This window comes from Pterocles gutturalis, unplaced genomic scaffold (genome assembly GCF_000699245.1).
Source record: "Pterocles gutturalis isolate BGI_N339 unplaced genomic scaffold, ASM69924v1 scaffold29800, whole genome shotgun sequence".
NCBI classification, from domain to species: Eukaryota; Metazoa; Chordata; class Aves; order Pterocliformes; family Pteroclidae; genus Pterocles; species Pterocles gutturalis.
Genome location: NW_010141836.1, coordinates 1 through 60,187, shown reverse-complemented (window position 1 = coordinate 60,187; position 60,187 = coordinate 1). Strand labels below are relative to the sequence as shown.

The 60,187-nt window shown below is 41.5% G+C and overlaps 1 long non-coding RNA gene across 1 annotated transcript; it reads right to left on the bottom strand.

Moving 5' to 3' along the window:
• Positions 1 to 18,157: 18,157 nt before the first annotated feature.
• Positions 18,158 to 48,798, bottom strand: LOC104469598. The gene is made up of 3 exons (XR_727633.1): positions 48,667 to 48,798; positions 45,872 to 45,987; positions 18,158 to 18,990 (listed from the first exon to the last, which is right to left on the bottom strand). It is a non-coding gene; the product is annotated as an uncharacterized LOC104469598 (long non-coding RNA).
• Between the last annotated feature and the right edge of the window lie 11,389 nt (positions 48,799 to 60,187).

The following is a 60,187-nucleotide window of genomic DNA, read 5'->3' as shown; positions in this document are numbered from 1 at the left end:
ACCACTGGAGAGCACTCTTATACAGCTACAAATACTGATTTATGTCCATCAGCTCCCTACTTCAGCATCCCCTTCTGTTCATCGTTTGCAACATCTGGCAGGTATTTTAAGTATTTGACCACAGTTGATTATTAGAAGAACTGGAGGAAGTGTTTCTGATGTTCTTCAGAAGACTGGATCCTGTTATGCTACCTTCCACATTAACTGCCTTTATGTTCTTGTGGGACAATAGCACTAACCGAGTTTGCTGATGGAGGTGGTCTCAAAGCCCAGGGGAACCTTCAAAGCTTTGCTTCGTGCCCCCTTTACTCACATGGTGAAGGGAGTTATGCTCTGTGGGGGTCTAAAAAGTTATTTTACCAACTGTAATCATTGCAAGAATCCATTTCCATCACTTTCTGCACCTGTTGATACTTCTTAGGGAGATAAGCAGCTCTTTTCTTTAGTTAAGCAATCTACCAGCAATCAGTGACAGCTTTCCTGAAACTTACCTGATTAATAGTGGGGTGGATGACTCCAGGCTGGGATTTCAGGGGAATTTATAGTACAATTTTCAGATGATAATGCTCTTGACTATCATGGGATCATCGCAGTTGCCCAGGGCACCAGCAGGCAGCTATTAGATGCTCCCAAAGCTGTCCTATCTCCAGGATGAACCAGCACCAGTCCTGCAGCAAGTGGTCCAGACCCGATTGTCCCAGTGCCCTCCACTGATCTTGTGCGAGTTCACCATCTTTCTTGTACTGGGGGTGGGGGAGAGGGGAAACTGGGCACAGTATTTCACTTGTGGTCCAACAATTGACAAGCAAAGGGGAGTAATCACTTCCACTGACACCCTTACTGTGTTCGTGTTAGCACAGCCCAAGGTGTTGTTTGCCTTCCTTGCTGCCAGCATGCACTGCAGATTCAAGCTTAGCCTGCAGGCCACCAGGACTCCCTGGTCCTTTTTGACAGAGCTGCTCCCCAGGCAGTCAGTCCCCAGCCTCCTTCGCTGTCCTGCATATGTCTGTGGTGGTCTGAAAGCTTATTTTATTAACTGTCTTGGGCTGGCTTGGCTTGCGTTTCTCTGGACTTGATGTAACATCCAGCAAAAACATCCAAAGAAAATTTCATCTACACTAATGGGATTTTTTGTACCATCAGACCAAAACAGGAACCATCCAGGACTGGGACCAAGTCTGGTGAAGATATATTTCTAACGGCAGAACCCTTTATCACTCTAGACATTTTCTGAAAATTATTGCAATCCAGCCTGAATATGAATCAGCGGTCATTAAATCTTGCATTGTGAGTACAAGAGGCCAGATGATACATTTTGCCAAGGTCTCTCCAGTACTTGCTGGAATGCAACAGCTCTTTAGGCTCTTTTGAGTGATGCATGTCACATAATGCACATTAAAAAAATGTACAAGCACTCCACATGATCATACCAAGCCTCTGAAGATTTCTTTGGCTCTCCAGTTGCTTAGCTCAGATCCATAAGTGGGACACAGCGCTTCATTCTTCAGCTTGCATGGAAATGCTGACTTGTTTAATTTAAGAATTATTGGTGGGATTTTCAGAAGGGCCTTAAGTGACTTATGAACATAAGCCCCATTGAAAGTTGAATCCTACTTTCCATAAATATCGACCATATTTCTTCCGGTAAAATGTTTCTGGCTCAAGGGCCTCCTGCCAAAAACAACCTGTCTCCATTTCTAGACAACTTCACCCTGCATTTTTGATATGTGCAACATCCCCACAGAGCACAGCGTTGCAAGCCAGGAAATGAGTGTGGAACAAAGGGAGCGTAGGAAGCTCTGCCGGCTGCGTATCTGACCTGGGAGACAAGACATCGCATGGCTGTGGCCAGGCTGCGAGGGCTGCAGCCTCCCTGGGACTGCAGCCAGGAAATTGCACAAAGTCTGGAGCGAGAGCCCCCCATCATTTTTTTTTTTCCCCCACACTGACAGATGTCTCTCTAGCAACCTGTCATTCTAGTGAAAAATGACAGAGGTGACAAAAACTGTCAGGTGGGGATTATGACCATTTCTCCAACTGGTTTCCATCGTCTGTTGCCCAGAAACTAGATTAGTTGCTGAGGCACTGGCTGTGGACAGTAAGAGACTGTGGACAATGAAGCCTGCAGCTGGAAAACACAAAAGGAAGGAGGAAGTCCTATGTCCCTTTTCCTTTCCTCATGTCCCTGCCTGAACCAGCAGTTCACTCTAACATCTGATTCTTCCCCTTCCACGTATGGCTTATTAACCCTTTCACTGACCGCTGTACCACGACATTTCCAGAGTGATTTGAATGCTCAGACCAAATACTTGATCAATTTGGGTTCTTTTATTGCAAACAGAAATTCAAGGCAAGCAGGATGAGGAGAGATTTCTAAAGAGAAAATGTTACTGCATCATCAGTAGGAAAAGCTAGTATTTGCCAGTGTCCTCCTGTGTTCAGGGTCTCATCAGCATGGGACTTTCAGCATGGTCGTCATTGGGTTCCTGAGCTTTGGGCAGGGAGGCATTTGCTGTAGTGTTGCAGTACCTCCCATCTTTAAAACAGGTGAGTATCACTTCCTTTAATGGTACCTCAGGTTGGATTCCTCCAATACTGAAGGACTCCAAATGGCTGCTTGCTTTAAAAAAATACAGGTCCACACCCTGAAATGTATGCATAGTGATAGCAAGGCTTTTGGCATGCAACTACTAGGAAATAAACAGCAAAACTGTTGTCACTGTGGGTAGACATGATGTTTGGAGAGACACTGGCTAAAAAGGGGTCAGTTTTTAGGGACAGTGTGGGCTATTTAGGGCTATGAATACAGTAGATCTCCACTTGGCCACAAGCTCTGGTCTCCTCATCATCCACATTGAGGTCTTGTCTGGAGGATGCCACAGCTCCCTCTGGCCTAGTTAACCAAGTCCCCTTACAGCAGAAATAAGGGTGCAGGGAGGGAAGACAAGATGAGCCCCCAACCATTACCTGAAGACTGAGTCTCTTGACCCAGAAGCTCACATGTGCCTCTGGTCCTATAGAGTGGATTGACCTTATGGGATTTGTTTCCACCTCGTTAAGTGGAACAGGCCATCCAATGGACTAGTAAATATTGCTGAATGACTCATTTCTGGTAAGTATAGGCTCTCTTGATATGGAAGAAGTAAGGGAAGACTTAAAAGAGAAATAATAGAGAAAAAAGAAATACATCTTTCTTCGGTTTCTATTTTATTTTTGGAGGAGCAGACCACTATATTTCTGTTGTACTTTCTTAACAGATACCAGGAGACATTTTAAAGGTTATTTTTGGAGCACTATATCTCATTCTTTCTGGAGCCCTGGCCAGTTCAACAACACTAGGGAATGACTATTTGTACCTGATGAGCTCTACCTCTCAACCTCTGTGTCCCATGGAGCAGGCACTGTTGCTTGGAAGAAACCTAGTGGGGTTTGCTTTGAGGTTCAGTTTGTTTCCGTGGTTCTCCTTAGAAAGTGACTGTGACAATTAGCAACAGTAATTGAGCTGCTCAGAAACTAAGTCAGAAATTCGGACTCCCCTTCAGGGAGCAGGCACAGAGACCCAAGGTCTGTGAGGGTGGTAGCACCAGGCTGCTAAATTCAAGGGCTGGGGCCAGCTCTGTGCTGGGGACGCAAGCTGTGCTATTAGCTCATGGCTTGTAACAGCGGTGTGGCACAGCATCTTCACATGTGTGTTCCTCCATGCCCGGCCTGGATGCTCACGTGCTCACACGTACTGCTGCAAGACTGGGTCTGTGTTGACCTCCAGCCTGAGCAGAATCTAATGCAAGCAAGATGCAGGCTGCAGCAGCGATGCTGAAATCGTAGCTGTGCTGGTCAAGCACCTCTCCGGCCTCTTGTGCAGCTGCTGGTGCCAGGGAGTGGCAGGAGGGGCCAAGATCCCACCTTTTTTTCATCTCAGAGAGCTTTGGTCTTAAACCTGTAACCTGGGGAAGGAATACTCAAGCTGTTCCCTCCTGTGCCCTATATTTTTAATGTATAGCAGGAGATATCAGTAAGCTATTACTTTTCTTTTCCCCTCCTGCATGATTAGCTTTGCAAAGAGTTTGCCTATGACAGAAATAGCAATAAACACACGCAACTCCTCACCTGCTTTCTGAATGTGCATTTGGGGCCAGCCCATGAACCATTTCATCACGCTGATGAAGAGTCACACAAGCAGCTTCCACCATCCTCACCAGAAACGAAGCCCCTGCCTCTGCTGCGGTGCTCCCAGGCAGCTCCTTGATGGAAGCAGGAGGAACAGTGCACAGGTGACATCGCCTGACTGGCAGCTGTGGAAACAGATGTTTGGCTTTATGCACTCAAGGGATGCCCATTTCCATGCCATCATGAATAGCCCACCATCAGTGGCTGGTGGGATGCAGACACCATAAGTACAACGGCCAGTCGCCATCAGCATCAGCTCCGGTGCAGGTGTGTCCTGACATGGAATGGGGGATCGAAGCATACAGGGGGGTTTCCTGAGCCAGGGGGACCCCAAGGGAGCGCAGAGACCTGCCAGGAACAGATGGTTCTCATGAGGGCGGCTGACGCAGCATGGTCTGGAGCTCCCAGAAAAATACAGCCCTGGGGAGAGCCAGTGACCATGAGCACTGCCAACAAGGCAGGCAAGCAGGGCGAGGCACCTCCTCAGAGGAGGGACATTCCACTGGCCAAGTGGGAGACCTGAAGCACACATAGCCCAGCAACTGGGCACAGTTCTGTGACCGCCTACACAGATGAAGGGCACTCCTGCCTGACCCTTGAGGCAGAATGGTGGGCACCCATCTGAGAGAGAAGGCTGCAGCTCTGGCTGGGCAGTCTGCACCATCTGCCCCAGCCATGGCCAATGCCTCCACCCAGACGGAGCTGCTGAGGGGAGAGGCTGTGGTGCAGACCTCAGGCTACAGGAAATGACCAGCCCCTTCTTCTGGGGCAGGGACAGGCAGGGGACCTGCCTGCAAAAGGTGTACCCAGGTGGAGCAGCTCCTGCAGCAGGTGGCTGAGCTGCAGGAGACAGTGAAAAGGCTGTGGAGCATCAGGGGTGCTGAGAAGGAGTTAAGTACCTGGTTCCAAGCACAGTCTGCAGTGGAGCCACAGCCCACAGCTAAACAGCCAAAACCTCCCCCATTGGCACACACAGAAGGGAAAGGGGCCAGTAATGTGGAAGAATGGAAGCTTGAAACAGCAGGAGGAAGACACTTCCCCTGAAACCTGAGGTGCCCTTGCAGAACCACTTCACTGCTCTGCAGACTCAAGAGGAAAGACCCGTTGCATCAGGAGAGATGCTGGAGCTGAGTAAGGCAGCCTGACTTGCTCTGAGCAGCCTGACTGCCTGACTAGGTAGCCTGTTGATAAGAAGCTCAACATGACCCAGCAATGTCTACTTCCATCCCAGAAAGCCAACAGTGTCCTGGGCTGCATCGAAAGAAGCATGACCAGCAGGTAAAGAGAGGTGATTCTCTCCTTCTACTCCACTCTCGTGAGACCCCACCTGGAGTACTGTGTTCAGCTCTGGGGCCCACAACATAAGAAGGACATGGACCTGTTGGAGCGCATCCAGAGAAATGATGGGGAGGGACTCTTTACAAGGGCATGTAGTGATAGGACAAGGGGTAATCGCTTTAAACTGAAAGAGGGTAGATTTAGATTGGATAGAAGGAAGACAATATTTTACTGTGAAGGTGGTGAGGCACAGGAACAGGTTGCCCAGGGAAGCTGTGGATGCCCCATCTCTGGAGGGGTTCAAGGCCAGGCTGGATGAGGCTTTGAGCAACCTGGTCTAGTGGAGGGTGTCCCTGCCCATGGCAGGGGGGTTGGAACTAGATGATTTTTATGGTCCCTTCCAAACCAAACCTTTCTATGATTCTATGAATTTATTTTGCTTTTCTGTAGCTACAGCTGTAAAAAGTCTGGAAAAGGTTTTTCACACTAGATGAATTATGTTTCAGGCTAAATCCACAGTCATGAAGTAGTCTACTGGTTGCCCTTCCTCAAATAATATTATGTTGTGTTTATAGCTGGCAGTGAACATTTGCCATAATCATTGAATATGTGTAAATGCTTTAGACATAAAGAAATGCCATAGATTGCTGAATTGTGGCTAACACCAAAATGCATGTGTCTTCAAGGCATTTAAGATACTTAATGACAGTGACTAGTTATAACAGTAGCTGGAGAGATAAAAACAGCACTACCAATTTAAGTAAAACAAGTGAAATCACGAAAAGTGATTCCCAATGTTTTCTCAAGTTTCACATCATGCCTCTTGGATATAAATATCCTGATCCGCATGCTGTTTCTCTGAATGATGCACAGAAAAAGGAACCGTGCATCTTCTCTCTTTGTTGGGCGCTTCACACATGGTGGCCTCCATCTCAGCCTGATTGGTTTGGAGAGGAGTCACCTTTCCATGCATGGGCCTTTCAGATTTCCACAAGGGAAGGATTACCTCTGGGCCAACGCAGCCTCCAGTCGCAAGGTGCCACCTCACCACACTGCAGGTGCACCTGATGCACTAGTCACCCTCACTTGTCCCAGACCTGGGTCTTGCAGAAGAAGGAGCACCTCTGCCACATCCAAGCCACTACAGGTGGTGTGAACCTGTACATGCAGCTGCTTTCCTGATCTGACCATGCTTTAATATAGAAGCACCTTAGCTGACAGCCCTGCCTTATACATTCCCCAGGTATTATAGATACCCCGCTACCAAAATCTGAGCATTGAAGAGAATCTAAACCTCTTTTTTTGTTCTGGCTTCTCTCTGTTTTATATTTGTCAGTGCTACACATTATAGGGCAGGATGAGGAGTCTCTGTGGAGTTTTTATTACAGCACAAGAACAGTGTTCTTAAATGCAATATATCCTGATCCATCTGTGATGAATGATGGGGATCTCTTTATACAGATGTTATACAGTGTTAGCAAATTGTAATTACTTATTGTATTTCAAGCAGCTGCAGCATGGCAGAGATCTGATAAATGATTACTGTTCTTCAGAGATGCTATGAGCATTGGTTTCTAAAGGATAGATGAGACCCAGCATGAAATTATACCAAAGAAATTCCCCTGCAAAAAACCAAAGGATGAAACTCTGTTTGCTCTTAGCAGCCCCTTTCCAGCCTTCACTACTGCCTCAGACATAATTGCCCTTAGTATGACATGGTGTGAGAGGAATTTCAGCATGAAATGTGGCACAGATGGGCCAGAGAAGGGACATTTTACACATCCCCTTCACCTCCAGTCTCCTGCCTCATCCAGCTCCCTCCTGCCTCATCCAGCTCCCTCCTGCCTCTAGCAAATGTTATTTCCTTTAGCTTCTTCATGTGGGTGCTGACAAAATGCAGACCTACAGCAATGTTTTTTCAACTTGGGGAAATAGGGAAGCCTGAATTAAGCCTTCTCTGTTGATATTTGTAGTGTGCTGTGTTTGTTTTTGTTTTTTGTTTTTTTTTTTTTTAATTTTTACATGGCTTACAGCTCCACTAATTCAATCACATTTACTTCTCCTGCTCACCCACAAGCAGTTCACCACTATAATTTTCTTGCTTGCTTACTGCCTCTGTGTCATTGTTAGGTGTGTGAAGCTCGTTCTTTGCTCCCTCCACATTAAAAGCACTTTGGAGGGTTTGCTTTTGCTGTTCAGATCCTCACATATTCATCTAGCTGCCACTGCTGCTGTGCAGCTTTGATACAGGCAAAGATTTCCTTGATTATTTTATTATATTTTAAATTTCATCTGACAATTCAATCTACTTTTCCAACTCACCACCACCTGGATCAGGCTGGAAACTGTAATTTTCTTACGATCAGAAGGATGTGAGAACAGCAGTAGTTTGGCTAGATGAAAGATCTGTGTAGCCCCCTGACCCATATGTACTGATCGGTGACTGTCGGTATTTGCCAGCTGCAGGATTCTGCAGCTCACAGCCCTCAGCGAGCTGGTACTTTCACATTCTGTACATGGTCACTTTGTTCTATGAACACAATGCACAGCGTAGCCACATTTTGGTGGAGAAGTACTGGTTTTTGTTTGTGTCGAACCTGTTAGTGTGTTGTTCCTTCACTGAGATACTATTAGTGCTGTGCTGTATCACTTCTGCCACCATAAGCTAAAAGAAGCAAAAAAAAAAAAAAAAAAAAAAAACCTCCATATTTTTTATTTATTGTTTTGGAACCAGCCATGTCAGTTTTGTAAGTAAAAATGAAGTGGCCCATGATGAATATGATGTTAAGTGTAAATCGCAAATCAGAGCTGACAACTGAATGTCTGAAAATCTGATGTTGCAATTTTTCCCTTTTCTTTAAGACCTTTGAAGAAATCATTGGGGGCTGGCAACATCTGAAAGTGCTTAGGTGAAAGTGGCATGAAGAGGTGTGATCAAAGCCATTTTCGTAGCAGACATAAAAATCATAGCATACCTGATTTAAAACAGGATAAGCAAAACCTAACCTGCCTGCTAGAGAAAGATTCTATTGAAACTAGTTTTAGCTACCATGAGGCTCAAGTAGCATGCTTGGGACGCTGGAGATTTGGATCTAAAGTGAACCCTCACCAACAGGCATTTAAATACGCTGGAGACTTGGAGTCTTGCAATGTTATGATGTTATGTATATGAAGAAGACTCACTTTAAATTATGCAGTCTGATGTTAGGATGAAGTTAAATTGCATACAAAATAATAATTTTCATTATCAGTTAAAAAACCACCTCGCATTTTAAAAAGATGTTCACAGGCATCGAGCAATGTAAGTTAAAAGAGAAGGAAAAAAAAAACTTTTTAGCAAGGTACAAAATGATGTGTTTAGCTTCAGGCATTCTTTAAACTCCCTCTTTTCTAGGAAGAGAACACAGATGTGTGAGATGCCTGATTTAGTTCCAAGCCGATACTCTTAATTAACTTCAAATTGTTTAAATATATAACACCTCAGCACAGGGAAGTAGCATCCTGGGGGTGCACTGTGCTGCACTTGGGGATCATTTGTGCCCAAGGTCCACCTGCAGCACCCCAAACCACTGCAATCGGCCAACGTATGGCCCCGGTTTGGCAAATTACTTCAGTGCATGTCTGTTCTTGGGACACATTAATAAGGCCAGAAGGGTGTTCATACTGGCTGGGATGCCTGGGATAGGAAATAAGGGTATTGGTTAAAGCTAGAAGAGCACATTTGGCCGCTGCTTTCAAACAACCCTGGAAATGCCTAGACAAAGGAAAACAGTACTCAGGAAAGACATGGGGACACTGGAAGATGGAAACTGGTCCTAAACTGTAGGACTTGAGGATAAACAGTGGGCAAGGAGCAGGTAGGGGGAGTGGGTTTGGCTGGGCCAAGGGATGGATTCTAGTGGTAGATAACAAGGAAACAGAAAAAAAGTATTTTCAATAGGCTTAAATTCACTGTACATGGTCTGTTCCTCCATTGGAAAAGTTTTTGGTTCACAAATCAAAAGGGAGTTGAAAATGCCTACCTGTGGCCTCAGCTAAGGCTGTCTCCCTCAGTTCCCAGCGTGCAGGAGCCAACGTCATTTGTTTGCACCAACAGTGCACTGCACCGATCCTGTGGGTAGTGGCACCAAAAACAGGTCTAGGGGAAATGAATAATTCCGTCTGCGGTGGCAGGTTTGAACAGTGTGCAGCGAACAGTGCCTCAACCTGCCAGCTGAACACCCCAGGTAAACAAAAATATTAAGCTACTGCTTGTTGTATGGTCAATGACCTCTTTCTGCACCCACTGAGGTTGTGGTCCTGAGGAAACTTATGTGCATGAGGACATACGTGAGAGATCTTTATCCCATGTGCAGGCAGTTGCAAAGAAATCTTCTGATTTACTGAATTTGCAACTTTAATTTCTTCTTTTGCAATCCAGATATCTGTATACACATGCTTGCACACATGTACGCGTACACATACACATATTTTTTGTACCTGATTTTCCTCTTCTGTTGCACTGGTAAGATACCACTGTAACTCCAATAACTTCAGGAGAGTTGCTCAGAGCTAAAAGTACTGTAAATGAGCAGATAAACAAGTCTATGGTATCACCCCACTAGTTTCTGGGCTACAGGCAAGGCAGTGTCCCAAGGACATATCTATACTGAATGCCACACTGTGAGGAAATCCCCAAGCAAGCAGCTAGAGAGCAAGCTCTGGATGGCTGTGCCAGTGTGGTGTGATGTTATTAATTAGTCCTGAGTTAATTAGCCCTTGCAAGAAGCAGTGCTAACCTGGTTGTATTGCTTCGAGCACCCTATGTAGTGTCTCTGAATGGGATTGTGCTGTGTCATACCTTGAGGATGTACCAGCCCCTTCTGAGCCAAAGCAAGATCTGCTGTGCTGTGTGGCGCACAGGTTGGCCATTGGATTTTGGTGGGAAGGACAGTCTGTGCTGCTCATCAGTGACCTATTTCATTGATTGAGGAGCAGTGAGGAAGACCACAGGGGTGAAAGGAAAAGGCCATGGCAGAGGTCTGTAGGGTGGGAGAAGGTGAACGGGGAAGGAACAGGTCATTTATTTTCTGACATGGGATTAAATGAAAGAAGCTCAAAACAACAACAAAAAAAAAAGGAAGTATTTCCTCATGCAATATGTATTAAGAAATCAAATGCCCTCTGTCAGCATTTTGTGAGTGTTGGACATTTACACAGGTTCAAAAAACTAATTAGACAAATAAAGAAAAAAGCCACCCAAAGCTGTCAAATGGCAAGACTAATTTTTGGCTAAGGAAGTCTTGGGGCAGCAATCACCTGAGGATAGGAAACTATGTCAAAGGAAAGTTGCTTCACCATTGCCCTAGTCTTACACATTTTCACAGTCATCTGCTTGTGGCCAGTGCTGCTGCCAGGCCACTGGCTCAGAGGAGTCTTTGGTCTGTCCCAGTAGAACTCTTCCCAGGTATCACTGTGTCGCATTCACATCACATCTCATGGGTTTTCTCCAAAATCAAAGGAGACTCTTGTGGTTAACTTAAAATAAACTGCATCCATCAGAAGTATTCAGCTAGTAGACATGTCCTTGAAAGAGGGAGAGTCACCAGGACTAGACAGCAGAAAAAAACAGTAATGCACAATTGTGTGATTTCTCATGCAGGGGCTGACCTATACTGCAGAAGAAATGCATGCCACCGACCCATGGCTTACACTGAGAACATAGCCCACAAGGGGCATAGAAAAAATGCATTTCTTGGACAAAGGCTTAGGCCAACTCAGACCAAATTAGGTAACAGTAGAAATACAGTCCCAAAACCAAAACACTGGGTATCTCATACTGAGAAAAATGAGATTCAATTCAATCTTGTGTTGCCACAGATAGACTAGCACAAGTATTTTTGATCTTTAACAAAAGTTCTTGCTTAGTAACATCAAATACTACAGAAGCATCAAGTAGCATCTAAAAGGAAACGAAAACTTGGTTACAGTAAACAAGTGAAGTAAGCAAAGAGTCGTGGTGCTTAAGCTGAGTGGACTGATTGATATTTGTCAGGCTTCCAAAGATAACCTCCATCCCTATATTCAAGGCAAGCGAACTAGAAAAGCAAATTCAGGAAAGGATGATAATTAGCAGTTGCTCCCTCAGAAGAGGCCAGAAAATTTTCAAATTGGCTTCTGCCTTTCTAAGCCTGACAGTAGTCAGCCCAGGGAAACTGTGTGTATTAATGGGTCATCACATCATTCACGTGTTCAGGCACTCCTTTGAACAGCCAAGTGACCCAGGAACCTAATGGATAAACAGTTGAATGTAACTTCTGGATAACCCTTTAATCTTCTCCTCCATTTGTCTTGAAATTCTGAGGAGCGAAATGCTAGAAGACAACAGATTAGAAAGGCCAAACCAAGGGAACTACTGGTGGACAGCTAAGCATGGGTGTTTCTTTTGTTTGCAAATTTTAGCAATTAAGGAAGTGTTGAAAGATTCTGAAAACATGTTATCACTGAGAGAAGAGAGACTCCTAGGGTTTAAAAGTCAGACAAACTGTTAATAGGGTAAAATATTGATTTGCTTTAGCTGATAAGTCAAGAGCCAATTCAGACTTCCCCCCTCAAATAACATTAGACACATAAGCTGTCAAATCTGAAAATGGGCAAGTCATCTTCTGATGCCACAGCCTGTGAATACCAAAGCAACACATACCGTAATAACACGGCACTGTTCAGAGGAGCTCTAAAACCCCATCTGATCCTCCATATGTTGTAAGAGGAGTAAGAGTTTCTGAAGGAGACAGACTCTGCAGTGAGCAGAAAATGCCTAAAAGACTCTAGAGATGGCTTTGTGGACACATATTATTATGACAAGGAAAGCAGATATCAAAAAAGTCAGATATTGATTAGGAAAAGCTGTGAATAATGTTGAAAGATTTACAAATAACCCATCAGAAGTTATCATCTAAGCAAAACCAGGATCTTTCATTTTATGCCAGAAAATTAATTGTATTGAATTAAGCCAAAAGAACAAAGGTGTTTGGAAATAAAATATGTCAAAGGATGAATGAATCAACATGAGTCTTAAATTCATCTGAAATTATGACCTAGATATCAAATCAAATGCGAGTTCACAAATGTAATTAAGAAAATCAAAATGGTCCCACGTCAATCATTAAACAATTAAAGCATGGAGAGTAATGAGAGGAAAGAAAAGATGGCAGTCAAGAAAAAAGGAAACGTAACTGCTCCTTCCTGCAAAAAAGTATGAATGACCCTGAAAGGTGGGCATTGCCCTGAATGAAAAACATCTCAGTATGTCTTTTGGCTTCCAGATGCTGCCAACCTCTGTGTCATTTGCTGCAAAGACAGTTTTGTTTCCAGTTACCCTCATCCTGTTATTTGAGCAGAAGGACATAATTCAGCTTGTGGAGGTGTTGCTAAACCATGTGGCTACATGATTTGATCTTGCCGAAATGGCTGGGCCAACAAAGTGGCATAATTTTGTTACTGAACTTTTAGCCACTTTTCTAAACAAGTGCATCATTTATCCCATAAACAAGGATGATGGTTGCATGAGATTGAGTGCCTAGAAGGGACACAAAAATTAAACAAACAACCCAACATGAAAGAGATCATTAGATTAGAGACATCCAGTATTCCAGAGCTCACTTACTGGACGAAGCTAACACAGGAGCCTGCATGGCCGGAAGATTTTTAATTGTGAGCATCTTGGAACTGCTTTACATTTTAAATCTTAAACCAAGCACTCTACATTGGTCCCTGTGGTCCATGCAAAGGTAATGATTCAGTACGGTGCTCAGTGGGAACCCACGCCACTGGCAAAGTCAACAGCACCATTTCTATAGCAGATTCTTCTCCAATAGCTCAGCGATTTTGGTCTGTTGTGCTCTGGACATCCAGTAAGCTCAACACTCAGCCAAGTATGACATCTACACCAGAAACAGCCATGAATGCACTTTGCTTTGCACCATCCCACAGAGTTTGCTGGTGAAATAGTATGCTTAGAAGATAATGAATGAGAGAAGCATCACAAACCAGTCTGAACCATCGTGAGCCTACTCAAATCTAGTTGTGTGCTCAGAAGAAAAACAATGGCATAAATGAAATGCATTTTCCTGCAGAAAAGCAGAATTCCGTCTTCTTGTTGTCCAACTTGTAGAATGTTCTCATTGATGTCTAGAACAAGATGCACCAGAAAAGACATTTTAGTCCCGGAGACTTTATTCCAAAATATAACTAAGGATTACGACACTATTTGTACAGATGATTACTTACTACAAAAGCCTTAAAAATACTTAAAAATAAATAAGGATTGAAATATCTCAATGTATTTCATTTTACCCTTTACTAAACTGCATTTGTGTGCTTAGCGCTAACCTTCCCATTTAAATGTCGTTAGCTCCTAATTAAGATGTTGATATGCTGATTGTATATCTTGCAGTAGAGATGATTTGCAGGCACTTACTAAATATTTATCAAACTCCAGCACACTATTGGTTTAGCATAAGCGTGGCACATTTAATTTACCGAACGCTGTCCCAGATCTCCACTCTTTTTTCCTAGCACATGATGAGCAAAACATGGCAAATTGTTGGAATCATCTCAGAAAAGAAGAAAAGTAAAGTAACTGAGCTGGGCACTCTTGTGCAAACAGTTTTTATCTCTGATTTCAACAAACCTTATATAGAAATTGCTAAAAAGATCCCAGCATATTAATAACAAAATGAATAAGCCCTTTGAATTTGTCTACATCTTACACTGTTCCACAGTCAGGAACAGAAGACTCTTTAGTGTTAAAGGTTTGTTTCAAGCAACTTCCTTGTTACTAGGAAGAAGAATTTAAATCAAAGAACGGCAGTGATGATTCTGCTAGTGCAAAAGCAGTTCTGCAACACATTTTCACAGGACTTTTTAATATAATTTATGAATATTTGCTCGCAACATAATTGTCTTTTCTGCTGACATTTTCAAAGCAACACTGTGATTTGTTGGGTCTCCTGAGAGTCCAAGTACAAAACTGATAATTATATTAAATATACATAGACAATAAAGAGTGTGTTTACATAACTATGCCCATAAATATCTGATTGAACAGTCATTGTTCTCAAAACCCTTTTAAGCAGCTCTCAGAGGGATCCAATTCTAATGACATGATAGTTTAAAAGATGTTGCTCAGTCTTGTTCCATATTTAATTAACTTTCCTTTTTTAAACTTGTGATGGTGGAGACAATAACAAATAGCTCTGAAAAGAGAGCGAGCTTTGAAACATGAGTGAGACCTTGTCAGGCTTTTGTGTGCCACACACAGAAGATCATCTGCACACAAGAGTTGGTGGCTGGGGACCGCCCGGCTCCTGGGGGAGTGCATTGCTGTAGCGTTCACAGTTCACTACTACTAATAACAACAGCAACAACAACAATAATAATAATTAAAGAAATATTCTGCATACAAATAAGGGAGGCAACATGGGGAGGGAAAACGGGTGTATTAAATGGAATTGGCAAAATAGGGCTAAACTTGTTTATTTTTGTGCTGCTACAGAGCAGTGAAGCAAATACTTCAGAGAACGGCACATTGCCCACGAAGATGTAAAGGCCGTGTGAACATTAATTGAGCATCAGTGTATGACTGAGCATGTTAGACAGGAATCAAGGTAACATTTCAGAATTCGTGGACAGTCTTATTCTATGGAGTCCTTCACATTGACTCATTCCAGACAAGGATGCAACAGCAGCAAATATTCTGTTTTCACACTGAGCTATTTTTAATTGTCACCAATTAGAATTCATTTACTTTTATGTGTCCTGGTTGTCACAATATTAACATTTGTAAGTCTTTGCCTTTGCAGGCTGTGAGAATCTGTTGTGACATCTCAATAAAGCGGGATTCAATCAAGGTGTGAATGAATTGTTAATCTTGTTATAAATAGAAGGTGCCATATGTTAGTAAGGAAGGGATGTCTCTCTTTTTCTGTTGTTGAGGACAGCGGTAATGAAACAAAGTGAGTGTTCACGCCAGAATTACTAAGAAAAGCCCAGTCACTGAGAAATGGAGAAGACTCCAGCTTTCCACATGCTATCAAGAAGGAACAGATAACCGTTAACGTGTCCCAGACAGAGCCTTTGAATGACTCCTAGATCAGGGAAAACACTGAGAGAACTGGACTGGGAGTGAATCAGAGAAGTTCTGATAACCTCCCTGTGAACTGAACCACCAAAAATGGATTGGAAAGCCTAACTGAGGCAACTGGTTATGAAAATGTATATGATGGTAAAACCTCCTATTTTGGGTAGCTGAATGCCGTAAAGGCTTAATACACATTTATTCCTAGATAATCGTCTGTTCAGATAAAGAATCAGTGCATTTCCTCATAAATCCAGTGCTCAGAAATTATCCAGATAGATGGATTCACTTCTGCAGTATAAATTCTATATTTATATCTGCTTTAGGTCTGTGACATTTCCTAAACACAGCTCTGGCAAACAAGCAGGACTAATCGTTTTATTAAACTATCGCTTACAGTAAAACTCATGCCCACTTGAAATCTTGGGAATAAATCCAGTCTCAGAGGTAAAAGGATACCTTGTCCATCAATCTATCCACACAACCTTTTGAATAGATTTATCCTTTCACATTAGGTTAACGGTATGAGGAGGGGCTCCTCTTAGCTTTTGCTGACCCAGGACAGAGAAGGGCATGTCATAGCTGAAGTGCATGCACGCACACAGAGCGCCGTGTCTCTTCTTCCAACAAGCAAGATGATCTGCCTCTCCTGTTGATTTTTCTAAACAGTGTGTAATTCCCCAAGGAACACCCAGTTCTCACTGGGAAGTTCGGATGTCTTCCATAATCTATTTAAACAGCTATTTAGGTATCACTGAGAAACCTGTTACTTTAGAAAAGGTAAGAGGATTCCAGCACTTGAGACTAGCATCCAGCTCTCAGAAGCCACCTGGGGCTGCCTGTGGCCATAAGACCCCTCTATTCTCCTGCACCGACCTGAAGGGACAATTGATGCATAAAGTCTTCATTGCATTTGCTGTTACTCTGTTTACTGTCCCTTTATTTACATATCTAGAAATTCAACATCTTTGCATGTTTTGCAAGCTGTCATGACATGAGACGCTAGTAATATGCTATGTTTTGCTTGCTAACATATTTTTGACATATTTTAGCTTTTGCTTGTAAGATTGCATCTTTCCCAGCTACCATCTGTCTCAACTCAGTGGCACTCTGACATTTACAAAAACAGTAGGGTGTAATATTTCCTATATACTTGAATTCTACTAGAAACATGTTATTTTCAGTCTTAACCAATATGTCACACTTTCACACATAAAGGCTGAAATCTCTTATATCTTTTAAGGTATCTGTCAAAAATAAAGAACGTATCATCACATTCAGTTTGGCTGAGATGAGTAATATATTAATGAGAATAATAATGGGAACAGTTTCTGACTTATAAATAGAACTGGCACTCTACAAGCCTTGTATACTCATGCCTGTCTTTATCCTTTTGTCAGCACAAATGAGATATTCATACAAAACCCAGGAACTTCTTTTTTGTATTTGGCAAAATACGCACAATATTCTCAAAGCTGGAGTTTTAAATATGACACATTTTTTCTTGGAATATATCTGGTAACCAGAGATTTTCAGACCTTACTTCTTTCGTCTCCATCCTCCATCTGTGGAGAGCCAAAATGTGACATTCAGCAAACTGGAAATCACACTTTACCCTGACAGCAACAGGCAAGCAGCTCCAGCCATTTGGACTGGTGTGCAGATCTTTACCTGAAGTTTTTCAGCAACACTGGTTTCCATGGGATAAAACCAGCAGTCCAAGCAATCCAAGAAAATACTAAAATAGCTGGAGAATATTTTTTTGGTCCTTTTTCATAGGTGAGCTGGAGTAGTGGGAGATACTGGTAGGCAAGGAGAGTTTTTATTCCCTTCTTTCTTCTTCTCAAAATTGCAGGCATTCAGGAGCCAATTCAGACTCAAGCAAAGCTGTAAGGTCTTTCAGGGCTGCAGTGCTAGTGGGCATCATCCCGTGGTGTGCACCACCTCCACTTCTCCTACCCTTGTCCGAAAAGAGGGTGAGGGATGTGAGGTTAACAGTGCCACTGGCAGAGCTGTGGTGGCTCCTGGTTGTCAGTAGGAGACCCAACTCACTGAATAAATATTGCACTGAAATACACCGATAATTGTACACACAAGATGTGCAGCAACTCCTCTGGCAACTAACATGTCAAGTGTACAGGTATGAAATTGCTGAGACTGCCAAATAAAACAAACTAACAAAACCATAAAACAGTGAATATTACAGAATCACAGAATGTTAGAGATTGGAAGGGACCTCAAAAGACCATCTAGTCCAATCCCCCTGCCGGAGCAGGACACCTAGATCAGATCACACAGGAACGCATCCAGGCGGGCTTTGAATGTCTCCAGAGAAGGAGACTCCACAACCTCTCTGGGCAGCCTGCTCCAGTGCTCTGAAGCACACATTGCTTTGCAGTGGGCCAGCAGTTCTGTTTCTACAATTTCCTTTATTGAAATCCCTAACTTTGAGAAAAGCGACCTACTCCTACGGAGCAGTGTATCGGTCCTGATACAATGGGATTTCAGGTCTTGGTGTTCCCCTAAGTACTACAGGAGCAGTAACAATAATGCTACTTTCCAAGGAAAAAGACAAGACACAAGCACGCTCACACATAATGGTAAACTGAATTTATTTCCTTTTGGAAAACAATTCCAGTAATCTCCAGGTTCAGACCGCAGAGTAAACATTAATAACAGTAACATACAGGTTAGTTCAACTGATTCAAGAATTTGGCCATGTGAAATCATTAAGGAAAGTCTTGAACACTCAAAGCTTCAAATGGTATCCAGAAAAAAATTTTTCTTTGACAATCTACATAACAACTATTGCATATATGGTAATGCTATCTGTCATATCGCAAGGCTTACAAATATATATACGGGCCTTATTCAACTGTGGGTTCCTGCTCTGTGAGAAAGAGTCTCTTCATATTTTTTGCAAGAATCTTCAGCAATAAAAAATAGTCTTAGATTCATCTGTTTGTATACCAAAAGAGAGATTTCTAGACTGAAGTTTAAACGAAAGGAAGGCCAAGCAGAGCTGTAGTGGAACATAGCTATTACCTTCTCCCTCCTCCCTGGAAATGACACTTTTTCTTAAGCTATTATTTTCCCTTCACACAGTGTTGTTGTTATTATTTGTTTCTTTCTTGAATAGGGCCCAAGTCCACTTGTCTTTATAAGACCATTTTAGTATCAGACAACATAATACATGTGCAACACTTTATATACAAGAAGTCTATCCGGTGCTCAAAAGTTCAAACACATGAACATCCAATAGTTTCGATAATACAAGTTGTATGGTACAATACAATGTTTCTGAATAATATACATTAACAATGAAAGTTTCGTGCAAAGAGTAAAACGTGTTCCCTTTTTGTGCCACAAAGAATTCTCTGGAAAAGGCGGGCCTTGCACTAACTGCTGTGCTGGGTCATCGTATGATTCTGTAACAAAAAAGAAAAGAAACAGCTTAGTTACAGGACAGGCATTTCTGTGCGAAAGAAAGATGCAAAAACAATTCTCCCAACATATCTCACAAAATGATGGACTGGGAAGAGAGTACAATCGATCCTTCCTTGTTTTAAAGCAGCCAGAAGCCTCTTTATCAAAAGAGAGGAGTTTTGCCAGCTGTTTCACCCCGGTGTTCTTTCCATGCGGCACAAGAACAGCAATGCACTCTCTCTAGGTAGGTTTGGGCTGACCTGTCCCAGTGAAACTGCACACTGGACCAGCAGTTCTGGTGTCTGCTTACATATGGCTCACAGTTTATGCATTATGCAAATGAGAAGTGCATTTATTTGTCGTAGAAGACCTTGCTGCCTACAAACCCCAAATATGCTAATTGGCCTGTGCTTCCTAGACTGTGGCACCACTTCAAATGTTTTATTGCATTAAAAACTATTTCCCCCTAAACAGTATAGCACAGTATATTATGGTAATAGTCATTCTGTGCCTAGCAGAGAGCTCAAAGGCTGATGAGAAAACAGGAGGGGCTGCCACAGCCCCTCCTTCGGTCACCAAAAACCACAGGTATTTTTCCTCAAGTGAATGCAGTGCTTTATGCGAGGTGACACAGCGTGGACTTTGGAGCCTGAAATTCTCCTTTCCCATGTGAGTGATCACCAAATCCAGCAGCAAACACAAATTTCACCCTCTTGCCTACCACTGCCCTAATGGAGTTGACCACTTTCAGGGATCAGAGGTGCTATTTCAATGCCTGCACTGGCTCAGGTCCTTCACAAGCATCGAGCTAAGAGCAAGGATCCAATCTAATCCAATGTTAAGTCTTCTTCAACGTACACTGGATCCACACATAACTGGAAAGGGTCTGTGAATGCTACTTCTCAGACAAAAGGGCAGACACTGACTAGTGACAAATTTTCCCCTTAGCGATCTAGGCCAGATTTGGGCCAGTGACCTGGAGGGCAGGGGTGTCATGTCCTGTAATTTGCTCCCAGCACATCCAGCCCCTTCACTCTGCTTTATTAAGTTAATCTGTTTTTAAACCCCTTAGGACTAACACACTTCAGGATGAACCTGTTCCCAAAAGGCAGTCATCATTTTCAACTAAATGAACATCTACAGAACCATACCTCCAGAGCCACCCATGAAAAGGCACATGAAAACAGCCTTGGTGAAATAAACGTGAAACACAGCATAACTGCAGAGCAGCTCTCCCTCCCTTCCTCCTCCTCTCTCCCTAAACTGCGCACGCACACAAACAATAGTTCATGGGACGTTTGGCAAGGAAAAGGATCTTACAGTGAGACTGAGGAATTTTTAATGTAGTGCCATTCTCAAGATTAAAGGAAAATGACCCAGTGACACTCAAAGATGCAATTTCCAGATGTGAATACAAAATAATTTAATGCTTATGGCAGGAATTCCAGACTGTCCAAGGCCAGAGAATGTTAAAAAAATACACTCTACCACTTGATTTCATCTAGCTTCTTATCCTTCCCATAAAACCATTTCAAAATGCTGTAAAGGAGCAACAATAGCTGCAGCCCAAAATGTTGGCTGTTCATGGGTAATGGGCTCTGATTTAAAACCACAAAAGCAAGGAAATTAAGAGTTAAGCCTGACAGTCAGCCCTTTTGTCATCCTGTTGTGTCCATTTATTGCAGCACTTACAGCATAACACCACAGGCTTATTGGAGACCCTGCAGTACCTAGAAACAACAGGATGACTTAAATATGGGGCAGCAGCCTGAATTCTGTTTTTTTTTCTCTGCTTCTGAGTGACTGAAGTCATACACGAGTTGTTATCATTGCAGAGAGATACTGGGGGTGGAGGGGGGGGGTCTTTTGTTTCTAATCTACTGAGAGCAAGGCATGCCAGTCATGCCCATTTTTTATTTCTTTTCACTAAGTGAAAAATGCATAATCAGTTTGAGGCTGGATGAACAGTTGCATATGAAGCAGTCAAAAGATGTTTTAGAAGTGTATCTGTAACTTGGGCTGCAATGACATTTTTGATTAAAAAATAAAAAGGCCCAAATATGAAGGAGACAAAATAAAACATGGCATAAGGACTGACTTACCCCTGCTCTCAGTGTCCCTGACTCCAGTGCCCTAGTGCAAAATTAGATTCTCTAGAGATAATGAAGAGATAATAGGAAAAAACAAGTGTTGTGGAGTAAAACGAGACAGGGCAGGATACCAACATGAGGAACTGCTTTGAGCAGTGTAGGCCTTAAAAAGGCAACTATGCTTATTGTAAACCGTTAAAACATGGTTTCCAAAGTAATTAAGGCTCCCCAAACGTGAGGGACCAGGGAAAAAATAACTATTTGGCTAAGTGGCAAAAAAATACAAAGTGGAAGCACTTCAGAAGCATAACATTGACAAGACAAGCAGGCGAAGGATGGGAGGAGAGAAATAAGAAAAGGAGGAGAATTCTATAATCCCACAGAGAGCCATATTCCACTCCACCAAAAGCCATCTATTGGAGACCCCATGTCTAAGTGACTGAAAATTGCAAACATTAATCCCAGTTATGAACTGTTGTTGTTTTTATGAGGGGTGTTGTGTTTAAAAATTTAGGGCAAAAATTCTCCTCCATTATCCACACAGCATATCTCGACTCTGATAGTCTCTTTGTATTGTGTGCTGCAAGCTCCCCACCTCCCCGACAGTGGGAGTTCAGGCAGGCAGGGAAAGCAGAATTTGGAGCTCCCGCCGGCAGGGACATGGCAGGGACAAGGCAGGGACACGGGAGTGCGGGACACCCAGGGAGAGCACAATATTACAGTTGAGATCCCCTGTGCAGCTCGGAGAGTGTGCTGCCCTTCACTAAAGACACGCTACACAAGCTTGAAACACACCTCCTCTGGAAACTTCAAAATAGTTTGCCCAAGTTCGGAGCAATTAGTACATCCACTTACCAAAGAGAATTCATTTAACTAAGTACAGGAGAGATCATATGCTCCCCTTCTTTGCCTCCCCCAAATTTGATTGCACATAAACCCATCTGTTTAATTATGAGGTAGTCTCCCTACGAAGCAAAAATTTCAATTTCCTACTTAGCCATGGAAAGGGAAAATTATATTTTTTTGTAACATAATCTTTCCTGGACTTCAGCAATAGCTATGTTAACATTTCCAAGAGCTGTGATTTCGTGAGGAGAAACTAGTTTGCAAACAGAAACGCAAGCTTTGCATGCACAAAATGGAGGAACAGTGAAGCAGGTCTGTGTGCCACTGCATTTGTTACTGCATCAGATGCAAACCAAGCCAGGAAAACTGTCCTACATCCCCAATTTCTTTGTCTCAGTATTATTTGGAAAGCAGCTATATTACCTGGGAAAACTTGAATTCAACATATTTCACAAGCAAACAAACTCTTAAAGTGTATTTGCCCTGCTCCTAGAGATAATTATTTTTGCTAGCAGACCCCAAAATCCCAACTGTTTTGTGAACTGCTATAAAATTACATGTCGCCACTTTTCTGGATGAAAATGCTTTGAGATATCTCTGTTGTTAGTGCTGAGTTAAAAACATGCACAGATTTCACTGCAGTACTGGGCAGAAGACTCTCTTCTGCAAAAAAAAAAAAAAAAAAAAGGTTTCTTTGCAGAAATGCTTGAGACAAAGGAGGTAATAATACTTTTTGCTGTTTGGCATATGTCTTTGTGTTTCACATAGAACATAAGAAGCATTAGCTAGCAAAAAGTTCCTGCCTGCAGCATCAAAATTAATGAAGAAAAAAATATCCACAGATAGCCACAGGTTCACTAGCCCATTAGAATAGTTAAAGTGAACTGTGGCTGCATTCAATTTAAATGTGACTTCTGTTTTTTATGACTAGATGAAACAAGATATGGTTGTACCTGACAAACAGTACATGTGAAGAAATACAAAGACGAAATGTAGATGCATTATTTCAACAGATGGTAACAGTACCACAGCAGCATGTTATTTTTTCCTTAGTTCAAGAACACAAACGTAAGTAATCAATCATCACTGATTAAGCAATTATGGTACCCTACACTTATCTGGAATGCTTTATCTGTGTACCTTATGGATCATCTTGTGTTTTTTTGCATTAAAAAAAAAAAAATACACACCCCACCGCACTGCAATACAGTTCCAGGTTGTAAAACAGAACTCTACATTACTATCAACCTTTAAGCACTACGTTTTTTTTTTTTTTTTTTTTTAAAAAGCAATTGGTTTCCAACAGGCTGGATAATAAGTCTTTTGACCTGCATTCTTCTCTGACCCATTAAGGTCACCCCTGTGCTGGGGCATATAGCGGACTTAGGAAACGCCTGCAAGTCCTGCATTTCATCTCCTGCCCACTCAAAATAAAGCCTTCTTTAAATGTGTCTGTATGGGTCCCTGAAGACCAGGGAGGCATCCCTGTAGTGGGCAATGGAGGGACAGAAGCTTCTGCCTTTATTAATGAATGCAGACCATTATGAGTCTGGCTGGCTCCTGCACTGTTCCCAGAAGCATATACTGTACGTGACTTAAAATGCTAGAATATTGACACAAAGCGAGCCGGGCACCCCTAAGGAAAATTACTCCTTGGATATAATGTAGGCTCGTAACAGCTATTAGAGTACAAAATAAAACCCTCCGGGATCAAACTGACATATACCGCATTCTACCTACTCCTCAAACATTAGAAGAATTTCTTTGTGAAGGCATTCTCAAGGACAGCATTAAACTGACTTTTGTAGCAATCTGCAACAGCTTTTTGGCTTACAGCTTTTAGTACTAAATCTCTAGTTTGAATCAATATAAGTACTATATCTTCCACATTAATCAATACATTTGGTTCAATACACGTTCTATTAAATTATACTTTCTAATCAAGATTTTTCTGCTTCTCTTCCCTTCTTTTTATTCCAACTTCTTACCCTGTACCATACTTTTCAAACTGTCTGCGGCTAACAGGAGGATGCTGGATTTTCCAGAACCGAAGGGGAAGAAAGAAAGGCTGGTGGAAAAGGCAAGCCTAGCAAAACATTAAGTGCAGCCGTAATGACAAATCAAAAATGCAGTTTCATAGTGTCAACACGGTTCCGAGAACTTCTGTCTGATGCTTTGTTACTTAACTGGTTGTCATGATAGAAGACCTCTCATGCAAAAAGCTCTGCATCGGACACTGCTGAAATACTGCATCGTGTGGAAAGGCGGGGGGAGTAGGGAAGAGGCGCATTAAGTGGTAACACCAGAAACAAATAAATGAAACTTATTCAGACATAACTTTTAAGAAAAATCTCAGAAAAAGATTGATTTTTATACCCTTTCTTCAAACTTGTGCTGCTTCGGTACTGCAAGAGTTTCTTGTCAAACCCTGTGGCAAGGTTCTTTCCTGGTAAACTGTAATACAATTATAACTAAGACTAAATTGATGAGATGTTTATATTTGTGAGATACTAAGATTAAGCACATACTATAAATTTAAATGTAAAAAGATATTATTTAGTCCAGGTCTTTGGGGATTATTTGAAACATTTTGATAGAAGATGTCTCCAGTAATCTGAGTGATGTACACAGTTACAGTAAATTAGTTTTCCACACCTGTGTTAGGTTTGACAGAGAATATGAAATGTAAGTCAAAATGATAAACATGTATATTGCAGGCATTTGCTGCTGTCTTACAGATCAGAAACAATGCACTGATGTCCCTTGCTTACAGTCAGTTTCTCTTTTTCTTGTCTCCATATAATCACTGTCAACCTGCAGAGAAACTGTTGCATTTTTTTTTGACATTTAACATCATCTTACTCAGCTCACAATGGCATCTTATAATACTTTCTAGATGACACTGTGTCACCATTAAAGAAAAAGGTGAAATAGCACAATAAAAGAGAAGAACAAGAATTCATAGAATTTAAAGACAGAAAAGACCCATTAGGGCGTTTTCTCCACCCATCTTGCTAGTGTCGGATTATTGCCTATAGTGTAATTTCAAATGTTTTGCCCAGTCCAATTTTAATTAGAGCTTCCGATGCTCCTCTTGGGAGACTATTTCACAGCTTCATAGACCTCAGGGTTAAGATTTTTTTTCCCTGATGTTCATCCCAGGAGAGGAAGAGGCTCAGCCAGCCCCAAATCACACATGAAACCAAATCTGCACAGTCAGGAGCTGGTTTCAGTAGAATATCTGGGCCATTTCAAAGCATCTGAAAGCAGCAAACTTACTTTCAATGCCCCACCCCATCTCCACTGCTGCTGCAAGCAATTAAGATTCTATTACATGGGCTTCTCATGCTTAGCTGCTATACAGGTGAAAAGGTTGTGTAGGTGGGATTTGCGTTCCCATAATAAGGGTATCCACTTCCACAGTCCACCAAGTGAATTAGCCAAAGGTTAGGGACATATCTAGGTCCATTCTATGCTATAATCCTTAATTGTACTCATGGAGCATCTAGGAACACTCAGATTGTAAACATTTTCAGATTTTTCACATAGGTGAAATCCAAGAAGAGCAACTTCAGCTGAAGCTGTCCTGGTTTTGGCTGGGACAAAGCCTCACACCAGCTACTGTGAAGAAAGTTAACTCTGTCACAGCTGAAACCAGGAGAGAAGCTTATCAACAGATGATGTAACCATAGATCATTTTCCCTCCCAGGCCCCTCCCTTCCTTTCATAAAATGCAAACTACAATAAATTAACTTAAATTGGTATATCTGAAATCTTGCAACTAAAAACATTTCTGATGTGTTTCAACCCAGGAATTACAATGTTTCTGACACACAAATGAATATATATTCAGATTTCAATGGTCACACTTATCCGGAGTGAATGAGGGAGCTGGAAAGGAGATGATGTCTGCTAGTTTTTCATAGGTGAAAAGAATGAAGCCAAATGGAGACTCTGGATTTCTGCACAGAACAGAAAAAATTTCAGGCAAGGTGCTTCCTACCACCAGCATCTCCAGTACTGCAGTGCAGCTGGCAGAGCAGGAGGAATACCAATGAGTTTTTAATGCACTAAAGTAGACATGGAGTTTCATCCAGGTCAAGTTTGATCACGAGAATAGACCTAGCAAAATACTAGGTCTGTGAAACATGAGATTCCCAAGGAAATAAGCATTTGATCTGAACTAAACCAGAGCTATTTCCACAACAAAGAAGGGGCCAAATCCCAAGAGATTCTGTGTTCCCATAAATATCACTTATGTGTGGTGAGTTGATGTTTACCAGCCTTTGACAATCAGGTCTGTTCTCAGACATGATGGCCAATTAAATGGTCATCTTAGGTCATGACTGACCACTGTTGACAATGATAATTTAGGAAAGTCTACACTGAATTGAAGTTACTAATATAAATTAGTTCACCTAAGCTATGTGATTTGATATTGTATTAATGTCTCTGACATGGCATGACTGCTAATCAGATCGTACTCTTCATCGTATTTATTTAAAACTCCCAGTGTTCTGGTTCTCCTACTCAAGCTCTTCCAGCTGGGCCAGAGAAAACCAATGCATAAAAAAATCTCAGACTGGATAGCATGTTCTCAGGGATGCAAACTGAAAATTAAAACAAAACCAAAACCAAATCCAAAACCCCTGATGTCTATTTTTCTTCAGAGACTTCCAGTAAGTCACTAGTAAAATGTCAATGATTCCTTTTTGGATTCATTATTGTACATGAGTACATATATCACAGATTTGTGGTATGGCAAAGAATGACATATATTCTTAGGTACAGCAAATAAGACCTTCATCATTGTCACCAGAAGAGAACAGAGACAAACACAGGTGTCTGTTCACCATCTTTGCACCTTTCTCATTATGAGAGTTTGCAGTGGCTCCTGGTTAAGCCTCTGACATAAATCAAAATAGCTCCAAGGCTGTTTCAACCCATGGTGCCAGGCAATAGCCTTCTGTAAGCCTCCCTTACCCTGTTTGGTGTTTACTGAAATGCAATGGAACTTAAAACAACGTCTTCCATTTCAGGCAAGGTGTGCCTGGCTGCAGGGGCAATGTGCATGTATTACCGCCATAAATAATAATATGACAGTGATGGGGAGAGAGGGCAATGGCTAGGAGATGTTCACAGCAATGAATTGAAACTGGGAAATCTTCCTGTTCTTTTACGCTGCAAAGGCGCTGTACTGCTCATCAGGATCCAGGCCTAAGTCTTGTTTGTAGAAAAACAAGGCTTTTGTGATACTGCAAATGTTTGAAATTAATACACAATCATCCTTCCCCAATAAGAAAATTGTACATTAAGTGGAAATAAAAGCTTAAACGAAAAAGGCAAAAGGAGACACTTCTGAGAAATATATCAAAAGTCTTATTCCTTTAGAATATGGTTATGATTACCCTGGTATAAATTAAGAGAAACTCCTTTGAAATCAAGGGAGTTTCAAGATAGAGACAACTAAGAACAGAGTCAGGCCTGTAGGGTTTAAAACAAAGTGAATAGTTCTCAAGTACTGATTGATTCTTGCACACCTTCTGCAGAGGCCACAACCTGAAGTCTCTTCACCGTGTCAGACACAGCCAGGCAAAGAGCAAGCAGAACCCAAAGCTGAACAAATCCAGGTTTATCTGCAGTTATTGTACAACAGAGTAACGGGGGACAACAAGCTTTGATAAGCAATACTGCCTAATAATATATTCAGGGATTAAGTCAGTGTTTTACAGACACATATGTTCATGGGCTAGCTGTTGCTCTAATTTTTTTTCTTTGTTATGTTTAATTTATCATGCTGGTGCTTCCTAAACTACAACATCTGTAAACAAGCTTTAGTTTGACCTCCCTCCCATTTTATATCCACGAGCAGCACTTCTACTTCGTGCTCTAATTTTAGATACATTAAAGACAAATAAATCTGTGGGGGAGAGAGAGAGGTAAAAAAACCCAAACAATAAAACAAAAAACCCTTCTCTGACAATATGTGTTCATCTTAGGCAAATACAAATTTTCCTAGCTAGGAGTGAGGAACTGGCTCCTGGAACTGGAGCTACGCTATGTACAGATTCCTTTACAGGTCAAACCCAACTAAAGAAACTACTACTAAATATTTAACAGCTCAGTGCAGTAATTAGTGACAAATAATGGAAGCTTAAATTGATAACTGCACAGAAATGGCTTGTTGGAAACTTTACGCATTTCCTGCTCCACCTATTTCTCTCATACTCGCTGAATCCTGATACGTCTTTTCAGGGATTAAACTGACAAATTAATCTAGATTTTATATACATCTATTTAGTCAGCAGTTAAGTTTTCTGTGAGTTGTGAGAAGGGATCTTCAAAGTAGATCTTCTTCTCAAATTTCCTTTTTTTTTTTAGTTTTAAAGCCTGGATCATGAATTGTTTTCAAATCTTAAACCAACTGGCAGGTTCAGAATTTAAGTGCCCGTCCATAGGATTCAAAAGGTCAGCCAATTAAAATGGGGATGCATACAGAGCTGTGATTTATATGCAAAGGGCAACCTTTAAAACAATGATCCGTTCCAGTTTTCCACAGGTGCACGTACAAGAATTCCTTTGAACAAAATTGCCAGTGAAATTAGAAGTTTCTTGATACGGCCCGAAAATAAAGCACTGTAACTTGTTTGCACTCTTATTATACAGACAGACACATCCTACACTTGTATCGATTGCCGAGTTCACCTCCCTACCTCGTGACATAACACTGGGTATTGTGCTGATCAGGTGACAAGGGGACAGCCTGGAATCTGGATTCCTCGCGCATTACCAGCCGGTGCCTGGGGCCTTGTACAACAGCACTCGGAGGTTATGGATCAGCCCAAGACTAACTCAAAGTGACTAACACCATTTTCACTCAGCTAAAAGCAAATCCCGAACCAGCCCAGTTTTAAACCAAACCTGGCTTTTGTACATGGAAATTGTATTTGGTAGTTTGCCAGCTAGTAAGCATACATACAGCCAGATAAAACAATGTATAAGTGGACTGAGGTGGATTTTTGATCCTGGAATCAGGAATACAAGTGAAACTATATCCCCTAGTTCATGGTATGTCAATTTTAAAATGTGTAGGAAAGAAAAGGAAAAACTGTGGATTTCTGCTAGCTCTCTTTCTTTTCCAAATGTCTCCAACACAGTTTGCAAGGAAAGCCAGATTGAGCAGATTTTATGGTAACGGCCAAAGATTTCTGAGCTGATAATCAGAGGCCCTCACGGCTTTTGCTGTCTGACTTCCTTCACAACTGCTTACTGTGCCAGTCCATCTTGGACATCTTATAGTCCTTATTCCTACAGCTCTTCAAACAAGGAATTGTGGGAACTGGGACAGTGCTTGGAGTGTGTGTGAATTATGCATCTACTAGCTGGAAAAGAAAATAAGGACAACTTTTATCCCCTCACAGCTGATAACTAGTTAGTTAAGAACCCTATGCGGAAACATTGTGTTCTTATGGCAACCTTCTTTTGAGTTCTCTCCTTTTCAGTTCAAAAAACTCCAGTTTGTAAAGGTGACTTTTAGAGAGACCAGAATGCTGCTTTACCCTCTATAACGACGTCACTATTTCTCTAAACTTTGTAAGGACGCACACTGTAAATCAATAAATCTGGAGCATTTACTGACATGTGGTACCAGGACAATAAAATTTCATGTTTGTCATTGTGGTCGTTGGTTGTAAAATGCCGAAGTCTTCATCCTCTATTGTCTTCTGTTCTGTTGTCATTTGCATTTGTGTAAAAGAAGTGTGAAATGTGACCACAGTTAATGGGAGGAATTTTACTCTCACTTTCTCCTGTTTTCAAAACCTATAAAAGGGGGAAGACAGTGAAGTCCAACTTCTACGTTTCAGTACTTTCCCCTTCCCAAACAAGTACTACACAAAGAAGCATCCTTTTATGCCTTTTTCTTTCCTTCCCATAAGGGAAGAAGTATACTCCTACCAAATGTCATTTTTTTGAGGTTGGTCATTCTGGTTCCTGTCACACAGCTGGCCAGTGACACGTTGCAAGTCAGGCATGTCGCTAGATCCTGCCTTGACCCTGCACTGACAGTTGAAGAAATGCCTCCCCTCACCTCTGAGTCTGGCTGGTGCTGCCTTGGTGCTCCGGTCTCCTAGGCTATCTCCTGCTAGGGGATCCAGCCTCTTGCAGCTGCCGCTTTCACCCCTTGTTGCCTGTTAGGACTAGTTTTTAGTGAGGCAATCTTCTGACTGAGTGCAAAGAATCATGTTTAGGAGGAAAATAACTGGAGACAACACTTACGCTCATTTGCCGTCTATGGTTAGTGCCAAGGTGTCTGAAATACAGAACTTTAATTCCTTTACAAAAAAGATGTGCTGTAGCTATGGTGAGGCTAATCTGTAACCCTTGCAGTCTTATACAATTTGCTACTCCAAGTTAATTTTAATTCATTACAGTAAAGCCCACCTAATTAAAATAATTCTTTAAAGTGAAGTATTAGCTTTATCCCAGAGAAAAAAAAAGCAGAATCTTCGCTATCAGAGGGCGATTCATCTTACTGCAGTGCACGCTTATATAAATTCAAAGGTAAGCTATAAAGTACCCACAGCAACAGTGCCATGCTTAAAGGGGCAGGCAACAGGAGGCCTGCTTTCTAATCAGCCCTCAAAGGAACCTGACACACAGAAGTGGCACTTATTCTAATTTAAAGCTCTCACAGTTACTTTACCTTGGCAAAATTTACAACTAATAACTTCAGTAAACAGACTGGCACTCCAAACAGAAAAAACAAAACCAACACAACTATTCGGGCCCACAGAGAAAGCACCTTTCCCAGGAAGGTACTGTCTTCAACAATGAGGTAAAACGTTTGTTTGGGGGATACTCTTACGGTCCCTGATGTTCAGTAACAGTTCTGCACCGTACCATTAGCATGAGCAAGACCTGTACTGTCACTTTGCTGTGGTCTATAGTCTATTGTGCCCGCAAATGTTTTCAGCATCTTAAAGCATTTTACACACCTGTACATTTGTGTTCTCAACCAAAAAATAATTCTGGGTCGGAAAGAGCCTACTCTGGGGCTATGGCTTTCCATTAAAATGTTATTAAATTGTCAGGGCAATATGCTTTCAAAATGTCAGTTTAAAAACATATTTAATATTTGCAACTAAAGCTCACATTCTTTCTCATTTCTATGATGTCTGCTTCTCAGTTACTGTTAAAAATTACAAAAATTGTACTGTTCTCCATTTACATACACAAAGAAGAAAAAAGAAAACCAGAAAGCAATAATAAGGGCTAAGCAGAAAATCTCTGGAATATATGCAGCTCTGGAATACATGCAGCACAATTTTGTTATAGCCTAAACCACACCACTTTGTAGAAATTTCCTTTTCAAGTCAAAGCAATACTACAGTAAAACAACTGCAGGCAAAATTTCTAAGACACAATGCAGTTTGTGTCAGAACGCTCATCAGTTCAGGCTGACCCGTCAAACTATCTTGGGGAACACGGTAAAAAGGCAAATATGCAAGTTGTTACAAAACTTTTGACTGATAAAAAGTATGTGTTGCTCACAAGCTACAGAAGGCTGTGTGGTGTTAACTGAGCTGTACTGACACTTGCAGCAGACGTTCGTCCCTTCCTACTGCTTGTAGGCACACCTGCTTGGGCTGTGCTCCTAGGACCACTGAGAGGGAGCCAACATTTTGAAGCTCTAACAGAAGAAACCAAATCAAAAAAATTGTGCTCAGACTAGTGATGTGGAATAGAGATCAGAATTTAGTACTATACACAGATACCTGCTATGAGCAAGAGAGCTATGTTACAAATTCGACATGGGTGAAGTCGGCAAGATGACATTTTTGAACCTTGGTAGGCAATTTCTGGCACCTACAATTTTAGGAGATTCTTAGCACCTTGCAGAAACCAACCTCTGCACCCAACCCACTTCCTTAGGGGACCCAGTATGGTCTCAAAGTGCCTTTTTTTAGGCATCAGGGACTAATATTTTGGCCACAGGGCTTTTCCAGAAACTAACACAGTTGTCAAAACAGTCTACACAACTCACCAGAGAGTAATTTATAAGGGTTTTTGAAATCACCACTTTTCATAGATATATTTCTCTATTAAACTCTACACAACAGTCCAACATCTGCAGAGATTTATCATTCTCTGCTAAATTGTGTATATTTTCAGACTAATTCCTATACAGCCACTGTATATTTTTGTAAGTCCATGCAGCCTAAACATTCAAATCTTGGGCCACGATAGTCCTCAGTGCACGTTAGAGGATCCATAAGGCTGCCCAAATTTATACCACCTTGTAATAGCCCCAAGGAATTGTTATATCAATTAAAAATCCCTGGAATTCATTAGAGTCTGAGACACGCCTGTGAGGACCAAAAGGAGTGATACAGAATCATCCAGCAAAATAAACAGGAATTGCTGCATACTGAGGGAATCCTTGTCTGTCTTACTAAGGTACCTGTTATATTGGCAGGGGATGCAAATTGGAGCCCGAGGATCTGCACTTTTATTTTCAAAGCACTTTGCAAACATCAACCACTTCACCTTCACACCATTGCTGCGAGGGAAGTAAATATGTACAGTTCCAGCATCCTCTGTTTTCTGGAGGTGCAAAGAATCACAGGGCATTTTTACAGGCACAGTCTGTGTTCATGCACAAAAGGGAGCTTTTGACAACCTCTTCGTTTGTAGGCAAATGAACTCCCCAAGGCCACCAAGGGAATTGGTGGCAGAACAGGGATTACTGGAGAGATCCTGCTATCCAGCCCAGTGCCAAGTCCACCCTGCCTCCCTTGCAGCACACCGAAGCAACTTGCTGAATTCCAGCCATACTCTGCTTTGCTGTAGAGGACAGATTACTGCATGTCATCCTCTATAATCTCTCCTGTAAGAGGGATTCTACATGCTTCCCGGGGACTCCCCCCCCCTCCCCCCGCTTTGCTTCCCCCCACAAATGGTGGCAAGGTTAGAGACAAGTTGTTTTCTCATGGCTGAGATTAAAAATGGCTCTGTGTTTTGCTAAGCATTCCTCTGAAGCATGGGCAGCGCTTGCATGTGTGTCTGAAAGCGACCCCAATGAAAGGAAGGAATGAGAGATGCTAAACAATGCCGCACAAAGTTGCAGACTGTTCGGCTACAGGCCAGAAAATGAATCCAATTTTTCATTCTGTCATTATAAATATTTCAGTGCAAATGGTACTGATTTTCTGCAACTGTGGTTAAGCAAAGGGCCTCCGAGTGAATATTTAAGGGGGGAAAAAAAAAGGGAAAGAAGAGGAGGGAAGAGAAAAAAAGAAAGAAAAAAGGGGAGGAGGGAGAATTAAGGTTATCAACCAATTAATTTCAAATTTTCACTGTAAAAGATTCTGGGAAAAATTCTACAGTGATGCAGCATGTGACTCAAAGAAGGAGGAAAAAAAACATTTACTCTGCTCTTCTTCTGACAGTTTCTCATAAAATATCTGCAGTCCATCTATCTTTTAGTACTGCAGGCTCCTCTGGAGAGCAGAAAATAGTAGTTTAAAGCTCACTTCAGTGCCAGTCTGCGGGAGATTGCTTTCCACAGGACCCCTGCTGATGGAGGCCTAGGGGAAGAGGCCCAGGAGTTATTCAATCAGTCCAAGGCTCTGGGGCGGCCGGGGCTCCTTTGAGGGCTGATTATAAAGCTGCCCTCCTGTTGCCTGCCTCCGAACAGAACGAAATGAGCAGCCTCTTGCTGAGCAGATTCTGCAAGAAGGAATTTCACCTGTCATGGAGTTTGTCAGAATTTCAGGATTTATCTTGGTGCAAAATTAATAAAATACCAACTAGGATTTCAGCCTGACTACTCAGCTGTGTCATCTCAAAGTAATCTTTCACCTAAGAAAACCTGGACACAGAGCTACTGAAGTCATTCTTGCCCTACTTTTGCTCGGGAGCTTTGGCAAGATGCTATGACTGAATAACAAAATGATTAGAGGTGGATTTCCTGACAATTACACCCAACGTCAAGCGCTGGGTGGGTGCTACCGTCCTAATGAGTGATCTTCCACCTTACTTCTGCGGTTCCTAAATCTCCCTGGAATAAGCTAGGAATGTGAAATAGAAAAATATCATTTCTGCAGTTTATAACCTAGCAGGTCCCTTATGGCAGCACATCTGTTAAGTTCATACACTCGTATTCCAGGTCTGGATTTGATTTATAAGTTTTAAAGGAATACAAACAACAGACTACAGAAGATTACATTTAGTTAAACACAGCAAATTAATATTGCTGTGACAGTCAAGTACATGGTCTTTTAACCATATTCTGAGTCTAATATTGCAGTAAGGTGCCAGGCTGATAAAGCATCATCTCAAATCTCTGTGAACTGAGTTCAGTTCTTTTGAAGCTAGACTGTCTCACAGGTCTTCTGACAGTGCCTTACAGTAATAATAATAATAATAATAATAATAAATCTTTGTACACTCACTATTTAAGTAAGATTGTGCTTGCTTATAGCACTTGGTCACATGAATTTGAAGTCTCAGGCAGCATAGAAGCAATTAACTTGCAGCCTGCAAGGGAGCTTTCCAGCTAAAAGAGGAGATCAACTTGTAGAAAATAAAATAGTTGTCAGCTAAGCCATTTGATGGATAAATAAATATTATTCAGTTTACAATGCCGTTGATTCAGATCTTGACATGGAGAAGCAGAGATCCACTGTACCAAGAAACAGCAAAAATATGCCTAGACTGGGGACAAGAATGCATTTGCCATCAATAGCTCTTACTGTACATTGTGGCAATTTCTGTACACTGTTCAAAGCTGTTTGCTGTTTGAAGTAACAAATCTACCTTTCTGTCTATTTGCTCCTCAGTGTTTTCTAACAAGAGCTTAAAACAAATGGTAACATATCCCTTTCCTATCTCCTCACCCTTTAAATGACAATTCAACATTAATACACATCATAAAGACGCCTTTACCAGGCAGTAGTAGTCTGACAGTTTTAACACCAAGAGATCTCACAGTGTCAAGAGACAGAGAGAGAGAGAGAGAGAGAGAGAGAGAGCGAGCAAGCACGCAAGTGAAGGCACAGATGGTGGGAGGGGACACAGGGTGCTCTCAGCAGGCTACAGTAGAGATGCATTAACTCCACAGAGGGATAAGGGCTTCCCACCAGTACAGTCATGAATTATAACTGAGCATGGGAGCGAGTTCTTAGTGCCTGTCTCACACCAAATATACTGTTCCATTTTCCTGCACAATCACCTTTCACCTTTACAAACACAAAGCAAAGCAAAATGCACCACTAATATTTAACCATATCACAGGTTCTTTATATGACATAGCGCACATCTATGCACACAAAATATAGGGGGGGACGCAGAATATTCACTGACACAGAGTATCTCCAAGCAGATTTACACAGCCATGATCAGTGCCTGTGTCTAGCGACTCTGCTGCAAAATTAGACCATAACAATACAGATAAACAACTAAAGCTGCACATAGAAATGTGTGTAACAACAGTATTGGTTCACGAGAAATGAATCATCTCGTTCTCTCTTCCCTTGCTAACAGGATGGAGGACACTCAATTTCAGCTTTGAACACAAAGGAAGCTCAACTTAAAAAAAATAATCATGAGAGCCTGCAAAAAAATCCACTCTTTTTCCATCCAAAATTATATTTCATCCTCAGTTTGATCAAAGCATGGTGAACCTGACCCCAATGACAGGTAGAAATGCTGAACCTAAAAGCTGTTCCTCCTGGTCAGAGTTTTGTAATGAACAGCTCCACTTGTGTAGCCATCTGCATCTGAGTCTTTTTGACTAATGTTTGGAATGGAAAAATCTAATTATGCTCTTTAAAAAAAAAAAAAGGAAGAAAAAAAAAGAAAAAGAAGGAAAGTCACCACTGTTGAGCCAAGATTGCTGTTTACTGGAGTTTCCTGGCTATGTCTCTTTATGAATCACTGACCACACCTTGTTTTCACAAACTATCTGCACCTCCTCTCTAGGGGAATTCATTCCCTCCCAGCTTTCCTCCTACTCAATGAACCTGTCAATGGAGAAAACTTGTTATTTTAGGCAGCTGAAAATCTGACCAGTTTTAAGGATTCATTTACCATGCCTTTCACTTTCGTTTAAATCCTCAGTGTTCCTGTTCTAAATGACAGCACCGCAAGCACTGCTTTTAAGCACTATTCATCTTGCCTACCACATCTCAGAAAGCTGCTCTCTCTCCAACAATGGAGCCTTACTCCTTTATAGCTTGAGGGCAGAGACTGTTACTAGCTGTAGACTTGGTGGAAATATCACAATAAAGGATACAAATGTGAATTTCTCTTAAAGTATGGGTTCAGCTCTGAAGGTACCTTGCTTTAGAAAACTCTGTCAAGAGCAAACAATCTATCTTTCTCCAAAATGTACAGCAGCCACCCAGTTGAAACAGCTTTTCCAAATAATCTAACCTGTCAGTGGAATCAGGATGCTTGTGAATTTTATACTTTTCTCCACTGCGGGTCTCTAATTGATATTTTAGTTTCCCTCACACTTAATATACTCAGTCTTGGTTTGGCAGCATGTCTTGTGGAACATTAAAAAAAACAAAGAACAAATATCCCCTCTCTCTCCAAATCCCTGGAGCTCAAGGAGATGCAGGGCTACTGGGCTAAGCTCTGTGATGGAAGAAGGTAGTTTGGACTACAGATCTTAAGAGGTGGCAGGTTTGCTGCTACTGAGCCCCTCTACCTGTGCTTTGTTACACTGAAACCATGGAGGTGTGAGGATGCTGGGGTATACAGGGGCCATGACAACCTTCTGCCAGTGCTGTGGAGGAAAGCGAGGGCAGACCTTGAGCGGCAAACTTTCAGAGATAATGTTGCGCCATCACTTGTTGGGAAACCACAGGACCAGTGGAGAGTGGAGCCAGGAATGAGGAGCTTATTCATGGGGATGGAGTGAGAGGAGCCAGCAGCGGGGTGGGGGGAAGGGAGGCGGATTTGCAGAACTGGCCATGAAGCTCCTCAGTACACCATAGCTGGATGCTTCATAAAGTCACACTGATGGCAGTCCCGGAGATGGCCATCTGTTGTCGTCTCTGGGCCAGATGAAACATAATGTAACGGCAGCTATTGGTAGCTAACAGCAGGACAGTTGTAGGAAGGAATGCGTCCTAGAATGAAGAAGTGGTGTTTCCTTTTTAGCACAGAAAATCAGTCATCGATATCAACTACATTAGCAAGAAATTAATGGATGGACAATTAAGAGAATTGAACTGATCTACCAGGGAAATTATTCAAATGCAAACAGAGTGGTTATTTCATCTGCTTACTCCAGGTGTATGAGCCAACTGATCTGACTAATGGCAAGGTGTAGGCTGAAACATTCAGGGCACAGATGAAAAAACCTCATTTTCTGCAAAGGGCAGAACTCCATTTCTAATGATTATTTGTGGGTCAGGGAATACATTTACTGCTTTCCCTGCCCTCAATCTACAACAGGACTCCCTGATGTTCTCAGAGGTTTCTACAAGGACCGAGGGTAGAAATTGGTCTTTATGCAATAACTGAACTTCCCCTTATTAATATCATGATTTATTTTTTACAAGTGCCTTATCATTAACATCACTCAGAAGAAAAATGTTTGCTTTCCGAAGCACTATTATTTCTATCTTGTTTCTTTCTTTGCCCCATAATCTCCTTTCTACTTCTCTTCTACTTGTTTGCCTTTCATTTCCTTCTTCTTCTGCCTTTCTATGTATTTTTCTTTCTGCAGCAACTTCTGACTCGCTTCTTTAGGCTGAAATGTTGCACACCTTGCCGTTCCATTTGCTAAAACAGTCAGAAATCATGTTAATGTTGACATGTAATGTCCCTGATATGCTTCAGAGTCGACACTTAAAAAGACAAAGGAACAGTGGAGCTTATATTTTGATTGCCATCGTTTCATGCTGCTTTCAGACTGGAGACAACAAACTTCACTTGACATACTTACATGACACAGTCTTTGCAGTCACAAAGATTATGAACTATACTTTATTACCTGATTCTGCAGAATCTATTTAATGTTGACCATACAAGGCAATAAGGAGAAAAGATCCAAAGCATGGGTTAAGCTTTTTTGTTGCTACTGATTTTTTCAAAATACATACCTATATTTTACAAAAAAAGTCCAGACATACAAGAGCATAAACAGGAAGGAGCAGGCAAAATAGGGACATATATTCAAGCATATACATGTTTGGGTATGACTCTATCCTTCTTGAAAGAGAAGAAATATACATTTTTGCTTATTTTTCTATGGGTACTTTGTGGGTGTAGCTCAGTACTTATTTTGGACAGTATATTTAGCTTCCAACCCTTTGCCATTTTACTTTTCCTTAAGTCTGAATTTCTTTTCAAGATTAAAATGGTTTATTTAGGGGCAATATTTAACTGCTACACTGTCAATTAATTCAGTAATTTCATAAATAATATCACTCAAGCATCTGAAAAAACACACCCATAATTGTGATTCAATTGCTCCAGAAATTTAAGGAATGTTCTCTCAGGGAATGTATAAGAGATGTTGTGAACTCATTGTTTCCTGCTTATTTCCAGGAAAAAGTGCAGAAAGTTTCACAGGCTGACTGTTGCATGTAGAGTTACTAGTATATGGAGTATGGAGAGACAAGTAAGAACCACTGATACTCAGCCCATCTTTGTCAAGCACTATTTAGTGAAATCAAAATGGTCCCTGAAAAACTCTGGCACTTTGGGCTTGCTGGGCTTTGCAATATGTTATAAATATTCATGAGCTAACGAAGTACCCACAGGAAGTGTTTACATTTGAACAGGCCAATCAAAGGAGGGTGAACTCATAAGCTCTAAACCTGGAAATTTCTTATTTAGAAAAGAATTACCACATGAAAACCTAATATGGCTGTAACACCTCTTAATCCCCAGGAGTGAAGGAGCACTGGAAGGGAATTCAAAGTATTTTTTTGGTATTTAAACTTTGTTTGACATTGAAGTAAGAGTTGTAGGGGAAACACTCTGAAGGTATGTCCTTAAAGAGCTAATGCATGAGTGCCTCCACCATGCTTCTCTCGATTGCCTTTTTGAGAAAATTTGCAAGGAAAATAATTCTCCCTTCTAAGGAAAGAAGTCTCAGGTCTCAGGAACACAAGCCTGAGTTCTTTAAATCTTGGAAGACATGCAGAAATACGCTATGCACGTACTGGTGCACACATATTCATATATCTATCTGAAACAGAAAGCACAGTAAAGGTTCAGGAAAAAAAGCACTCGAACTAATAATACTCACAACACATGCAGCTCTATCTAGTTCCCTCAAAACACAAGCATTAATTACAATCCTAGTATCTCTGGCACACATATTGTCATCATCACCCTCACTCACGAGAGGATGCATGGTTAAGTGGAGCAAGTTAGTACCAGACCTCGCAACTGATCCTAGGCATCTACTCTGACAAAGCAACCTGATTGCCTGCTAAGGACTAAGGCCAACATTCCTGAAAGTAAAGCCTGTATTTAGGCATCAAAAGTGTTTTGCTGAAACCTTAAAGGAGGCTATGTCGGCACAGCACCTCTGCTTTTTACAAGGTTCCTAACTTCAGGCATTTATGACCTGATTTCCTGATGTACTCAGCACCAGCATCTTGAACTGGCCTTAACTGCAGCTGGAGGTGCTCAGCACCCTCTCAGAAATAGGCCATTGAGTTTGAAAACGTTGGCCTAAAGCTTTGATTGTTAATTGGATTTCAGGTAGGCTTCTTTTTAAGACGAGCTGACAAAGTTATTCCCTGCTGGCTCCTGGCCTTTGGGGCCTAGAAAGCCAGCATCTCTGTTCCACTTCTCACCCTAAGAGTTTGGGGACCTAGAAATGCCAGAGCTAATCTCCAATTTTACTTTAAAAAATGTTTTGAGGCCTTTTCTTTGTGAAGAAAACATCCTTGAAAATTTAACTTCACCTGCAGGTTTGAAAGTTCTGTCCCTGTTTTTTTTGGTAAAGAGTATAAATTATTCATGGTCTCCCCTGCTGTCATGGAAGGCTCGCCGTTGGGACCTACATGATACACAGACTCAACCACTGTGGGGGCTTTGGCACACCCTATATGGCACATCCTATATGGACGTAGCAGTGCCACTGTTGCTGTTGCTGATGCTATTCCCACACCAAGCTCTTTCCCAGCTGGCCCCCAAAAGGCCTCTGCCACAAGGAGACAACCCCAGCCCAGGTTAACTAGCAGTTTTCTCTAGCTGACCCACACATGAGAGAATAGAGTTTGAATCCCAGCTCTGCTACTGGGATAGCACTAAAGGTTTCAGTCAAGTCTTTTAGTTCTTGAAATAGCTGGAAGCTTGCTTAGTTCTTCTCTGGCTCAGGTCAAGGGTATTTTAAAGGCTGTTTTAAAATGTTGAGATCATTGGGAGCATTTTACAATGCAGAGATCTTTGGAAAGTTTAACCCTTAAAGAAATGAGGAAGAAATTGGAAGATCATTTTCACAGTGCTAACTTTAGAAAATGAAAATGTTAAAACTGGACATCCAGAGAGGGACACACATAAAGCCACACAAAACTTTGGGAGACACTTCTGTGCTGCCTCTGCCTTGCTCTGCTTCAGCTGATTGCAGCAGGTACTGAGAATATTCTCCTAATGTTTTAAGCAACATGTGTAACATCTGCTATGAGTGTTTCATTCTTTCTTTCATCCTTTCCCTGGGGAAGGAACTGTGTATTTCATTTTAGAAGAGCTCTGTTGTTGTGCATTGGGGTTTTGGGGAAAGTTTAAAAATCTACGTGCAGGTACATGTCTATATGAGAGAATGGAGCCTTTGGCACCTGTAAGTGCACCCTACTCTTAGAAGTGTAAGTTGAGGACATTCAGGGTAATACTTAACTGCTGTGGAAGTCTGTTCCATGCTCTCAGGCCAGACTGTGAGAAAGTTCTAGCTCCTGTGCAAACAAGCTCCAGCTCTTTGATGAAAACACTTATAAAGCAGGGCTGTCAACTACTGCGTTGTTACCAAGTGGGAAGAACCAGGTGATCTCTGAGATGTGGTTGAACCCAGTCAATCAAAAATATTGAGTCTTAGAACACAACCAGAAAAACATGTAGGAAGGCAGTGTAGACAAAAAGAGAGCAGGTTGAATATGCTCCTAGTATCCTTTGCTACTGAGGAACAGTGCTGCAGCTCTCTGTATTAGCTGGAACGTCCAACGGACTGATGGCTTCATGCCCAGGTATTCTGCACTGATGGAGTCCAGACAGGAAGCAGCAAGGGCGTGAATCACTGAGGCCAGGTCCCTTTTGAACAGGATGGGAAGCAACTGATCCAATTATTTCTTGCCCTAGTTTTCATGTCTGTAAAGTGGGGACACTTAACTACCCCAGAGGCAACTAATTATTAGTCACAAAATGTTAAGTAAATGCTCTAATTCACTAAAAAGAGATAATTTTTGTACTGGGCAAAACGGTCCTGAGAGGCCATGTAATCTTGGATAGTATCATATTCAGAACTAATGATCATCAATGATAAAACCCTGATAAAACCTGTACAATTTTTCAGCGACTCTATCGGACGTTGGTACCTCTCTGACCCAGCAGCATACAAAAAAAAAAAATCTAAAATTAATCCATTCCCTCTGGGTAACACTCCACAAGAGAGTCTCATTCCTCCCCGCAATATGTGGTGCTGACTATGGAAATAACACTAGGACTGGGAATAGGAAAGGAATGGCTGCTCCTCATCCGGGACAAAGGAAGAACACCCATTTAAACACTGAAGCCTAAGTCCAAAGACTAAAGCAAAAGAAACAGGAACTGGAAATAGAATGAGGACAAGAAAAAGAAGATCTAATAGGCACAAATTACTTTATCATAATTACATTAGCTACAAGTTTCTTTGCTTCCTTATTAATTAAAAGTTAAGCATTATGGATGATGGATGGACAAGCCTGTTTTAGTTATATCCACCCTGCACAGAGAACTGTATGGTCATACTACAGGTGTTCAGTTAGAAGAGTTTCAACTTTCAGGAGACATCTAGGCACCCTATAAATACACCTACCTTGCAGCTTCCTTATCTGATACCTAGATGGGATATATTTCTGATTGTAAAGATTGTTACAAGCCTAATTCTAGTTCTGAAAAGCCCTTATTGTATTAAGCATGTCTTATTAAAAGCTTTCCATTGTAAAGAATAAACATTTTTAGGGACATACTTTTTCAACTTCATTTCAGAAGCATAAATACACCACATAGCCTTTTGAACATATAAGGATGAAAATCCACAACTCAGAACACTCTTAAAACATACACTTCTAACTGTTACAGAAGGTTTGCATTTGCTTCCTTCCTTTAGAGGTAGTATCTCCAAAAATTTAAAACTTATTCAATAGCTATGGAGCACAAAGCCATTTAAATGAAGCATCAAAGGTGGGAGAGGGGCAAGCTATCTTAAAACAAAGAGCAAATTCCCCTAAAATCTCATTATTTCAACATAAAGATTGAGTAATACATTGCAGGTTTGATTTTCAGGACTGGTCATTTACTTGCTGTTCTCACCAGAATGTGGTCTTACGGGATGGTCTTGCATTCCTAACAGGGGTCTGGAGCGAAATAATGGAAACCTCTGGTCCTTGTTTTTTGCTTTGAGAAGACTGGTAATGAGGGGATAGTAACTTCCTCAAGGTGAGATAAACGTAGTATGTGGGGATTCTTATGTTCCTATAGCCTACTCTTCCCAAAACAAGAGCCAGAAAATGCTAAGCAAAGAATTGCACTGGGCCAAACACCAAATTAAGCATTATTATAATGCATTTATTTTCTGTATCAATTAATTAATTAATTTCCTTTAATTATTATCTGTACTATGACTTCTATGCTATTGTCTTCTGCTGTGCTCTGCCTTGTTCATGTTCTTACTATAGCCATGGAGTGCTGTCCGTGGCTTCTAATCTGAGATGATTAGCATGAGAGATGCACTTTAGATGCATGTTTAAATAAAAAGGAATCACTCCTGATAGAGGGAATAAATACACTGTTATGCTGCAAGCCCAACACGAACCGCGGTAATGTGAAAAGACAGAGAAACGTAACCCAGAGGCTAGTTGCCAAAGATTCCACTGCTTCAGCTGGTAGATAGCCTGAACAAAGCGATGCCTCCTAGAATAGGTTTTAAATGAGAGTGGGCTCAAGATCAATGTATTTTCAGCAGAAGCAGACTCCAAAGGTCAGTACCTACTGTTCTGCCTAAGTGCTCTGCTGCCCTTTCACCAGCCTGGGTAGATAACTGGAGGTAAGAGCAGAAAGCCAGTGATCCCAACAAATAAATGCAAATGGCATGATGGTACTGCATTTTTTTTTAAACATAGTGCATTCTTAACTGGGGCGGGGCTACCCAAGTTAATTAAAATAATAAAACATTATGAATTAAGTGAATAAGAAAATTAATACCTTTTCCTTTTTGCAAGTGTTGATAATCCAGAGAGAGGCTGTCTCTAAGGGTATGGAGATGTGATCTATTAAGAGCCTTCTGCAGCATGGAACAACCAACACACTGATTGTCACCTAGCCAATGTAGAGCATAATTTGTCTCTCTATAGTGACATCCTTTTGTGCCATTCACTAGAAAACCAGGTGCCTCCGTTATGTTGAAGTTTTAATGAATTAAGCTCAGAGACAGGGAGCAAAATCTCTCCCTCAGTCTCAGGCACGGATGAATTCTGAGTGGAAAAACATGTGCTTTTATTATAATAAAAAAGATGAAGTCAGCTGCTTGGGACTCCATGTATTTTGAAACAAGAGCATATTTTAGGGGGGATGGACTAGTAAGGAGGTAATTGTACATGTCACAACTACACCTGGATCTCTGTATATTTTGCACTGTCAGAATCCAGTTACCTATTCTGCCTTTTTAAGATCCACTCTGAATTCTGCTGTTAAAACTAATTTCTGTCCTCTTGATTCTGTTCCTTTCTCTTCATAATTGTCTTCTGCATACCTGCACCTTCTTTCTTTCTGAGTTTTTGTGGGTTTTAAAATTCTTTTCTTTTGGTCTTTCTTCTCTAACAAACTCTCCATTCTCTTTCCAGAAACTGCTTATGTCTCTACTTCTCCCTACTTCCTAATTTTGACTAATCAGTGATGAACAAGAGAATTTGTGAAGATCAGTAAGCAACAAAAATTTAAATATTTTTTTTTCCCCCTGAAAAAAGCAGTTTAATCTTATTGGAGACACTTTGCAAAACACCCCAACAAATATTTCAACCAAAAAAAAGCAAAGGAAATGATTCCACAAAAGCCATGCTGTGAAAGAAATGCATACAACAAAATTAATTTCTGACCTTTCCTCATTCCACTCAGTTTCTCCTTTATTTTTCCCACAAGTCCAATAACTTTCTACACAACCCAGACCATTTTCTGACTTCAAAACTCAATCTTGCCTCTTCCTGTCCATCACTATGTATGACTTTTTCCTTAAACATTCAACTTTTTGTTTTCCTTGTCCTCCTCTTCCATTTTGGGTCAGAGCTTGCATGCAATACCTGGTATGGACAGTAAATGAAACAGATTTGGATCTATTAAAAATAGGAGAGAGATACAGCACAGGCACCCTGGAGTGTTATAGGTACAGTACGGCAGGTACTACAGGAGCTCCCAGGACCTAGGCATCCACCGAGGAAGAGGTAGGGAAGGCTATTAGAAAGGCTTTATTCCATATTGTTTTCATGCAGAAAGAAATCAGGAAAGAGAAAATGCAGTGCAATCAATATAAATACTGATCTCTCACACAATTAATTAATGCATGGTTTAAACAGGCTGATTCCTTTTTTCTCCAAATAAATATTTCATATTGTCATGCCAAACCTTAATATAAGGTTTTCAGCAAGTAAAATTTTCAGTAAGTGAAACACTAAACGGGCATATGTGTGCACGTGCCTCAGTAGCCTTTCACCTCCGTTGATGAGATGAAATCCAGATCTGGTCCAAAGAAAAATTAATTGTGGACACCTCAGTCAAAGGACTTCGGGGGCTCATGCTATAAAAAAGTGCTGAAAAAACTTAAGTGCTGAAAAATCTTTTCATTCTAAATAAAAATCACATGGTGGATGGTGTAGGAAAGGCCTTACTGTACAAATACTTCTCCTTGTTCCAGCCCTATAGACCATGAGAAACCCTGAAAATTTTTCCTCTGTCAACCTATCTTAATACTTCAATATAAACTAAAATAATTTAGAAAAAATCTGCTGCTGCTGTTTCAAAGTGTAACACCACATCAGTAATAACACACTTCTCATTGCAACAAGCAGTGCAGAATGTTAATATACAGTAAATAATCCCTTCATCCAAAATTTTTTGCAGATCTTGTTCAACATTTATTTCTTCTTCTCTGTACTGTTGTTTACTATTAGTAAACAGTATCATTACAGGCCTGACAACAGCACACAAGAGAGTGTACCATTCATTTGACCCTATTATTTCTTTTTCCCCACCAAGTTAGTATTTATGGGAAACAGCCAGCAGGTAAACCAAGATAAATTCTTTCTACTCCCCCCCCCTCCCCTCACCGCACCCCTTCCTCAATCCCTATACTCCTACTGCAGGGCTTAGCTTTTCACATTTAGAGACAAAAGAATACACTTATTTTCCATTTCACTGGTTGAGTAAATGTTTTACAGATCTCAAACAGAAAATAGGATGTCCATTTCTCTCTCAAGAATATCTTGATCTGCAGCAACCTACAGAGCAAGAATCCAAAGGTGGCTCCCAAAATTCAGGTCTGTATCAGGTGGCTTTCTGCCAGCACCTTTTTGAAGCAGCATGCGTTGAATCACCTGCAATTTCTCTTGTTCTTCCCTCATTCCTATCCTGATGATGGGCAAGTATCAGAGGATAGTAAAGCAAGTAAAGCTTTGAACTCAGCTATCAAATACATAATGCTATTATAAACCCCAGGTAACAAGTGTGGTACCTGCAGCTCTGTTTGGAAGAAGAACTTCTGTGGACACTGTGTGCAGTCATAGATCTTGTCCTCTTGTCCATGGGCTGAGAAAATATGCTGCTGCAACTTGTTTGCTTGGACAAACACTAGAATATTAAACAACAAGCTTTTCACTATTTCATATTACAAGTGAAGAGTTTTTTATAAACAATTTCCCATTATCACTCAACACTTCCAAGAGGTTAGGCACATTAGGCCACTAGGCTGGCGCACTCTGATTTCACATTACACTGTTGCTATAACGAACACTATTAATCTGCAAAGTGTGATCCTTCTAAAATGAATGAATTGAAACAGATAAACAAAGAAAAAAAAAAAAGACCCTAACAGGACAACCAATGAAGATTTCAAATTTAAAGAATTTAAGAATGCCATCTTCTCTTCAGAATTATTTCTTCATGCTCACTGCACTTTGATTGAACACATATAAAACTTATTTCCTAGCAACCAACAGGTTTGAAAAGTGTAGATGCCAAACTCCTGTTTACTCTGTGTGCCTAAAGTTAAAGCTAACAAACAGCTCTGTATTTAAATGTGTTAATGCTAAAAATTATATCCCACAGCTACTCTGGGGCAATGCCTATAAATGTGAAACAGAACTGCAGGTAAATTCTCTTTGGATACTTTAAGATCAACTCTGCCTACACACTGAATGCAAGGGTTTCAATAATATAAACATGTTCAATTTTAATGACTACAAAACAAGGCCCTAAGACTGTGTAACAGTTTACCTAGGAGACATACTATTAATAATTAAATTGTATATGCCAGAGGCAGTGTTTGGGTTGGCAGCACTGACTTCTGATGGATGCCTGGTGCACTGTGACCTAAAAAAGTTCGCATCTACAATATTAATCTATATAGGCAGAGAAAGGATTTATTAAAGATGCTGGCATTTGACTTTGACTCCACTCCTAATCATTAAAATTATTCTAATTGCAAGGCAACAAAAAAACATCAGAATATTGTTCTTCTGAGTCATACATTTTAATCACATTTCTCATTACCCTGAAAAAAAAAAGGCCAGATTCCATTTTCCACATAAAACTTATACTGGTGATTTTTACTTCTTGTTAATATTCTAGCAAGACATGCTGAAATAATTTAATGGCGTATTGCTAATAAAACAAACACCATTGTTTATGATTAATGCTTGGTGTCTATTTACCCCATCAGCAAAAAGAAAAAGCGTTTCACACAGATTGGAATCGACTTATCTCCATACTCTTTAACACATTTTACTAGGCACTGGCTGAAACATTAAAGGATTAGTTTTATCAGGGATCTTGCTCACAAGGAGAGTCATCAGTGGGCACTCCTTACATATGCAAGTTTTTGTACTTTTTCTTTACAACTCCCTCAAACTTGGAAATCGAAGACCCATGGCATTACACTAAAAAAAAAATATCATATCATAATGTGTACACAAAGACAAGGGAAAAAAAATCAGCAGAACCAGTAAGAAAACCAAAAAAACAAAGGCCTAACTGAAAGAATTACTGAACGCAGACACCGAACAGGCAAACTGTTTATGGCAATACCATCCACCCTCAGACATTTCAACTACAAGCTGTGCAGTGAAGATGAACTATGTATTTTTTTAATTTTATAACCCACAGAAATGTGTGAAACCTGAACACAGTGAGGTAATAACCATCACCAGCCACTGTATCTGAGAGATGAAAAATTCAACTTTAATTTTCCTCTGTAGTGCGCACTTAGGTTTTATTGGGAGGGGAGCTGCCAAACAGAAAGAAGTAAAATGAAGGTATTAAAGGGTCTATTTGCCTACCAATGAAAATCCTTCACTCCCATTAATGGAGAACAGAAACCTTGAATGGCTTCCAGAATTACCATGCCATTGATGCAAGAATACCCAAAGTAAATACCCAAAGTGTGTTTTGTCATGTTTGTGATTATCTTTGATTTTCATCTTGTAAAGCAAAATTGGGCATGTAAGCTACATATTAACGCTTATGTTTTAGGTTATCATTTTATGAAAAGTTCTATTAAGAAGTCCTTAAAGAAGCTCACAACAACTCTGTAGGCATCCTTTTAATATGTTTTCATTTCCAACAACAGCATTTTTCTGTTCCTCATTATGGCCCAAACACTGCGGTGCTTAACCCTACTCGGTCAAGTTATTTTCTCACTTGGGTTTTACTACTGAATAACACCACTGACTTGAGGAGGATTATTCCACACTTGGACTTGTGTCAGGGGAGAGCAGAACTCAAGTTATGGCAAGACAGCATGGTTTGCTTTCTAAAGCACATTATAAGGGTGTTTCTTCTTACCACAAGCCAACAAACACCAGCAAGTGGGCTTTCTTGCCCAGTAAGGGGAGAATGTTGCTGCACAGGCTATGCCTAGCAGCCCTTGCCTGTGGGGCCAAGTTCTGCTCTGAGTTATGTGGTTTTAGATGAATCATCTGTAGCTTTAAAGCACAAATTTATGGGCAGTTTTAACCTCAGCAAGTTTAGTACATGAAGGTGATGAATGTGATACTGTGGATGGTAACAGACTATCACTTCTGTAATAATAGGGAACTCAAACTTCAGACAGAAAAGCTTGAAATGCAGTTCTTACAGATGGATGCCTGACCTTTCAAGAAGTTCAGCTTTCTAAACGACTTCTAATCAGTATTACTACTGAGCACAAATGTAATGTTCCCTCCTAAAAGCCAACAAATGACACAGTTTTAAGTGCAGTTCTGCACACGCAGGCTAAGGGCATGACTGGGACAAGCAGTGATTGCCTCCTACCTGTAAAGCACACTGGACATTTGAAGGTGCCGCCCATGCCTTCAAAGCTGTGCTCTATCAGGTGGCACTGAAGTTTGGCAGGAGAGTCAAATGTCTGATTGCAGAGTTTGCATTCATGGTTCAGTCCTTCATCTGTGGGAGAAATCAAAGAAAAAGTGAAATTCACCACAGCTCTTACCAAAGAGCAATTCCAACCTGATCCATGAACTGAAGAGACTTTCTGTTTTCCCAGGCTCAGGAAACTGGATGTCCCTCAGCACCTACATTGGCTTAAGTGTTCTCTTACCTGTTAGGTTTTAGAACATACAAAGCTTAACTGGGCATTAAAAGCACAGATTTTCCACACACAATTACCACTGAACAGGAATGCAGAGCACAAGACTTCAGTAGGGAATGATAAGTGGGACCTGAAACATCCTCCTTAGCAGAGTCACCCGATCACGACCGAGTACATTTGCAAAACTGCACGTGAGGAATTTAATGCCGATCACACATCATCTCACCTATCATGGGCAAGAACTGCGGACGCACACATTTTTGGCATTCTGGCTGACACGGCGTTTCTCGTAAAACCACCATGACACGGGAGAGTAGCTTATACCCTCACATCACTCCTGCTCCACGTTTCCAGTCCCAGGGGCATACGCAAAAACCTTTCGCAAGCCGCAGGATTTCCCAGCTCCCTTTCTGACAATCCCAGATTTTTTTCCCTTTATTTGCCTTTCTCCTCTTAACAGCTCAGAAAAGTCCCCGTGTGCCTCCTGATGCAGCTTTCCCGTCAAGGTCCTGTGGCTTTAAAACCCTTCCCACTCCCCGCCGCTTGTTCTTCTGCTTCCTTCCATTGTCCTCCGAAGGCCGGCTGGTGCCTGGCACCAGGTTCCCTTCCTGAGGGTGCTGCAGGATTCATCCACTCCGCCACGAGGGCAGTCAACGGCTGTCCTACTTAGAAACAGTTGCTAGGTAAGAAGTGGCTTCCAGCCCTGCTGCAGAGGCCTCAATTCCCACAGCGCCGCTTAGAAAAGGTCCTTCTGTATGTCACCGGTGTGCTACATGAGTAGCATTGATCTCGCAGGTAAATACTGTATCTGATTATTAAAAATCAAGCGGGAATAAAATGCTTGGCAACTGGCACAGCTCACTACCGATCCTCAGGTGAAAAGGAGTGATTTAGGAGAGTGCCCTGCCCACCCAAACACCAAAATGCCAGGCTGCCTACTTCCTGCCAAACAGAACGCCGCCTGCAGTGATTAGTGACCATCACCACGGACACTGGTGGCTGGCAGTGGCTGTCGATGGTGACAGCAGAGACAGCGTTTTGTACTGCACACAACAATCCTCCCCACCACTGTAAAGAAAACAGGACAGGGTGCTTGTGTAGCTGAGTGGGGCCACACATCCTCTCAAAATGATCCTCAGTAACTTACCAGAATTGAAAAAATCTCAGTGTTAGCCCCCAGCTTTCACTTCTCGTTAGTTCGAAAGGTAAATTGAGCCTTCGCGTAAGTCAGTTTAGCAAAGGGTCGCAATCTGTGGGCTTTAGACAGCGCAAGCTAAGCGTGTTGGTGGTGGCCGCTCTGCAGGTGGGACTACTGAAAACCACCGCCGTGTGGTTCTCTACGAGGTGTCAGAGCTCTCTATAACGAGAAGGTAAGGGGCAGATGAAAACCAACAAAGCCAAAAGATTTACACAAAATCGGGGTGGGGTGGTGGGATGTCTCCTTTGGAGTAAACAGGTAAAAATACACTGACTCCCAACATTTCTGCCCTGACAACAGCCCTTATCTGGGGAGCTCTCTCTCCGCTGACCAGCTAGCTCTCATGATGTTCATACAGACGGCGCCTTCATTGCCTTTCACGGTCAAACCGTGTTTTTCACCTAGTGACTGCAAGAGGAATGTAGGACCCCATTTTGTCTCTCTAAAATGGACACATTGGCACGTGGCCATTTTTTTAACTCTCCAGTATTCCTGTCAGTCTTAGTGGAACAGAGTGATGTCACGGGCACAAACAAACATGGCTGAGCATAGCCCACACGCGCACAGGGCAAACTGCAGGCTTCCTTTGTCCTCCACCCAATCCTTCACTAAAGCAATGACCCTGCCTAGCTCCTCCACACGCTGAAGAGCTATCAGAGGGGTGTGAAATGGCAGGTCTGCTCTGGGAGTCAGCTCAAAAAGGTAAGTCATCCTGGCAATCCCATGCCCACAGATTACTGCCACTGAGGTGCCCGTCTCTGTTACCCACACTGGACAGCAGAACTTTACTGCTTTTGACTCTCAGCCTGCCTGACCAGGCACCCATTTAGATCAGCTGAGGATGGCTATCAGTATAAATGCAGACAAAGGCTGAGGTGAATCTTAGCTCTTTTGCCACCGCGGCCTCTCTGGAGAGACTGGAGTATCAAGGCAGTGGAGGACAGGCTGCTGAGGGAGGTGTCCCATCCAGCCAGTTGCACCTGTAGGCAGGTCCCATTGGCTGAACATACTCTGTGCAGAAGACCCCCACGGGCAGATTAGAGGTAGGTGACACCTTTCGTAACTCTTTATAGATAATTTCGCAACCAGTTATCAAATATATGCTGTTTCCTTAGCAGGGAAAATTTTAGTGGATACTAAAGAGTTGCCTGTGATTTGGGGTTTTCCATTACCACAAACCCTTCCAGTGTGTTCAGCTTTTGCTACTGCTGAGAAAAGATAAGTATGGCCCACGCAAGCACAGTCAAGGGGAGCACGAGGGAAAAGAACCTAGCACCAGTCTATACATCTAAGAGAGATGGCTGCATCCTGTGAGGCAGGTGGTCCGCCATAATCTCCCAACAGGCAGCAACCCACAGCTGTGGGCAAAGCTGCCAAACAACATACTGAAAAGATGAGGAAAGCTCAACAAACCATACACAAATGCCTCCTCTTCCCTGAACTTGCACATCAATTATGAGGAATGTACAGACTGCCACATGTGATCAGATAATTTCTTCTATATCCAGATCCTTGCTACGTTCATTACCAAACAGATAGTTCTGAAGAAGTGTACAAGTCCCCACAAAGGGCAATAACGGGCTAGAAAGCCTGTAGGGTGAAGTTGCTTCATCAAACAGTTTGTGCTGATACACGCAGTCAAAGCAATTAGGACAAAGGGAGCTCCATCTCAGGATCTTCCACATATCAAGGTGAAGATAATCAATGCCAATTCTCAAATCGCAGAGATACTGTTGGCAAAGTGTAAATGAACCATGCTAATCATTCTTGAGCATGGGAACACTGAACGGGGAGTTCTTCAAACATTCCAAGGGAGAAAGACTTTCTAAAAAGAATATTTTTATATAGAGCTACGGAAGACAGAGAAGGCTTTTTTTCTCTTTCCATTACCTTAGCTAATGAGGAAAAAGTTAGAAGAAAGGCACACGCTCCTGATGCTGAAGCAAAACTAATTTTAGTCACACACTACTTGTACTTGTTCAAGAAGAATTGAACCCCATTAAATGTGACCCTATTGTATTTCCCATCTCACTCAGATCTGAGGCAATCTCCTCATCACAAACATCAAAACCACTTTGATTACTGTATGTTGCAAATCCGATTTTCCTAAAGGCTTATAAACAGGGCTTGAAAAATCCCCTCACCCACTCGCCTGGGGCAGATAGGAAACTTCCCCAGGCAAGAGACATCAATTTGTGCAGAATCTAAGCTTTCTCTTAAAGATAAAATGTTTTCAGTCTCCTAGTTCTAAAGACCACATTTAAAATATGACTACATTTGTATAACTAATAGAAGAATTTTTTTCCTATGTCCCACTGTTCAGGGACTTATAAACCCCCTCCCCTCATGCTCTTTTTCACCCATTTTGTGCACACCACCTGCTCTGCGCTACATCCTCAGAAAAAAGGGCAAGGTTCCAGTCCTTGAATTCAAGAAAGTGAGACCAGCATTATTTAAATTTAAGGGAGACAGAGAGGTTACAGTATTGGCAGAAGAGCCAGGAGTGCTGGGTTCTGTTCCAAGCTTCGACACTGACTTACTCTTATCACCTTGGTCATGACACTATGGGCTGTGTTTCTCAGCCTACCCCTCTCTAAAGAAGAGATGTTAATTTCTACTTTAATAGGCTGACCTAATTAGTATCCCTTAAGACCTTTAGTACAACTGGGACAGTGGAGCTGGAGAAGAGTCCAGGACTAGCTACCATACACAGAAGACTTCCAGTATCACTGACATCTGCCTTTGAAAAGGTTTAAGATAACACATCCAGCCACACAACTGCCTGCTTGCTTGGGTCACACAGCACTGCAGAAGGATGAGGGAACAAGGCTTCGTCCCTTTGTCCCCTAAACAGAGAAAGTAAAAGCACAGCCAGCATTTTATCTCCCATTGTCATGAAAGAGTCAGGATGTGGCAAATTTTGCAAAGATGCCAGATGTGGGAAGAGGATGCAAAAGGCTCTGTTTACATGCTGGCCCTTGTCTAGCTTTTCATGTATAGCAAACAATTTGATAGGGTACTATGGAAGTGCAAAGTAATTAATAAATAAAGGGCCAGTGAAACATCAAATTTTCAGTTTCCATTTGGGATAAATCTGAAATGGAATAGAGTGTCAGATACAGTCCAAGAGGCTCTCCTTCCCTGCAGAACAGAGATACTGCTCTTTGCTCTTACTCAGAGAGAAGAAAAAAAAAGTGCTGAACAGCTTTAAAAAATTCAATCAAAGTAATCTGCTCTTTGGAAAGGTGGCGGCTGACAGTAATTGGAAAATACTGTCTGACTCATTTATTAAAGTGAGATTCAGAGTCAATTGATTTAATAACCATTAGAATATTCTATTAAGGATATAATAGGTTGGCACAGCCCTATTTTTTATTAAGAGTTATAGGTAAGAAATAAGCAATGCTATGGAATTTTAGACAACTGCTGTATGGATTAGCCTAAAAAGATGGCTTCAAAATAGGTATAAAAGCAGCAACTATCAGGAGGAGGAATAAGAAAGTACATCACAGTGCAAATGAGCTAGCTGAACGATGAAAAAGAAATGAACCTTTAATATAAAGCCTGCACTTTTCCAAATCTAACAGAAAACTATGCACTGCATTCCCTGATGTGGTACATCGTAAAACAAGTCAGCACGTCCTTCACATTATGGATCCAACAACTCCATAAGGAAGGCAAGAACAAAGTACCCACTGTACAGCACAGAACTGCTGCTTACTGTTGCCCTTACATGGTTAGGATATGAGTTTGGACATGGTTAAGATCTCACAACATGGATGAGGATGGTTTACCCACTGCTGGTAGACAAATGAGTTTGATACATGCAGAATTTCTGCATAAGTAAATTACTTTCCATTTGTAATCTTTATTCAGATAGTAGGAAAATGTAAACATGAATCAATTCTCAATAAATGCATTTAATATTCATATAAATGTTTAATATTTACACAAATATTAAATGCTTCAGTCGGGGTAGGTACATTTTAATTGAGGTGCAGCCCATTACCTCAGCAACTAACTTGATAACAAGTTATAAAAGCAAACAATATCAGTCTTTGTGTTGAGCATATACTCACATTTGGGGATCCTTTGCATCAGCTATCCATGCTGCGGAGTTACCAAGTTACTTGTACTGCAGGCGAGATCTGCCCACCTGCACCCTCACTTAAGGTACTGCTTTGGACGGCCTGGCCCAATTTGTGTTACCAACTCAATGCTCAAGTTGTTCATTTCACGGAAGGCCCTGACATTTCAATATACAATTTAAACAAGCAAAACCCTTTAAGCAGCCTCTAGACTGTGTGTCCCATGTTTATGCTTCTTACTCTTCAATAAAAACAAAACTAGAGCAGCTACAAGCAAATGTTCACTGGCTGACTTACATGCAGCTGTTAAGTCGGTAACCACTGGGGGCCCTCTTATATTGTCTGATCAACACTACAGCCATTACCAAGTACCAATTTGTAACAGTTGATAAGTAACTCTTTCTCTTATTCACCCTCGAGATTGTCCAGAAGGGTCCTTCTGCCTTTTACTCTGAATAAATCTATAGGCAAAGGTCCAAAGATTATGATGTCCTCCTGGTAAAGTATCACGAGGCCGGGTATATGCTTAAAAACATCTGCTAAGAAGTAGTGTAAACTCTGCCCTCCACACACAACACAGGAATTAAATGGCCTGCAGTCCGCGTATTTTTGGAGGTCTGAAGCATGCACAGCTCCCACATTCAATGTGTTTTCTTTATAGTGTTTTTTTTAACAAGCAAACCATGCCCCTAAACCAATTTCTCCTTCTTCACATTGCTTCCACTCTTCCCCAAGCTGATTTTGCAGCACACATTTATAAGCCAGAGATCTGAAGAGTAAGGAAAGAATGCCATGGATGACAGCTAACCCCTCGGCTACAACATCTCACACTGAAAACCGGGGAAGGACATAATACACTGTACAACACAATAATTTGCAGAGTATACAGCCATCTGTCCTTCCAAGTTTATAGTACTGTGTTTGTTTCCATCCTTTTAACTCCACCAGCCACACACCCACACACTCATCAGCCTATCTGTGCCACTAGAGACAATCTCGTTCCTGCTCAAAACTTAGCCTTAGGGCCCACTATGGCAAGTAAGTGCGTGACAAGTCTCTTCACCTGCTAAGGAATGCACAACACCTCTTCCAGGCCTGGAAGCTGAAACGAAACAGTGCCTGAAGTCTCCAGCACCACGTTCATAATTTCTCCCCGATTATAATAGTGCTTCTATCATTTTCAATTTATCAAACATTATCACAACTCCCCCCTCGCCCCCAAAAAACACTATCCACCATGGTGTTAATTTTGGAAGCTGACATGGAAAGCATGGGAATATAATGATAAAGAAGGAGCCATAATAAAGGCAAAGCATACAGCTGGAATTTGCAGCAGGAAGAAGAATATAGCTGGAATTTACAGTGGTGAGAAGAACTTGTCATGGAAAAATGTTTTTTTTTTTAAGTCCTAACTAACAGTTCAGTCCTAATGGGACAGGATGGAGGACTGGAACAAAACGCCTTCCTCACCCTCTCAACACTGTTATCCTACATTTCCCTGGTGTGGTACACACTACTGTGCAGGCAGGCCTGCATGGTGGTGTGTGTTTACTCTTTAAACCACTTTTAATTGAAATAACGATGTTAGCTGGAGACTAGGAAAATCAAAACACCAGGCTGCAACCTGAGCAATGTTTTTACTCCCCTTGCTTTTTTTTTCAGAATGATTTTGGGCCAAGACTCTGCCCATACCTGGCGAAGGAGGTGGACAAGATGCAAGGAACAGTCCTAAACCCTCGAGTCACCAACATCTGTAGCCTCCCAAAGGGAAAGCTGAGACCAGGCTATCACTCTTCCTTGAAGGACACTGGCCAAGGTTAGAAGGAAGCTGGTGGGATGTGCACTGTGCTGCTGAGGCCAGGCCACACTGGCTCTGAGCAGCACCAGGTAGGAAGCCTTATTCAACACGCAGGGAATAAATCCTACTGCCTTCTGCAGCACATTGCTAAAGCTACAGCAAAGGGTGCTGATTGATGGAGTGACAAAGAGCTGGGATCCACCTCCTCAATTAAAGCAAAAGTTCATCTCTCCAAGGCCAGATTTTGAAATTAGATCTGCTTAAGGGAAAGCCAGTCTACTGCATCTTTCATTCCACTGTATTTTTGTCTGAAGCAAGGGATGCATTTCACTTCACCAACTGTTCACTTTTTTGCTTGGTTGCACTCACTTTGGCTGCTTGTAAGTGAACTCTTCTTACCACATGTGCCTTGTATGTTCCTATTAAAGCCACCAATTGTCTGGCTTCGGTGAGGCTGGATGAAAATAAAAGAAGGGCAACTGGCAGGGTCTATTTCTTAATAACTGTCATGTTTTCAGCTCAAGGAAGAATGATTTAAATGCAGCAAATGCCCTCTCCATCAAAGAGCAGCATTTTCTGAGCAACTGGCTACCAGGAGAGTTCAGGAATTCAGCAACAGGGCTATTCACCAACTGATGGGACATGCTTAATTTGCTACTCCTTGTCTGTAACTGCAACAGGAAAAGGTATTAAAATTTGTTCAAAAAAAAGTCTGTGTTGCATCACGTAGCTATACACATTACACGGTTACACTCCATTACTGCAATAAAATGCCATGTGATAGATCTTATTTTGGAAACAATTTTACCATGGGATATAAAAAGAAATTTAAACCGGTAGAAATAAGCTGAGTGGTATGAGTTATTTGTAGACAGATGATCCAGCTCAACGTTTACCTTTTCAAAAAGCATTTAGTGCTCACTGATTAAAAACTTGGAGACTGATCCTTCAAACACTAGCATAACTAACTCAGGGGAGCAGGCCTCCCATCTTACTAGACTCTTGTCTAGACTTTTTTTGTGGGACTAAATTCTGCCAGAGCGTGCAAGGTCAAGCCCTCCTTCCTTACGCTGCACAGTGAGATACAGATTATTATCTGCATATTACAGATAAAGAAACCAAACCCCAGAGCTGCTAAATGTCTGTTTTTACACCCCAAACAGAGAATGAAAACTCTCTTACTAAATTCAAGTGGATGAAGAATCAGGCCCTGCTTAATCTGCCCATTTTTGTGAACACAGTGTCAGCATTAAGGTCAGAATTAAGCTTTTCTCTGTTCTTTTCCAAGAGCTAAGAGCCTATTTCTTTCCAAGAAGAAACTTTTTTGGACCGAACCTTCTCTAGTAAAGTAAAATTACAATTTGAATGTCTCAGAGACTGCCTGGGCAAAGTAGTTATTAACAATTTAATCAAACTGTAGGGGGAAAAACTAATAAAAATGCCACATTCGTATTCAGAAGAATTAAGAAGAGTAAATATAAGTAAAAACTTTTGGCTTTTTTATCAATGTTCATTTAATTTCAATATTTTTGTTCACTGTTTCTTTTTCTTGTTCTTGCTTTCTAGTTGGGAGAACCAGCTTTCTCTGTTATGTGATGTTAAATGCCTACTACTATTGCCTACCCATCTGGGACTTCTGGAACTGGTCGAAGTACAGGTATATCTAAGTATTGCACAAAGAAAACACAAATTGTTAAACTAGGAGAGGATATTTCATGTTGCATAAACTAAATATAGGGCTATCGGGAAAACATCTTCTTGCATGGAGACAATCAAAGTGTCAATATTAATTTCACATCACAGTGGACCAGCAGTAGAGATTATGTTTTGTACACAACTCTCATCAGGTATTTCTTTTGTTCTGAGTATAGAGAAAGGGTCAGAGTTGCCTTCCTTCTTTTGGCATGAAGCCATTAGATGTCTGGAAGATAAAGTCTTTCCATGCTGAAATGCAGTTTATCCAACCTACAAAGAATTGCCTGCTTACTCTTAGAAGAAGGTGAAGAAAAAAGGAAAATTAAAAAAAAAAGAGTAGCATAGGATAGGATAAAATAGGACAGGACAGGACAGAGCAGAACAGAATGGAATGGAATGGAGCTTTCCTGTATCACTGAATATTTGAATTGACAGAATGAAGAGACAACAGTGCTCCTCATATTTTCTAATACATCAGATACTATTGATATTTTTTTCCAAATCTGAATGCCATTACACAAGTCAACAATTATTTGGCATCTTCTTACCTAGGTGAGGGACACTTTGAAAAGAGCAGCATCTGCTGGGATATTGATGCAGCTCTTAAACTCATTCAGGGGTGTATCAACTTCCTACTTGCTTTCCTCTTAACCTCCATCTCCTCCCCCCCAGCCCTCAGAAAAACCAGGGAGGAAGAAGCAGTTCATGCCGTTTAGGCCCTCAGGTCTATGCTGATAACTGGGCATTTAATTAGATTCTTTTCACCAGAGCAAACGGCTTTCCCAGTTATAGGGAAGATCTCCTTGTACAGCAATGTATTAAAATGATAAAGCTCTATTTAATATACCGTATTATTTATATTGCTCATCTGATTTAGTTTGCTGTTTTAGTGAGGAAAGCATGAGAAAGCTCAGTTTTGATTTGCACTAACCTTCCTCTATCTCTCTCTTTGATCCTGGTACAAGGCAAGCAAGCAGCTTTGGGCTCACATATCAAAAAAGGACCAGACTTCATTCTAAACGTACTCCACTCTCCTTCCCACTTTCTCTGCTGGTACTAAGACTTCACACTGAGCTGAACAAACAGCTGTTGGGATTCCTATATTAAAAGTTCTTCGTTTGTGGATAAGAGAATAATGAGGGCCAATTAGCTATTTTTCCTCCATTTGTTACATGTTTGTGGGTTGTCTTTTTTTAATTCTAAATGCTGCTTTTACAGATATATTCCAACTCCCCATCAAACCTAATTCCTCACTGAAGCAAAGACATAATTTCCCACTATGCTAGCAACTGAGGAGTGGTGCCTAAGAAAATCCTCCCTCTCCAGTGAACTTTCAGGTAGCAGAATTGGTGAAGTTATGAGCATGGACTAATAAGGGAAAAAGAAGGAAAACAAAGGAGTAGAAGAAACAGAGAAGAGCTGGCTGAAAAGGGAGGTATCAGTGACAGGCAAAGATTAGTTGGGGAAGGAGAACTGACGTAGTAGAAACAATAAAGAAAAAAGGGGGTAGACTGAAAAGGCTGATGGAGTCTCAGAAGACGTGGTGAGCAGAAGGAGGACAAGGGCATAAAACCTAGCTGGAGGTGAAGAGCCTCAAGATAGTCTTGATTTAACCCTCAATCGAATTTCACTGGAGAAATGCAGAGAATCATTCATTTCCAGACAAAGCTGGGGTAATTTAGTGCCGCTCCAATGGCAATAATGATACATGCGCTTTTACAGCCAAATGTCTCAAGCCAACGTTACCACTATATAATTAATAACAATAAGCAATTAAAAAGAACAGCAGGTTACGAGTATAAGACATCAAACTATATTATGAAAGGAAAAAAATACAGCACTAAGAAAAATAAATGTATAGGCTGTCAGGTCAGTTTATATCCTCTCTAGATAAACCTTACAGAGCTGTAAAAAAATGTGGCGTGACATTAAATGACTATGAGGTGATTAACATCACTGAAAAACCAAAAAACACTTGTAAGACTCAGAGGAAATCTGAAATGTGATATGAAAAACATGCCTGTAACAGCAAGAGAGAGGTGGCTGACCACTGTAAGGCTTTAGCCTTTTGCTAAGACACACTCCAATAAATAACTTACAAGACTGCATTTGTTGGTTCAAAGTCTCCAAAAGGCCCACTGAGTTTTCATTGTGTCTGTGTGTGTGTCAGTTCATTTAAATAAGAAGAGGCAGGAAAAAAGGAACCCAAGAAGAAAGGCAGGAGGATTCAAACCACACCAGCAGGAGCGGGGAGGAGGCGGCCGGAGCCGCGGGGTTTTGCTGAGCTTTCTTCCACCCCCGTCCTTCCCCGGGGCTTTGGGCAAGTGCCAAATTCCCCTTCTCCCTCTCTTTCAGCCCCGCGCCCCCCGCTCCCAGCCGTCTCCCCGGGATGCATTACTCAACACCGTTCCTTTTCAGGAGCCGGCTCTACTGCTGCCAGCCCCCTTCACGCCACGGGAGCCGGC